Below are 68,037 nucleotides of genomic sequence, written 5' to 3' on the forward strand. Positions count from 1 at the left end.
TTGAAAAGATATATAAGTCATTTGTTCTCCACGTTAACAATAGAGTTTTTAACTATGCAGAGGACCTTTATGAAGATTTATGCTAGAGGATACAAAGACTTAACATGAATGAGTTTAACATGAATGAGTTTAGTGGACCAACTTGGACTGATTCTTTGATAGAAGTCTGAACTTGAGTGCATTTATATCATTCTTAATCTTCCCATTTTTCAAGGTGTGTATCGAAAGGATGAGGTCTGCTAGGGTTTTGCTCACAAAACCTAAAAAGTTGCGCCGCCTTTCAGTCCACCCACAATAGACCAACCACGGCCAGCCCACGTGCCACTTCAAGGGTGGCGACACCGGTTTTGCCCTAACTGTTTTGTCTTCTTTCTAGTTAAGCTTCGTGGCTTCTGCAATAAGGTTGCTATTTCTGCAACTGTGCTTGTTTTTTTTCCTAGATCTGCAAACGCTGCACACTAACACACAGCAACGATGGCCGACATGGCACTTGAGGAGATGATCCCAGACTTTGAACTTGAAGGTGCTGAGAATATTGCCCTAGATATTGGCGAGATAGAGGTTGACCCCAACCTGGGGGTGCATGTTTGGCTACTAGGACGTGTGATGTCGCCAACAAAGGTGGAACCCCGTGTGTTCCGCAGCGTTATGAGAAGGTACTGGGAATCTCGCAACTGCTTGGAGATCTGCAATGTGGGAGTGAACTTGTTTTCCATCAAGTTCGGATCATCAAAGGATCGTGATCTTGTTCTCAAAGGAGGGCCTTGGTTTTTCAGCCGCCAACTTATTGCCCTGAACATCTTTGACATCACGGTGAATCCGACCTCTATCCCCATCACGAGGGTTCCTTTTTGGATCCAAGTGCATGGGCTGCCGTATACCCTCCGTACAGAGAAGATGGCACGCTCCCTCGGGGAATCTCTTGGAGGTTTTTTGGATTGGGATAAATATGAGACCAATAGATATAGTACGTGTTTGCGCATTCGTGCTTGGATCAATATTGATGCTCCTCTACGCCGTGGTCAGTTGGTTACGATAAAAGGTAAACCTGACGCTAAGGTAGCCTTTAAGTATGAGAAGCTAATCAATTTTTGTTATCGCTGTGGAAAGCTGGATCACGTCCTCAAAGACTGTGAAGTTCAAGAGGATGGCAGACCGACCAGGTTTGGGACCTGGCTAAGAGCAGAGGGAGAGGGTGATAGGCGGCACGGTGGGAAGCGGGAGGAAGCGTTTTATGAGGTTGAAGATGAACAGCAAGAGAGGTCTGACACTGAGGCCCCCACAGATGCTGTAACTGGTGCTGGAACTGCAGAACTTGAGGTGCCGGGTTCAGACTTACGGGTCAAAGGCAAAAATACTACCAAGGAGGGAAAGACAATTGGTGGAGCATCAGAAACGTTTTACAACGAATCAAGGATCGTGGGGGCAGGTACAGAAACACAAAAGACGAGCAAGGAGTATCTCTTCCGTGATGGGAAACAAGTGGACTTCTCCTTCAACTCACCTGGTCTGGGACACAAAACAGGAACACGTGATAATAAATATAGAGCAAGAGGCGTGGTGATTCGTGAGAGAGGAGGAGCTGGAGGGGGCACTAAGCATGATATCCCTCCAATGAAGAGGTCTAGTGTGTCATCTTCCATATTTGGGCCTTTGAGCACGGGGGTCTCACCCCCTCTAAAGAAGAAAAATACTGATGATGGATTGGGATTGGCGGAGGCTGCGGATGAGCAGTCCCGCCCACCTCAATGAAGATCCTATCGTGGAACTGTCGTGGGCTTGGGAACCTACAGACAGTACGGGTTTTAAAAAAACTCATCCACTCCAAAGATCCTGACGTGGTGTTCCTTATTGTTGGAACATTTTGTCATGCATTTTGTCAAAAACAACTGATTGTCGAAGCAGATGCCGTGACATCTGATTTCGTGAAGCTAGGACATCAGTCCTTTGCTGAAGTTTAATTTTGTGGGCCCTCTGAAGATTTGCTGAAGATATGTTTTTGAGTTACTTGAGGAGCAAGTAGCTATTTCATAAGGGTTTTAATTGTTGGGTTGTTATTTGTTGAAACAATCTTTGATAAAAGATTTGTTTCTATCTTTACTTGGGAAAAACGCAACAAGATCTTTGGAGATTCTGTTTTGATTTGATTATTGTTGCAATCTGTTACTTCAGCCCAAGCAAACCCTAGTGCCTACCTGCTGCTGCTGAAGTCTATAAAAAGGATGAAGACCTAAAGCTTGAAGACGACTGAAGCTAATAGAGAGAGATCAAGTGTTTTAGGGTTGTTCATTGTTCTTTATCCTTGTTTCTTGTGAACAAACTTTGCTCCATGATTCTATAAAGCAAAGTTGTGTTCTGTGTTCTTTAATTCTTCAAACTCTGATTGTTGATTGTTTGTTACCAATCACTGTGGCAGTGATTGAGAGAAAGGGAGAGGGACTCTCATACTTAGGTTGAGATACTAAGTAGAAATACACTTGGGTAGATTAGGAAGTGAACTATGAACTGTGGTGTTCATGAGTGTCTGTAATTCCTGAATCTTGAGATAGTGGATTTCCTTTCTTTGGGTGCAAACCCTCCAGACGTAGGTGAAGTTTCACCGAACTGGGTTACCAATCTTCTGTGTTCTACTTTATTATTTTTCTGGTTTTGTTACTGTTAGTCAGTTGTCGAACCGGTTGTCCCAGCATCGCGTTCGACATCTGTCCTGTGCGAGAACTGTATTTACAATTGGCATCAGAGCAGGCACCCTACTCTGTTGGGTGAGCTCCAGGGAATATATTCTGTTCTCAAGGACAACATTATGGATGCAAGAAGATCAATTTATATGCCACCAATTTTGGATGGTACCAATTATGACTACTGGAAGGCTCGAATGATGGTGTTTCTCAAATCTATGGACAGTATAACATGGAAGGCAATAGTCAAGGGATGGAAACATCCTGTGATAGCATCCACAACTGAATTGAAGCCTGAAGATAAGTGGACAAAGAAAGAAGATGACGAAGCTCTTGGAAACTCCAAAGCCTTGAATGTTATTTTTAATGGAGTTGACAAAAATATGTTCAGGTTAATTAACACATGTACTGTGGCTAAAGAAGCATGGGAGATTCTCAAGACTGCTCATGAAGGAACATCAAAAGTACGTATGTCAAAGCTTCAACTTCTTACAACTCAGTTTGAAACTATGAAGATGAATGAGGATGAATCCATATATGAGTTTCACATGCGAATAAGGGATCTAGCCAACTCTTCTTTTGCCCTAGGGGAACCAATGTCTGAAGAAAAGTTAGCAAGAAAGATTCTCAGGTCTCTCCCCAAGAGGTTTTATATGAAGGTAACTGCCATTGAAGAAGCCCAAGACACCAGTAACATCAAGGTTGATGAACTCATTGGTTCCTTGCAAACCTTTGAGATGTCTCTTAATGGTAGATCTGAGAAGAAGGCGAAGAGTATAACCTTTGTGTCCAACACTGAAGAAGATGAAGATCAGAGGGAGAAGGATACTGATGCAAACATTGCAGAAGCTGTATCATTACTTAACAAAGCGTTGAAGAGTTTGGGCAGAATGTCAAATACAAATGTTCTGGACAATGTGTCGGACAATGTGAAGAATACTGAATTTCAACTCAAAGACAAACATGAGAATGATACAACCAAGGCTATTCATGTAAAGGCTCTCATTGGGAAGTGCTATTCTGATGCTGAGTCAAGTGATGGTGATGAGGAAGAACTAGTTGAAACCTACAAATTGTTGCTGGCTAAGTGGGAGGAATCATGTATGTATGGTGAGAAAATGAGAAAAGAAGTCAAGGATTTGATTGCTGAGAAGAAGCAACTTCAGAGTAATAACTCCAGTTTGCAAGAAGAAGTAAAGACCATCAGCAAGTTGCGTGAGGAGAATGAGAAACTTCAGATCACTAATGCAAAACTGCAGGAGGAGGTAACATTACTGAACTCAAAGCTTGAAGGTATGAAAAAGTCTATTCGTATGATGAATAAAAGCACTAATGTGTTAGAGGAGATTCTGGAAGTTGGGAAAACAGTTGGAGATATGGAGGGGATAGGCTTCAGCTACAAGAGTGCAAATAAGTCTGCTTCATCTGAAAAGCAAACTAAGCAACCAATGTCAGACCCAATGTTGCATCATTCTGTACGACATGTGTACCCTCAGTTCAGAAAATCCAAGAAATCTACTTGGAGATGTCATCACTGTGGAAAACTTGGTCATATAAGGCCCTACTGTTACAAGCTATATGGATATCCTCAGTCTCATGATCAACCAAGGACTAATCCACAAGTAGCTCCAACAAGGAAAGAATGGAAACCAAGTGGGCTTAAAGAGAAGGAGAAGAAAGAGATTGTGAAGGCTCCTAGGCATTTTCTCATGACCAACAAGGATGTTGCTCTTCTTAAATCTCAGAGTTCTGGTGTAGATGTTATGAAGGAATGGAGGAAGAAATTTGTTGCTGCAAGTTCTCTTGAAGGTTCAAATGCACCATCAACTGTTCATGCAAGCATAGGTGAATCTGTAAGTGCAGATCCTAATGCTATTGTGCCTAGTGTGATTCATGAGATATCAGTTGAATCTGTTTCTGTTCCAAATGTTGAACCCCATGTTGACACATTAGTTGAGACTACTTCAGATGTGAGTATGGGACCCTCTGTTGGAAATCCAAACCCCATTGTTGACACATCTGAACTTGATCTCCAAATCCATCAATCTACCTTGGGTTCTGAACCATCTACCGTTTGCAAGAAGTCAGTTGTTGAAAGTGTTCATGAATTGTTGTCATTCTGGTCTTAGAAGTGATGGGTTGTTTATGCTGTGCTACCTTTGCCAAATTTGTGCTAAAAAGGGGGAGTAGTTTTCAGACGTTTGTGATTTAGAAGTTTGTGATTCAGATGTTTGAGTTTTCAGAAGTTTATGTTTCAGATGGTTTCAGCTGTTTTGAAGTTTCAGAAGTGTGTGAACGGTGTTTTCAGATGTTTATGTTCAGAAGCTTGTGGTTCAGAAGTTGTTTATGATCAGAAGTTAGTAGTTCAGAAGTTGGTTCTGTTCAGATGTTCGCAGATCAGAAGTTGTTTTTGTTCAGATGTTCGCAGATCAGAAGTTTGTTCAGATGTTCATGTTCTCAGAAGTTAGGTGAAGTTGCTTCTGTTTCTACTGTGCTATGTGTGTTCTGATAGTGTTAGCTCTGGTCTGAAGACAAGTTCAAGACGATGGCTATGTTTGTTTTCTGAAATGTTGCTTCTGATGAGCAGTATTTCTGACGGTGCTTCTGATGAGCAGTATTTCTGTTAGCTGTACTTCTGGGTATGTGCTGCCAGCTTCTGATGGTAGTATTTTTGATATGATGATGTCCAAGCTGATCCATTTTGAAGACATCATGTGCTAAGGTTGATTGTACCTCTGGTTGTGTGTTTGTGCTGCTAAGTGGTTTGTTCCGACTATGTCTTCTGAAGTATGGTAGTTGGTTGTGTAGATGCATCAGTTTGAGGGGGAGCTCTGACTAAGGGGGAGAGTTGTTTCTCTAGTTTTTATCCTCTCTGATCTGTGAGTTGTTTTAGACAAAATTTGACAAAGGGGGAGATTGTTGGAACATTTTGTCATGCATTTTGTCAAAAACAACTGATTGTCGAAGCAGATGCCGTGGCATCTGATTTCGTGAAGCTAGGACATCAGTCCTTTGCTGAAGTTTAATTTTGTGGGCCCTCTGAAGATTTGCTGAAGATATGTTTTTGAGTTACTTGAGGAGCAAGTAGCTATTTCAGAAGGGTTTTAATTGTTGGGTTGTTATTTGTTGAAACAATCTTTGATAAAAGATTTGTTTCTATCTTTACTTGGGAAAAACGCAACAAGATCTTTGGAGATTCTGTTTTGATTTGATTATTGTTGCAATCTGTTACTTCAGCCCAAGCAAACCCTAGTGCCTACCTGCTGCTGCTGAAGTCTATAAAAAGGATGAAGACCTAAAGCTTGAAGACGACTGAAGCTAATAGAGAGAGATCAAGTGTTTTAGGGTTGTTCATTGTTCTTTATCCTTGTTTCTTGTGAACAAACTTTGCTCCATGATTCTATAAAGCAAAGTTGTGTTCTGTGTTCTTTAATTCTTCAACTCTGATTGTTGATTGTTTGTTACCAATCACTGTGGCAGTGATTGAGAGAAAGGGAGAGGGACTCTCATACTTAGGTTGAGATACTAAGTAGAAATACACTTGGGTAGATTAGGAAGTGAACTATGAACTGTGGTGTTCATGAGTGTCTGTAATTCCTGAATCTTGAGATAGTGGATTTCCTTTCTTTGGGTGCAAACCCTCCAGACGTAGGTGAAGTTTCACCGAACTGGGTTACCAATCTTCTGTGTTCTACTTTATTATTTTTCTGGTTTTGTTACTGTTAGTCAGTTGTCGAACCGGTTGTCCCAGCATCGCGTTCGACATCTGTCCTGTGCGAGAACTGTATTTACACTTATGGAGACTAAGTTGTATACATCAGAGGCTCTTCAACATAGAGGTATTTGTGGTTTACCTAACATTTTTCCTGTCCATTGTGCAGGGCGAGGGAATTCTAGAGCAGGTGGCTTATGCCTATGGTGGCGCAGTGATCTTCAATTGGAAATTATTAATGCATCATTGCATCATATTTTGTGCACTATTTTGCACCCTGAAGAGGCAATCCCTATGACAATGGTTGGCCTTTATGGTTATCCGGAGGAGGGAAGGAAAATGGAGACATGGAACCTTATAAACAATTTGATGCCCCAGGACCCGAGGGCCTGTGTGGTGATCGGAGACTTTAATGATATCCTCTCCCCCTTTGATAAATTGGGTGGGGACCCTCCCGACTTGGGACATATTCAGTGGGTTAATCAGATGTGTAGAGACTGTGGCTTGTTTGAGGTGGAGTTCTCAGGGAAGCGGTTCACTTGGTCTAATAATCGAACCGCTCCGGGAACTATCGAAGAGAGGCTTGATTTAGCTTTGGTTAATGATAAATGGACTGCACTTTGGCCAGTCACATCTATTGTACATTTCCAGCGGCACCAGTCCGACCATAGCCCCATCTTATTAACGTGTGGTACCAGTAGAGGGCGAAAAGAACTCAAACGAACGCGTATGTTCCGATTTGAGGAGGTATGGCTTCAGGAGGGAGTTGAGTGTGCAGAGGTTGTAACTGAATCATGGTGCACTGGGGGAACAGATTTTCTTGCCAGAATAGCAGCTGTAAGTAGTGCTCTTGATGGTTGGGGCAGATCCAAGTTTGGAAACCTACCCAGGAAAATAGCTGATCAGCAAGCCTTGTTGCAAAACCTTCAGGGAAAAATCCAAACAGAGCAAGTGAGGTTGGCACTTAGTGAGGCATCAAAAGAGTTAGACAACTTGTTGGAGCAGGAGGAGATCTGGTGGGGTCAGAGGTCGAGAGCCACATGGCTGAAACATGGGGACAAAAACTCAAAATTTTTCCATCAAAAAGCGTCCCAAAGGCGTAAGAGGAATATGATTGAACAACTCAGAGATGACCGAGGAAGGAAATTTGAAGAGGATAAGGATATTTCTAGGGTCCTTATGGACTATTTTACTAACCTTTTTGCCACTTCACATCCTTCGGGGGTGGAGGAGGTAACTTCTTTGGTTGCAGGCCGTCTTTCTACAGCTCACTTGACCATTCTCAGTGAGCCTTTCCGTAAGGAGGAGGTAGAGGAAGCGCTATTCCAGATGCACCCAACAAAAGCGCCAGGCATTGATGGTCTTCCTGCACTTTTTTATCAGAAATTCTGGACTGTTATAGGGGAGGAGGTGTCAGAGTTTTGTCTTCAAATTTTGAGTGGTGGTCTATCACCAGATATTGACCGCATGGTCTCAAAATTTTTCTGGGGCGGAGATCCGTCTAGACAAGGCCTACATTGGACTAAGTGGGAGACCCTATGCAAGAGTAAAACAGATGGTGGCTTGGGATTTAGAGACTTTAAATCTTTCAATTTGGCTTTGGTGGCAAAAAATTGGTGGCGTATTTATACGAAACCAGCGAGCCTGTTGGCGCGTATTTTCAAGGCGGTCTATTTTTATAACTGTGATTTGAGGTTGGCTAAAAAGGGTTTTCGCCCTAGCTATGCATGGTCTAGTATCATGAAAACCAGTTGGATTTTTGAGAGTGGGGGTATGTGGAGGATTGGGGATGGAACCCAAGTAAATTTATGGTCTGATAAATGGTTGCCTAGTGGGTCCTCCCCTATCTATAGGCAAGACCTTGCTGTAGAACTAGCTCTATCTAAGGTGGCCAATTTAATTAACCACGAGCAACACATCTGGAAGAGGGACTTGATCGAACATGTTTTCAGTCCAAGCACAGCTGAGGAAATTATTTCAATTCCTTTGAGCATAAATGGTGGCCCGGATGTGCTGTTTTGGCCCACAGATTCGAGAGGTCAATACACTTCCAAGGCAGGTTACAACTTCCTAATGAACCAAGCGTCCCGTGCAGCTCCTTCATCATCCTCATCTGTTTTGTTCTCAGCGGGGTTCTGGAAAGGCTTCTGGGCATCCACGGCCTTACCACGATGCAAGGAAGTGAGTTGGAGAGCGGTTTCTGGTTATCTTCCTTTGAGGGCGAAGCTGTTTCGGCGCCATGTCGATGTTGACCCAGGCTGCAATATGTGTGCTGAAGAGAATGAGACCGAGGAGCACCTTTTTATGCATTGTCCAGCGGCTCGTCAGGTCTGGTTTGCATCCCCTCTGTCTCTTCGCGTTGATAATTTTCTCACGTTTGCAGATTTTTGGAGACACATTCATGAGCTTCATGATAGTGAAGCGATGGCTCTAGTCCAGACAATTATATACATGATGTGGGAGGCCCGCAATCACCACCAGTTCCGGCAACGACCTTCTTCAACGGAGCTCATCCTCCGGCGAGTAGCTAGTGTGCAGGCGGAGGTGCGTGTTGGTGCATCAGCTCCAGCTACGATTGAGAGAAATGTGGCTTGGCGTGGACCTGCTCGTGGCACTTATAAGTACAATTTTGATGCTTCATTCGTTGATGGGGGAGTAGCCGGTTTGGGTATGGTGGTTCGTAATCACAGAGGTGAGGTGATGGCCTCCGCGTGCTCCTATCCAGTTCATGTTACCACTCCTCTTCTGGCTGAAGCAATGGCCATGAGGTGGTCCTTACAGCTTGCTATTGATTTGGGTTTCCGACGGATTTCTCTGGAGACAGATTGCCTGCAGTTGTTTAACCACTGGCATGCAAAGGAGGATGGTCGGTCGTATTTGAGTTCCATTATTAATGATTGTCGTTTATTGAGTCATGCTTTTGATTTACTTTCTGTTATGTTTGTTCGCCGTACGGGCAATACTGTTGCGGATTTTTTGGCTAAGAACTCGGAAGCTTATACCGATACGGTATGGGTGGAAGAGGTTCCTTTAGCCGCCGCACCGCTTATTGATGCTGATGTAATGAACCTTTTGCCGACTGGCTTTTAATATATTTGCAGTTGAATTTCAAAAAAAAAAAAAAAAAGGTGTGTGACGAAACTGCATTGTTACGGGAAAATGATTTGAAAGATTTCTATAAAAATCAGGTCTGGCGTTTCATGATGGCCATAGTTCTAGAGAAATCTTAAATTTTCAATGGACAAATGAAAATAATTGAGTAAACTGAAGTATTTTGATTTAAATCTCTATTTCCTACTCAACTCTAATCTCATTCATTCATCACTTAACTGATATAAGCAAATTAATGGCAGGGGTCTTGAATGATGCTTAAGATGGATGGAGTCATACAGAGTCCATGACTTTTAAGATGGCCTGTTATAGCTTTTGCTTTTGTATCTATAAAGAGTTCATATTTAGCTTTCTCAATTTCTTGTGATATCATGTCTTCAACGTAAATTGCTAGATATAATTTACGACTTTCATTTTTATCTTCTGATCATTTTTAAAACCTGTCTTGGAACTAATCTTTAATTCTTTATTGATATGATTGTAGTTTTCTCTTATTCCAGAGTACAAGTGATGTCACTTCCAGACTCATCTCAATATCAATAAGAGAAGGAATGAATAACAAAATGACAATCTTGCAAGCAATATGAGATGAAGATGATAAGAGCCAATTATATAGTCATCTTTTGAAGAGAATACATTCTATTCAGCTCTATGTAGTCCTTTTTGTAGAGTTATGGGACTTTGATAGGTGGTTTATGGTGTGGATTTTCATTGTTAAAGGAAATGTCAATTCTCTTTTTCGTCCACTCTCTTATCTAATAGTATGTTCTGGATATTTTATGTTGCGGGGTCTAATATTTTACTTGCTAGAGTAAGACATAAATTTTCCAGTGTATCCTAATAAGCGAAAATAGGGTTTCTTATGTCACTACGAGATGCTTCTCTCATGTTTAGTATTTCTTTTGGAAAAGCACTCCATTGTGCCTTGGTTGAGAACCAATGAACACCTAGACGGTGGAAATAAAATCACTGTTGTTTACTGTTGTAAGAGTTAATTTGTTTATAGACTGTGGAAATAAAAGCATGTCCTTGCTGCATATTTAATCTTATTAGTTTTTAATGTGATTGTGTTACAATTAAACTTTGTGATGCCATGGGCCATTCTTTTCCTTTAGCATGGGAACAGAGGTTTTAGAAGAGCTTATTTGATAGCATAAACTCTTATGCCAATGTTTGGAGGGCTTAAGCAAATTGCTTATGACCTATTATAAGTTGTTTTGAGCTCATTTTAGCTTATGAAAAAGAGTTTATGTTTATATATAACTTATTTTCAATTTATTTCAATCATTTTTTAAAAATAGCTTATGAATAAGCGCTTAATTTAACTCACAAGACGTTCAAAAAAAAAACTCACAAGTAAATCAACTCGCCGTGCAACGCACGGGTAAAAACACTAGTACAATATAAAAGAGAACCTATAAGAAGGAAACTTTTGACACTTGACATCCATTGGGAGTGGTTTCAGCCATTTTTTGAAGAATTAAGAAAATCAAAAAGAAAATCTTATTACCACTTTTGGAAACTTGGGAGTGGCATCTTTGCTAATTGTTTTTTTATCTGAGGGTAGCCATGTAATAGTACCTGCAATTTATTTAATTTTTGAAATATTTTAACCTTAAATTTGACTAACATTCATTATTAATTCACATTAATTATCCACTACCTACTTCTAAGCCAATCACTATTTACCTGTTTAACTATGATTATTTCCACCTCATCACTATTTACCTGTTTAACTATGATTATTTCCACCTCATAAATAGCCAATTAGAGACTACATGTGTTAGTGCTCTTTAATAGTATTCAGATTTTTTTGAACTTCATACGTGATTTTCATTATCGTCTTCGAGGTTCTATTTTCTAATTGTTTAATAAACACCTATTTTAGATTTTGCCTCCCATACTGTCCAATTAAAAAAAATATAAATTTAGAGGTTTACATTTATGAGAGGTTGTCGTCCACAATCACATTAAGTCTCCTTCCAGTTTCCAATGCCCAACATGGTTAATTGAATTCCTCTGCTAGCTATTCATTCTCCTATACACCATTTGATTTTGAAATTAAAATTAAGAAATGTTTGAGTTCAAATTAAACTCAACATTGGTTTATCCACCCGGTCTTCTCTCTCTCAACTCTATAGTATAATTTTTTCTCTTCCATCGTTGGTTCTCCTCCCTCCCTTGAATTCTCTCTTCCATATCTTTCTTCTTCTTAAACTCCATTCCTCTCAATCTTTATTTGTTCTGATAATAATTTATGATTTTGTTTGCAGCAGTGAACCTGAATGTTGCGGGAATGTCCGCACGTATTCTAATTTCACAAACATGCTGAAAGAAGTCCCTATTCAGTTCTTTACCAGCTATTCTATGGAGACTCACTCAAGTAAGTAATTTCAGTTTTGATTTTTGAAATTGGTTGTTCCTAAAAATTGTATCTTTTACTTTTAGGCAGAGGAGGTGATCTCATCCAAATGTGAGAAATTTTCATGTAACCCAGGTGCATGCGTACTTTCACCCTTTCTTTTTAATGATTAATGTTTGACAGTAACTAATTTCTAACTATAACTTTAAATATCCTATGCAGGGCTGCTTGCGGCAATTTTCTCTACAGATAAGTTTTATGACCCTCTAATGAAGTTTAAAACATTATATGGTCAAGTATTTTGTTCATCATTTGCAGACCATTGATAACAATTTTGAGTGTCTAGAGGAATTTCTTTTCCATTGGCTCTAACAATTATGAATGCATTTTTTTCATGGAATTTGATTAGCAATTTTTGGCAGACGAACTCAATTTTGTAAGCTTTTCCATATTAACTTGAGTTTATAACATCACAGTTCATGGCCTCTGTTTGTGTAGGCTCTGTACGAATCACTTTCGATCTCTTCCTCTTCTCCTCTGAGATCTTCCACTGAATGCATGTTCTTGCGCTTGCATTTTGGTGAGTTCCCTATCTACCCCTTTTATCATGGTTCTTCTCTTTCGGAACTCTAAATGATGTTAGGTTTTTATCTAAGTGATTGTTTTACTGAATCTGCTTTTCGAAAAAAAAATTCCCAGATCACTTCTGTAACAGATTCACGAGCTGACGAAAGAATTCGAGGGTGGTTCTTTGTGTTGCGGAAGCTTCAACTCTAATCTCAGTTCTCATATGGAAAGGTATTCTTAGTTATTATCATCGATAACTTCAAATTCCCCATTTTTCTGCGATTATAAATATGAATGTTGTTTCAATTTCGTGTAGATGAGGAACAAGTTTGTTTCATCAAAGCAAAGGAAGATTTAACACAAGTATATTTTGAGTTTTGCTTTCACAAGATATTGCAATTCCCGAGAGGTATAATGAATACTCTTTCCTAGCAATTTATTTTGCTTTTTGGTTGGTGGTTCTTTTGCATTTTTATGGTCTTTTTCATCTTTTAAACCTCAGAGGTTCAAAAGATAGATAATAGATATCATGTTTAATTATGAATCTGTTTTAGCTTTCCAAAGATGTGAGATGCTTGCAATGCTTGCTGTTGTGTAAGAATTTAGACAGAGAGACATTGTGGATGATGATGTTGACTAAGTTACAAAACTTTTGTATTCCTTCTTTGCAGGAACAGGAAATAGAGCATAACTATGTTGCTTGAATTCTGGCCATCTCGTGAAGCCTCCTCGCTGGTTGTGTTGTTTAAGTGGGTGTTTGCTTTCATTTTGGAGTTTAAGCCAATTCTGTTTTGGCTGCCCTTTATTTCCGTTTTGTTCTTCTTAGCAGGGTTGTCTTTTGCTTTTTTGTACCTGTTATCCTTATGCTATATATATTATATTTCTTCAATACAGTACAAGCTTAGTTCTTAAATGTATACCAAGATGATCTTAAATGTATATCATGTTGCTTTAAAATTCTATTTAAGATTAGTTCTATAATATGTTGGTATTGTGTTTCCAATTCATGTATATTGTTCTAAGGGGGTTGTTAACAAATAGAGATTGGATTGGCTGAAGGTTGTAGAGAGTGCAGAGTAATATCTGAAAGGAGACATATTGATGATACTGATAGTAAGACAAAGCACTGTTGTCTTCATGTGGTTCTTATTGGCAATAAGACTAATGTTTAATCAACTTTCAGTATTAACATGATATAATTTTCCAAATAAGCATTGCAATTTGATTGCTAAATTAGGGATCCCACGGGGAAGAACATTAATACTAAAATATTTCTGAGTTAAAATAAAAATAAAAAACATTATCAATATTATAGATTTTTTTTAATAAGTTTAGAAGTAAATATGTATAAAAATATGCAATTTTGATATTAAAAATTTGTCACACGGGGGAGTGGAATAAATTAAAAAATAATATGGTCTATATTTATTTGTGTAAGCTACTTAAAGCTCATATAGGGATGGAGATTTTACATGGAAATAGTTTCAAATTGAAATTAATAGAAAATATGTTTTAATTTAATTTTAGTACTTTTCCCAAACTTTTTAAATAATTTAATAGTAGATTTAGAAAAGAATTATAATTTGATTATGAATATAGGGCTCCCACGGGGAATTAGAGAAGAATAAACATATTTAGTATATATTTATTAATTATATAGTAAAAATCTCCTACATGAGGAACAATTTGCATGAAAATGCTTTCAAGTTTATACTAATAGAGAATGTTTTAATATAATTTTATTAATTTTTCATTTCTTTTAAAATAATTTAAGAGTAGGTATACAAAAGCATTATAATTTGATTGTGAATATAGGGCTCCCACGGGGAATTAGAGTAGAATAAACATAATTAGTCTATATTTATTAATTACATAGTAAAAAGCTCCTACATGAAGAACATTTTGCATGAAAATACTTTAAATTGAAACTAATAGAAAATGTTATAATAAAATTTTAGTACTTTTTCCATACTTTTAATTTGATAGTGAAAATGAGGATCTCACAGGGAAGGACATTTAAATTAAAATATTTTCAAGTTAAAATAAATAAAATTAAATTTTAAGAAGTAAATATATATAAATATATAGTCACACGGGGATTGAAAATATATATTCTATATTTATTGGTGTTTAGGTTACATAGTAAAAAGTTGATACGATGATGAACATTTTGCATGAAAATACTTTCAAGTTGAAACTGATAGAAAATGTTTTAATATAATTTTTATACTTTTTTCTAGACTTTTTAAATATTTTTAGGAGTAGATATACAGAAGTACTACAATTTGATTTTGAAAATAGGATACGACGGGGAAGAACGTTTACATTAAAATATTTCTAATTAAAAATAACAAAAGCAAATTTGATTATAATTTTATGGAGAGAGAGAGAGAGAGAGAGAGAGAGAGAGAGAGAGAGAGAGGGAGGGAGGGAGGGAGGGAGGGAGGGAGGGAGAGAGAGAGAGAGAATGGGAGGCGGAGAGGGGAGGAGAGGGAGAGAGAGCAATTCCCAAATTACATGAAAGTTTCTCCATCTTTTTCCGTATATCCTCATTCCAAAGCCTATGTTTCAAATGATTCGAATGAGCTATCTGTTGCATTCTTTATAATTTTTTTAAATGTCTGTATACTACTTATTTAGGGATTATGAAATCAAAATTATATAGTGTAAAAAAAATGTAATTTAATGTGATCCATTTTTTCTAAATCACATTTTCCATATGTTATAATTTGGGTATAATTATTTAGAGGTAAGAAAAATGAAATAAAAAAACAAAAATCATGTAATTTATTATATTCTTACATCATAAACGCATTCATCAAATATAAAATTTATTTTATATTTATTTTTCATTTATATAAAAAAAAAATTTAATCCATATATTAAAAACAGTTTTTAATATTCGGGAAATATGCCCCGTGCAACGACACGAGTAAATTTAATATGTAATTCATATTTTCTATCATCTTATTTGGAGATATGAAAAATGAAAATAAAAGGATAAAAACAAATATCATACAAATTATTGTATTATTATATCATAAAAAAATTAAAAATACAATGAATTATATTTAGATTTTTTTGTTCATTCATACAAAATAAATAATTCTATATATTAAAAGCAAATTATTATATACTTGGAAATATGTCCCCCGTGCATCGGCACTGGTATACATACTAGTAACTTATAATACTTGTAAAATGCAGTGATGTACTCCCTTTGTTTCAGAAAATTTGTAGTTTTGGGTATGATTTCAATATCTCAAATAGTTTGTTGTTTTAGAATGTCAATGCATTTTTCTCCATTTTTTTCCACCTATACTCTCATTTAATGCATTTTCTCTTACTTATCACCTTTCATATTAACCAACCACAACTCTTCTCTATTAATTGCATTCTTCTCTATCTAAGTATAATTTAATAGTTGCACATCATACTAGTAAAATTAAATAAGGGCAATCTAATCAAATTATACTATCAATAATTGATTTCTTACTCTTTGTGCCACAACTTTTTCAAACTAGTGAGGGAGTATGAATTACTCAATCTATACAAAAATTTGTTTTAAATATTACTTATCTTTTCATTTACTGACTACGGACAAATTAGTAGCCATATTTCTCTACATTTACTGAAAAAATTAATAAGTGATGTTGTATCACATACTGTGGTAGTGAGAGATTACGTATATATATATATAAAAACGCATGAATAATTCAAATTCTATGCAATCAATTATAACTTAACTTTGTTGAAGTGGAGCCTTCGCTATCTCCCAGTTTGATGGCTATGTCCAATGTTTCATATAGCTTCTACGATGTGGGACTCATATAAAACTAGTAAAACGCAAATGTCGCTTGGTACCCATTATATGCATTTTGCGATACAGAATGATGTGTTGGGTAGCACCTTCAACCGCTTCAACCTTGTATTTTAACAAGTCTTACGGTGCTTTCAAGTTTCAAACTTCAATTAATGCACATTAACACACAGCCTTATCTGAGATTAATTTGTTCTTCTAATTCATGATGCAGTTTTGCTAGATATTTCTGTCCAGTCTTACTATATATATATATATATATGCACTACTAATTGGAGTGAAATCAAAGGAATTTTAATAATTGTTTCTTATCACACATAATTTGGTTACTTTCCATGTCTCATTATCTCATTTCATTCTAATTCTTAGATCAATCTCAAAAGTTTAACTAGTCTCTGTTTAATTTTACCCCTTCACGAAAAGGAAAAACAAAGTGAGAAAAAATCAAAGAAACCATGAAAAACTGGCAAAGTATTAGGTGAATTAATCGATGTGGGACATGTTCACTCACAAATCGATGTACAACTAGTAAAGCAGAGTATTAATCGATGTGGGACATGTTAATAGTTGGACGAAGAACTCATCAAAGTGTCATGGTTGCTTAATTATGTTAATTCTCAGCCATGTCACGGCTGCTTAATTATGTGTCTTATATACATATTAAAATGATTAATCTACACTCATTAAAATGATAATAATAATAATAGCGAGTACAAACAATTAAAACGGGTACATTTGTAGATTGAATACCAATCTTCAGGGTAAAATCCAAAAATTAATTTTATTTTCTCTACTCACAAATCATAAAATTTGTAAAAAGGCTAACCAACACATTTTACCTAAAGAGGCGAGTTTAATTGTTAAACCTTCAGTCTAATTATGTAACTTCACGTTACACACACTTTTATTTAAAACCTTTCATGCTCAGTACTTATTCTAACTTATTCAATGTGGGATTCATGTGCAACCAACCCCATATAAAAATCTCAGGGTGTCTTGTTTGTACTCCCAGCGTTTTGCATATGCGAGTGGATTCTTAGTGTCAATATCATGTGATCTTATAAGCATTCAATCAATGGTATGCCAGGAATTTCACAACTCGGGGAGAAAAACCCTCGCCCCTTTCATCCCCACGGACTTGGAAGAAGAAGAAGAATTGTAAAAGCATAGAACAAAGACAATATAGAACCTTTTATGCGAACTGTTAAGAGTATGAAGATGAAAAGTAATTTGTGGTAAAAGTGATTAATTGAGTTCAGGAATTGAACTTATATACATTGCACTTAGCAGAAGCAAAAATAAATTTGCAACTACTTGACCCACTAACAAACTTGTTAACTAGTAACTAACTCTCTAATTCTCTATCAAAGCTAACAAACTTCTAACTAAGTCTATCATTCACTCATCCTAATACTCCCCCTCAAGTTGGGAGATACAGATCATGCACTCCCAACTTGGATAACAAATACTTGAACCGAGCTGCAGGCAAAGCTTTCTTCAAAATATCTGTTAATTGTAGTTGGGATTGCACATGCAAGTTTGGATAGCTGAGACATTGTCTGAGAAGTCCAGAACAGAATCAAAGTCAATAGCTTTATGAGACTTCAATAAAGGCACTAAGGAGGTTGATTAGCTAAGTAGCATATCGACATCAAGTATTGAAATGTTTGTGTGCAATGTCCACCCCACACCTTGTATATTGTTTGAACATGAAGAATTTCGCATGAATTTGCAGTGTATATAGAAATCTAGTTTCTTGTAAATTAAAAAATTGAGTTATGAATTGAGAAGAACATGCTAGTGAGAAAAGATTGACATTAAGCACCCAAATTTATAAAAAGAAAGATTTGTGATTAAAAAAAATTGCAATGGTGACAAATAGAAGTATCTTCCACAACTGTAAATAAGGATGATTAATACAAATTCTAATCATTGCCACACATGTCCAATGTTCCATATTAGCTTTTACGATGTGGGACTCAAGCACTTGAAGAGATATTACATGCAACTTTGGGCGTCTTAGAAGCTTAACTAATGCGTAATTTTTGCAACTACTTAAGAACCAGAAGTGATTTTTTGGTTTAAGTTCTTTGTATACAATCTGCCAAATTGAATGTTTAAGAAGAAAAAATTTGAACTATATTGGAGTGGGCCGCGCGAACGCAGGCCCACACTAGCACAAATTATGACGTAGGCTCCACCACTTGGGTAGACCTTAGGATAGCACCCCTCCAAAGTGCAATGGAGGTCACTACCCTAGACCATGGGCCTTCTTGATCACCCATAGATCCCGTCCAGGTAAGTATGTTGCATTATACCACACACTTCGTTTATATAGCCTATGCTGACCACTGCTTTCTCTAAGCTGCCCGATGTGGGACTCATATTGTACAGGAAAAATTATTTTGCTAACATATGCTCATGACTCCTGAGTGATCAGTGATATTAAGACTTTCTTTTGCTACAAACTAATCTCCTTGATGCATGGATGGATGATTAATTCCTGTTGTTTTACACTTTATGAAATAGTGTTACATTAGGTTTGTTTCTGTAATTTCAGGGTTGCTTATGTTTAAAACCTTGTACAAAATTATGAATATGATCTTTTATATATGCGGGAGAAGATAAGTAAGCTTCAATTCATCTACTCTTCTACCAAAATGCAAGAAGAATAATGGACTATATACATATCCACAAACTCTATAAATATTTAAGATTTTAAGATTTATGTTGAAGAGGGAGGCATGGTTGTTGATGAATAGATTAACACCTGCAGAGAATGCACACAGATATGAAAAACTTTATACATAATTTCATTATTTAAATGTTATAGGGTTGTAGTTTATAAATTCTGCAAGTTCTTGAACACAGGAATTGATTTATCTATTAAGAAGAAGTGAAGAACACTAAACAGTAAACACCCAATATTAAACAGGATTTTATGTACAAACAAAAAAGGTTTCTGGAAAATAAAAAAGAATTCCGATGCCGGGAATCGAACCCGGGTCTCCTGGGTGAAAGCCAGATATCCTAACCGCTGGACGACATCGGAAGTTATGATATGAGTTGAAAACCAAGCTCTATAACAATATAATTATCTTTTTACGTAACCCCTTGAATAGCCAACACCCCAAAACGATTTTGTCCATGCTCCTCCACCACCTCTTCCATATGGTAATTTTTAGAGCTTACAATATGGGTCAGATTAGCTCAACCGGGTGTGGCTTGTTCGCAGGTTGTAAAAAAACCGGGTTGAGTCCGTCTGATTATGGTGATTCAAATAAGCCTCACATTGTGTAGATTAGCAAGTGTATATAACATAAAGAACACATACACTTATTGTATTAAGTGGCTTAAGGTTTTGTGGTGCGTTGATGTAACTTCAATTCTTACATGGTATCAGAGCTCATGCCTAACGACTCATGACCCGAATAGAAAATTTGGGGAAAAAATTAGAAAACATTCCTACACCATCTCTCTTACCTTCCTTCATCAAGTAACGATTAAAAGTTAAAACACTCAATGGAGAAGTTCTTTAATCCTCAAGGAGTTATTAAGTAAGAAATGCTCCAGATATGGAGAACCAAGAGGTTTATCAAAGACTTAAAAAAAGGAAGTTGTACATGCTATTAGGTTAGATATAACATCTCACTTCTTTGCATCTCATAGAATAATGTTACTCACACACCTCTCTTTTGAGGTGTGTGAGGTGGAATGATGAGAGAGATAGGAAGAAAAGAAAAAGTAAGGGAGAGAAAATATGAGATGTGATAGATGGTAAGAGGAGAGAGATAGAAACAAAAAGAGGTGGAAATGAAGTGTTTTAAAAATGAGGTGTGTATATATCATTACTCCTCCCCAGAGTGCAATTAGAACTTGTGCTTATCAGGAGTTTACGAGCAAGAATGAGTGAAAAGGAAAAGTCTAGGGGTATCACCTAGTTTATATGGAGTTTGTCATTGTATCTCTTTATTTTTGAAACAAGCATATTATATTTAAATCTTACAGGGAAAGATGTAGAGTATTTCTCCGTCATACCCATGGCATGGTTCATCTTTATCATACCCGTGGCATGGTCATCATATATGATTTTCAAGCAAGGACTAAAAGTAGAATATTTCTCTAGACGTGTGAGTGTTTTTTGCAACTTGACTCCGAATAGGAACGAAAATCAAAACTCTTCATTATATAGGGACCAAAAACTCTCATAACTATCTAAAATTATAAGATCAGAATTAAGTAAGCTTCCCTTTCAGAATAAATGAATCCTCTCATTAAATATGTTCCCTACTAGGTATTATTGCTATTTGCAAGAGTAAGAAAAATCACTTCCATGTTAAGAAATCCTTCTACAATTAATTCTTAAGCCAAAATCAATTTTGGATAGAATCTTCTATGAGTAGCTTCTGCATGTCATAATTGACTCTCAAAAAATAGAAGCTAATCCAAGCTATAAGAGCCGCTTAACCCATAGGTGAAGAATTTATAACCCATGTATAAGAAAAATTTGCAAATGCATTCGCTTATGAGATTTACATGCAGCTCCTTTCAAGCAGAGCTTGCAACCTACTAAGAATTTACATTTCTCACCCTCAACCCCCACACAAGGTACATATAGGGAAAAAATGGAAAGTGAAATCAAATTGGAAAAAGAAGAGGACTTACAAGGTCACAATCAATCCCTATTCTCTCCTACTATACCAGTTCCCAGCTTCCCTCAATTCTTTATACTATAGATGGAAGCCAAATGTAATTGATCAGTACCATGATCTTGCTCTATTTCAAGCAAAAATGTCAAAAAACATCTCATTTACAGGTCGTCATGTCAATGAGCCAGGTCATCACTCCCAACACCAACACTGGACTTGTCAATCATTCGTACATTGTACTGTTCATATACTCTTGCCCGGTTCTCAGCCCACCATTGCTCTGCTTGTTTCTCACTGAACCGCTTTCGACTGCATTCACCAACATTATAGTCAAAACTCATTAAAAAATGGATAATCATAAAGGACAAAACTTAGATATTGTACTATCTATCTATCTATCTATCTATATATACTGCACTATATATATATATATATTGTTCATGTTGTTTCCTAATTAAAAGTTCAATCATCTACTTTCTTCATATTTTATTAATGTGATAACGTCCCTCAACTTCCCATTTTCTAACCCATGTGTCATGTTATAATTGGACATTAGTAAAAACATGTATGAAGCTGCGTCAAATTTTGTCCGATCATAGAATACTATGTAGTTTTCTAATTTGTCCCAGCAGATACCAAATTATAGAATGAAACATTATGGTGGGAGATTACTATATAGTTTCAAGATAAAGTAAATCTGCAGCTGATCAAGACATGAAACATGACAAATAGACCAGTCAGGAATGTTCTTGGCAATAATAGAACACAATCCATTTCTATTCTCAATGTTACTCCCGTTAGTAATTGCTGAGCCAGTGAAGGATCAAAATCATGTTAGCATGGCAAAAATAAACTTTTGCCAAGCTGGGAAGCAATCATAATTCTGGCTCCTCAAACACAACGGAAAGCAAAGTTGCTCGACAGCTAAAAGGTACACAAGCAAGTAGAACACTATAACTCACTCATCCATTGAAGTAAAGCACTCAACTGCATCAAAATATTTCAGGCCCTAAAAGAGACTAAATTGCCATTAGTTTGTCATTTGACCTAGGAATAGTTATTGTCATAGTCCTAACACCATGAATCCCAAGTTCTACTTTTTCCTTTTTCAATAAAAGCATATCATATTCTACATGACCAAATTTCACAGAAGTTCTGTGTGCTGACAGAAAATCAATGTCTAAAGAGCATTCCATACCTGAATCGAACTCTCTTAAGATCTTTTACACCTCCTGGTAGGGAGGTGAGGGTAATATATACACCAGGTTCATCTTGCTCAACCCATTCACTCTCATTACGAGATTCACTATCCTTTGTTCTGCTCCCATTTCTATTATTAGAATCTGACTGGCTCTGTTTAGTGTGACCTGCATTGCGATTACTGACCGTGCTTGATCCATTTGAAAGTGACTGGTTATTTGATCCAGCTAAGTCTGCTTCTGGGCTTGTTGCTTGAATATTTAATCGATCAATGGAAGCATAGCCAATTTCATTGGAAGAAGGATTGGAACCAAAAGAAGCTAGAGAAGGTGATTTGACATTTCTAATTGCTCCTACAGGTAGCCGCTCAGCCATGTCCTTCAACTATTAAGCGGAAGAAACAAAAAAAATGTTGGATTAGTTAGTTATGATACATGAAAAATCGACACACAAAAAATTGTTAGAAGATAAGAGCTTAAATAGGCTTAATACATCAGAAGACCCCTGTAATTGTAAAGGGAATCAAATCCAGGGCCTGAAATTTTTTTGCATCAAATTGGGTCCCTAGAAATATTTTTTTTAATTCAATTAAGGCCAAAGTGTGCCAGCCTTCAATTTTATCCCAGTCATCAATTCCACGTGGCTTTTATAATTTTTTTTAATTAAAAATAAAATAAAAATTATTTTTAATTCCAACTCATTAAAAAAAATTATTTTTTTTAAGGCCAAATAAAATTTTAATTGAATTAAAAGCCAAATTTTTAAATTTTCTTTTAGGGCAAATATTTTTAATTTTTTTTAAGGCCAAATTTAATTTTTTTTTAAAAATAATTTTTAGTTTTTTTTAATTTAAAAAAATTATAAAAGTCACGTGTAATTGATGACTAGGACAAAATTGAGATTTGGCCTTAATTGAATTAAAAAAAATTTCTTAAGGACCCAATTTGATGCGAAAATTTTTCAGGCCCTGAAACTGATTTCCTTTACAATTTCAGGGGCCTTCTGATGTATTAAGCCATTAAAAATTTCGTTACTTTGGTTTGGCTTAAAATTGATATTGGGTCTGACTTTAACATCTTATGACTTTACAATTTATATTTAGGGTAGATGAGTGTTAGCTCAGTGCATCTTCAATGCATATTGTTTTTTCTAAGATAAGTTATTATAGGACATGACAGCTGATTTGTGTCAAATATATAGTAGTCTAATTTGTTAAAGTGTTCCAAGGGATTAAAGTTTCTACCTGGGCAGTCAGAGACTTGATTACTTCCTTTGCTGCTTTACATTTGGCAGTTTCTTCCCCGGCAATTGCTATTGCATCTTTTAGCTGTTTAGTTGTTCTTTCCAACTCGACTTCTTGAAGTTGGGCTTTCCGAGTCAGGCTTTCCACCTAAAAGGGGGGAAACAATTTCAATGTTTAACGCTCACAACAAATAGACAACCATGTGAGTTAAACATCCTTGTTGCATGTCTACAAATTATTTCCCACCTATGAAAGTAAATTAATGATATCAGGCATCCACTATATCGAACAGTCAACTATTTATGAGAAAAAAAAATTGTTGATGGGTGATGAGAATAAGCTCTATAATTGATTATTTGAAACCCTTAAAAAAAGAAGTGCTCTGTAAGAATCAAAATCAACCCACTGTTAATTTTTTTTCTTTGTAATTATTAAATAAAAGGTTAAATCATAGAACTGTGACATTCAACAATGATGTTGCTAAACATTTTGCATTGTAGTATATATATTTAATTACATGGAGATACTACATTTCTAGCAAGTGCATTTAAGTGGTAGTTGGAATTTAAATTGTGATTCATCTATTAGGTATTTTCAGACAATGCAGAAAGTAAACAAGTCAGCTCAATGAGGAGGCATCTTGCTAACAACATCCAAGATCCTTGCTTTTGTTTCCACATGTTGTCTATGCCATTTCATCAGACAAATTCATAGAAACTAATGTCATAAGAAAAGAATTGGTTGAATAAAATCGGGTGCAAACTATAAGTCCTTTTTTGTTAAAATTCTATTTGAACTTTATAACAAGAAAGGGAATATTGTAAGTGAATGCATAAAAAAGATACCTGCTGTCTTAATTTAATAACCTCCTGACTGAGGCTATCATTAGTCCTCTTAGCATCATCCACAACTATTTTCGGGGATGTAAGACCTCCCAGTGTTGGGGTTGGAGTAGTTGAACGTGGCGGACTAGGCCGTCTAGATATTGGAGATGTTGCCCGGGAAACAATTCTAGATCCAGGAACAGAAGCCGAGAAAAATTTCTTTGATGATCCAAAAACAGGATTTAAAGATTTAGAAATATTCAGTGCTCCCCATTGTGAACCCCCATTTGGAACAGGCGAGACACGGCTACTGTTGAATTCCAATTTCTTGTTTTTCTTTGAAGATCTGCTTTCCACTTGTTTGAATGATTCCATTGAAGAAAACCTGGCAAGTTGATTACGAGATCTGGAATCAAATTTATCATCCTTATCAACCATTTCAGACCCTTGATTTATACTTCCTCTTCTGCTAATAGAAGAGTGAGATGAAGAATCAGTTTCTACAGTTTTCCTAAGTTTATTAAAACAACTATCACAGACACGATAAGGTTTATTGGGGTTTGGCGCCATTGAAGCCTTATGAGACTTCTTACTGCTACATGAATGACAAAAAACAAGGCCACAGTTATAACAATTGTGGCGTTTCCTTTTGAAATTAAACGGCATACGACAACCAGAACACATAGACTGGTCAACACCAGAAACCCACTTATGCAGACAGATAGCTGCAGTGATATTAGTTCCGCAGGCGATACTTTTGACATGTTTTTCTTTAAGAGCTTCCACTAATGTTGGGGCATTTCTATCATCTGTATCTCCATGGCCTAAACGGCCATTTGCACCTTTACCCCAAGTGTAGACTTCGTTCCTTAAAGTTAAAACCGCAACATGATAAGCACCACAAGCTATCTCCTCCACAAAACTCTTTGACAATTTCCCTTCAACGCGGGTTGGTAGCTTCCCATCAGCTTGTGGATTTCCTAACTGACCATAGACAGGACTTCCCATGGTATAGACATGGCCTGAGGTGGTAAGTACAACAGTCAGACTATGTCCACAAGCAACTCGACAAAAGTTGTGTTCAACGAGAGCAACACAGGTTGGAACAAGTTTTGCTTCCTTATCACCATGCCCAAGTCGACCTTTGTCTCCATCCCCCCAAGTAAACAGCTTCCCTGAAGAGCAGTTGCTGGAACTCGAACTTCCAACCATGACTTCCACAACTGCAGCAGTATGCCAAACACCACAAGCAGCCCGCATAGTACGAAGACCCTTGAGGGACTCTACTTCCCTTGGTATTGAAACACTTTTTCGGTCACCATGACCCAAAGCACCAAATGTACCATCACCAAAAGTAAATAATTGCCCAGAAGATGTTACAACAGCAGTGTGCCATGGTCCACATGAAATATATGAAACATGTATGCCTTCCAAGGGGCCATTTACTCTTTTTGGGACCCAGTGGCTGACTTGATTTCCATGTCCCAGAAGACCATAATTGTATGTGCCATTACCCCATGTATAAAGATCACCAGAAAGGGTCACAGCACAAGTATGGTACTCCCCACAAGCCACAAGTTCAATATTTGTATTACTTAGAGCTTCTATAAGCTTTGGTTGGAGAACATCAGAGTCAACACCATGCCCAAGCCTGCCTCCTGATTCCTCACCCCAGGAGAAAATTTCACCTTGTTTGGTCACTAAGGCCGCATGTCGTCCGCCACAAGCAATATTCTGTACATCAAGAACTACTGCAGATTCCAAGGCTTTAGGAAATAGAGAATCAATTTTTACACCCAAAGAACTCCCAACTCGATGATTCCCACCACCCAGAACACCATCACCTGTGCCTTCCCCCCAAATGAAAACATCCCCTAAAGCATCACCATCATCATGACCAGAACCTTGGCTAGATGAGCTAACAGCACTTGACAGACTAACCCTGAAAGCATCCATACCCACCGTCCTCATGTGACCATGCATACTATCTGATCCTCCGGATGATATAGAGTGGACTGAAGCACTGGCTGAATCAGGAGGGAAGAAACCCTTTTGAGGAACAGCATACAAGACCACATCTAATGCTTTGTCCAAACCATTTTTAGGGGGGCTCTCATATGGGCTATGGAGGCGAAGGTGATCCCCACTATCCTGAAAAGGACAAACGAAAATTCTCTAAATAAACATATTCAACCGCAATGGAGTAAATTGGAAGAAAATATGAAAGACATGGATAATATGTATTACCTTTTGCAAGCTCTCATTACTTCCAAATGGAGAATTTAAGGGAGAACTTCTTCTTGTGTATGTTCGAGGACTATTAGCCTCAGATGGAATACCGTCACTTCTTGAGTCTGTTCTCCATTTTCTATGATGGCTTCGTGAAATTAATGCTTTCAAACCACTGAACCAAACCTCAGCTTCATCTTTATCCTTGCATATCTAGTAGAAGAGAATCAGATCACTAGATTGTGTAAAGCTTTTACAGACAAAATACACTGTTCACAATACCAAGAACATAGTACAAGCAAACCAATAGGCCAACTACAGCCAAAAATCCCAAAATAGAGAGAAATGAAGAAATCCATACCAAGTCCAGTGACCTATCACTGTAGATAAGAGAAAACGACTGGTATTCCTTCTCAGGCCGCGGATATCTTTGAAAGATAGGCTGAAAAGAATAGGGACCATGTTTTATTAATCATACTCACCTTATCACTTGATATGTATTAACAGATGATGCCCAAAGTCAAGAAGGAACTACCAATATATTTAAAATTATTAAACACACTCATGCACATGCTCAATAGAAAATCTTGAGTTCATGTATGAGTAAGGTCTTTTTACATAAATATTAACTTATTAGAATAGGACACTGAAACAATACAAAATCATCAGCATGTTCCTTAAAGCAAAACAAAAACCCAATAGCTGCCATAAACAAGCAAGTAAATATTCATAATACAACATAAAGTAAAAAATAAAGCCAATTACTATTTACTAGTAGGTGGTAATAAAAGATATCATTCATATATCTTGACTTCGAGCAAATGGAGATCATAAGATTGCATACCAGAGAAGTAACACAATTTGTGTTAATCATACAAACATCAAATAGAACTTAACAACTACGTATCGAAACCAGGCTGACAAGGCTCACACTGTTGGCTAAATCTGAAAAGGTTAACAGTATAATGATTTCACAATCAATTTAAAAATCTACCGTGCGTTGTCCAGATATAATTCTAGAGACATGACTCAGTTTAAGGTGCTTCTCTTCTTTCCCAGAGAACCATATCAAAACAGATTCATCCTGAAAAAATAGCAATATCAAATACTTCAAATTCTTTGCAACAGGAAAATATCTAAAAACAATCCTTTATGTAATAGAAACAAATAATTTATGGAAAATTTATAAAATAAACGATAAGCAATGTTATGGCAGTAGCAAAATAATCATATGGCTTTCAAGCCATGAAATGTCATGCAGAAGATTCTATTAATGCAAGCATAACCACCAAATACAGCAGTGTTTGACACGATGTGGGGCTTAATAAGGTAACATGTAAGCTTAGATTCAAATTTACATTCTAGTTATGAGGATTTGAGTGCTTGCCATTATAAGATTTAGCTTCTTGTGTTGAAAGATAGCTTTCCGTTTATAAATATTGGCACGAAGGGTTCTTGCAGATCAAATCAGTCTCATCAGTTAGACTAGTCAAGGCTGCCCACTCTACCCGGTTTGGTAAAAACAAAATCAAGTCTTCAAATTGTTGCCGGAAACTCATTTAGCAGTTAGGCACAATACCATAATCACTGTGATCTTATCAAATTTTCATAATGAAGTTACTGCAAACGCTTTTGGAAACCTAATCTCAAGGTAACCTAATTGCTGTTAAGCCATTGATTGATAGATTTTTCTGTAGCATTGTATTTCTAATTTTAGAGCATACAGTTTTGGAATATCATGTTTTTCACTGTTTAACTTATCAGCTGAATATTTTTCATTTCAGCTCCTCTCTTCCACAAATAGTTCACCCTGTCTTTCAGCTTAAAGGACCCCTTCTATCTTCCCCCTACTGCATTTAGAAGAAATACTTCCACAATTATTTATAGAACATACAAAATAAAGAGTAGAAAGACTGAGTCTAAGCTTGGTTCTGAAAGTTTTTAATGCCGAATACAAATCTTCAGGAAAACAAAATTGAGACACACTTTAACGTGGATAAACTTAAATCTACCCAAGAGAAGTTAAAAACTCACATTGGATAGCCGAAAGGGGCAAAACTTTGGCTTCCCCCTTCTTCCATACTTGAGCAAGCAAGCCCCTTTCTTTAAAGCAGTAATTGCCTGTCATTTAAGATCAATAAAGGAGTTCAGTCATGGTAAGACTTATAAGATTGAGGAATTACAGGACAAGCATAGCACATATATAACACTTGGTTGATAAGTAACAAGAGATCCTGCTGAAGTTCAAAACATATTTACCAAGTACATAAAACTCTTCCATACGTAGGACGTCACTTGGTCAAATACATGGTATGTGAGTATGTGACTATGGGGTAGGTAAACTTAGTATGATCATAGATTAATTAGTTAGTACTCTCAAGTCTCAAAATAAACTTTAGAAAATTTTAATGGTTAAACAAATAAAATATATATACACTTTTTTAGTTTTAAAGATGTGTTAATAATCATGAGTATGTACTATTTATCTCTTTCTATTTATTTACGCTTTCTATTATTAGTAGCCATTTTTTTCTTCTCAATGAGAATGTGGGCTTCAAAGTCACTTCCCAGCACTACTCTTACTTAAATAGTAATAGTAAACTACACTCGCCTTAAATTTCCATAACAGAACATGGTATTAAAAACTCGAATGATCCGTAAAAGAAAATATAATTAAACATCACGATCCACGCATGATCAAATTAGCGAAACAACAAAAACAATTTAATATCCCCATAGCCAAAACTCTATAATATTTTTGTTCACAAAAGAGCCAGCCAAATCTTCAAAAAACACTCTGAAGCCCTAACACATCTAAACACACATCGACATACTTCATTAACTAAATTCGATAGACCGTGAAATTTTCCAGGTCAATTATAAAGCCACTAGTTCTATCTAAACTGACTTGAGCAAATGCTGCACTCAAACTTAATGGAACTAGATTCCCATTAACATAACCAGAATTTTGCACTCCAAGCAAAAACTAAATCAATTACCTATTTCCTCAAACTTCTATCCAGCAACAACAGTTATCACAACAACAGCAAATAACAACACCACTGACACAGTGAACTACATAGATACACAAAATCTAAAAGCAAACAGTACCCTAGCAACGAAAACACAACCAAAACAGAAAAAAATTTGAAGCACGATGCTAACATTGAACTCGAGAAATGGTTGATACCTGCTCAATGTCTCTTTCCACAGGACCAGTTCTGCTAAGATCCGAAGTCATTCTATCATCACCAGAAATAGAAACAAAGAAAAAACAAACAAACAGTAATCAGAAACCATTTCATCTCAAAATCGAAACACTCAATCAAGCATTCAACCATTTTCCATACCCGAACCCTTCCATTCATCAATTCACACCAAAATTGGCACGCTGCAACAGTTCAGAGCCTTCACCGGCGCTGAAATCCACCATAATTAGAGCTCCGGAGCTTCATGCAGCACGGCAACAGCTCCGGCGGGAACTCCGGCAGGTTGCGGAGGAAGGAAGCGATCGAGGAAGGGGAAAGGGAATAGTTGACGGATTCCGGTGATCGAGGTGTGAGTGAGGTGAGGTGAGTGCGGCGGAGAAGAAAATCGCGGCGAGAAAGTGCGGGAAAACGGAATGGGAGAATCTAGAGGAGTATGATCTGGAGGAAAATCAGTTGCAGAAGAGAGAGAAAGAGAGAGTGAGGTTTTAGAGAGAGAAAGCAGAGTAGAATTATAAAAAAACAAAAAAGCATAAAAAAAAATAAAGAAGAAAAGGAAATAGTGAAATACAGTGTCGTCGTCTATGGCTGAGAAGTGTGATAGCTAAACCAAAATTCAATGGAAAAAAAAAGTAAAAGTGAAAGGAGTGGAGAAATTGCCCATAATATTGAACAAATTTTCGATTCTACCACTATGGATTTTATATTAATTTATTTTCAAAATATTAGAAAAATAATAAGGACTAGAAATTATTAGAAAAAGAAACTAAAAGTTGATGAACTGCCTTTCTCTCTTGTAACCAAGAAAAAGGAAGTCGATGAACTACCTTTAGAGTAATATATATTGATGCAAATATCTAATCACATTCCATTAGAGTTTTTTAATTGAATACTCATGTCAAATTTATTTGAACTACTATAAGTAAATAGTTATTAAACTTGAAATTTGATTAATGAGCAAATATTTGAAAAATATATATAATTGTTCTTACTAGTTCCATCGAAAAACAAAAGATCTATTATAGCTGACTCAAAATGTCTTATAATTAAACAAGATCATAGAGGTAGATGAGAGATTACTTAATTAAATAACATTTTGTCTCAGCAAAGTCGAGCAAATATCTTCAAAAGGTAACAATGATCTCAGAAGACCTTCTTTGGGCTTCTTAAGTCACTAACTCGTAATTTATTGAGCATATAATTAATACATTTGTAGTCGTTTCTTTACATAAACATTACTCGTTATGCAAACTTTGAGTTCTTCTTAAAAACATTCTCTTTTTCTCTCACTAACTTATGTTTTAGATTGTTTTTTCAAGTACACCTCTATCACATCGGAGGAGCTCTATCTTCTCATATAAACATTCACAAAACCGTGCACATCCCCAGAGATGAAGATTATGTCAAACTCAATTCAAAAAGAACAATTATTATCAACACACCACAATTCTTGTAAGAAAAAATAAAAGGGTGATTTAAGAGAAGGTTGTTCCCGTGAAGATAATTGCACTACCGAAAATGCCGGAATCGCTTTGTCCTTGTTGGCTGGTGCCTAAAGAATAAGGGCTTTTCCTGCTCGTACTCATAATTTTTTAAGTTCAAATATAAGACAAAACTATATTAATAATTTATTGTTATTATCTTTTAGGCTTAATAATATGTTTATCTCTCACTTATCACGATTTGACAGTTCTGGCCCTAATGGAATTTATTAGCCTACAACGTCTCTCACGTTTACTAACTATTGCAGTTTTGATTTTTTATCAACTTTCATCCAATATTTAACGGTTTTTAATTAAAAAAAGGCTTGAAGAACAATTTTATGTTTTCTAATTTACAAATTTATGGTTTCTAGTTTTTTTTAATTGATTTTTTGATTAAAAATTGGATGGAAGTTGACAAAAAACCAAAACTGCAATAACTAGTAAATGTGAGAGACGTTGTAGGTTGTCATCCTTCTCGTTCTGTGGTGATATCCGCTGCAGGAGATGACCTTTTGGCTTTACCAGAGGAGGAGTTTCATTTGTCTGACATTTCCCCTATGCCATCCCCCTCGCCCTCAGATGCCCCTTCGCTCTCTGATACAGGTCCTTCTAATAGGTACTTTACTAGAGCTAAGAAAGCATGGATTCTTGGAAAAACCTTAGGTCTTGTTTATGCCAGGAGCGATTTAAAAGCTATTCTTGGTTTGGAAAAAAAACTTAGAAAGATGTTCCCTTAATTATTAGCGTCTTGGTGGTGGTTCTAGTTGCTTATTTCCTTGTTTTGAGGCTTTCTTTATCGTTTGTTGCTTTGTTAGGTTTTTTTTGCGTCTTAATATTTTAGTTTTGGTTGTTGGACCTTTGTATTTATGCTCTGGGAGGTGTTGTTTTCCACTTTTTAATTGAGTTTGTCTCCTATCTTTTAGTTTTGGTTCTAGATGGCTTTGTTGATTGATTGGGATGGCGCAATAATTAGGAATCTTTCATTTCTAAGCATGAAGGCATCATGATTTTGAGGAAATTGTTCAATGGCATAGGGGAGGAGAGAACGAAGGCAAGGACAGATGGGTGGCCATAAACAGGTTAACGCCGAGAGAAAGGAACCAGAGGAAGAAGATGCGCGTGGGATTAAAAACTGGGGTTTGGAGTATCACGTGGGAATATACTAAATGAGATTAAATCCTGACCATTTAAAATTATCTAATGGCTATTATTAATTGTTCTCATCTCTCACCATAAACCACTCCTCTCACCTGATATGCTCCCTATATATATATATATATATATATATATATATAAAAGCTTTTAATTATAAAAAGAAATTCATGAGGGACTAAAACTGTTAAATTGTGATAAGTGAGGGACGAAAAGTGCTATTAAGCCTATCTTTTATAATTGTTCATAAGTAAAAACAAGCCTTCAAGTTGATAATCTATTACTCCTTTCTTTTATCTTTTATGATTTGGACTGGATAAGAATATCTAGATGTTTTTATTCATCAAATTTGGAGTGATTGAATACTGGGCAGCGCTTAAATAAAACACTATTATTATAGATTCAAATTTATTGTATAAATTATTTTTAAACATGGTAGTTCCCCTTAAGAAAAACATGGTAATTCCATTAAAATGTAAAATTTCATTTTTTTTTGTTACAATGTAAAATTTCATTTTAGAAAACTATTATGATGTTAACTGTTCAGTATAATAACTAGAAAATGTTGCTTATAGCTAAATTTCATGAACCAACTTAATAAATTGACGTATATTTCTAATATAGTAATTCCATGTTTGTTTTACGTATTTAATTTGGTATTTATAAACTTTTGGGGTTAGGGCTCGTATAAGAGTCTAATAGGCTAAGAATAACACAAATAGAAAATAACATATAATATGATAAGAGGAAGATAAACATGTATTCTAACTAGAAAAAGAACTTAGAAAGATGTTCCTTAATTATTAGCGTCTCAATGGTGGTTCTAGTTGCTTATTATCTTGTATTTGAGGCTGATTGGGTCACTAATGGTTCAGACCTTCTGACGACTAATAAATCGTCGTTAAAATATCCGTCGATAATATTTACCGATGATTTTTTGGAAACTGTAGGTACTTAACTAATGGTTCAGACCGTCGGTAAATTGTTTACTAGAACGGAAAAAAAAAACTTCTTTATCATAGAAGAAAGTGCATTAGAAGTTGATTTTTTTTAACCATTTATTATTTGCGTTCATCACAATATAATAGGCCTCATTTATTCAAATCTCATATGAATACGTGTGCTTTCAAATATCATAAAATAATTGTAATTATCAATTAGGTAATTACCAACCTATGAAAAGTAGTAGAATATTACAAACTACAATTTGTAACAATCTATTAATTCCCATCGTTTGATGTACCATTCATTACTATTTTAAAACACAAACAATTATATGGAACTTAGACAATAGGATCAAAAATATTAACACAAAAAGCGCAACGAATTAAAAATTATGTACAACTGATAACACATATCATCCCTAGTAAAGAAACTTTTTTTCATCCAACCATCCTACTAAATTAATACAAAAATTAGAATATTTAAATAAGTAACAAATAAAATAACACAATCATTACATATTTTTTTTTGAAAACTCAATCATTACATATTAATTTCACATAAGTACTACATACAAAACATAAATAATAAAAGGAAAGCTCTACTAACCTCAATGAAGCTTTGTGAACTATGTCACAAATATTGTAAATACTATGAAATAAAAAGATAAAAAGAAAAATACTAACAATAATTCAAAAACAATGAAACTAAGATGAAGCTTTTTTTGGTAAAAGTCACTAATTATGTATAACTTTTTTTATGACATCAATACATCGGCCGATCGAATAGAACTATATATATCCAAGCACACCGCTCCGAGCAACAGGGTCAGCCAATTGGTTAAAGCCAACCATGTAAGGTCTTTAGGCCCCAATTTTATTTTTTATTAAGTAAAAAAGACCCCTTTTTTAGCTAAGTAAAAAGGGTCCAAAAAATGATACTCCAGTTGATATACTTAATTATATTATTAGAATATTTTTTTCCCAAATGCTTTTATTGTTTATAGAATAATGTTAACAATTAATGTAACCGTTACTGCGACATAAAAAAGTTTTTCAAAATTAAAATTGATAAAATCTTATCTCAAATTAATCATGTCTCAACAAAGACTAAATGAATTAGCTTTATTATCAATTGAAAAAGACATGTTAAATAAAATTAATTATGATAATTTAATAAATGATTTTGCATCTCAAAAAGCTTGAAAAATAAATTTCAAATAAAAAATTATATTTACGTAAAAAAAATTAATAAAGAAATATTTTTTTAGGTAAATAAACCTCACTTTAAAATTTGCTTTGGCCTCATTTAGTGTTGAGCCGACTCTGCCAAGCAATAAGTACTGAAAGCAGAGACTCTTATCGATCGTAAGCCCCATGCACCCCCATATGATTCTATTTGCATTAATTTTTCAATTAACTTTGGGTTCCTTTCATCCTTGCGTGATGAAGTTGATGACTCTCATGTTATAAAACTCCCCAAGCAAAGCAACAAGATTAAAAGATCTGGCAAATGGGGACATGCAAAACCTACCATTGGCTGAGTAGTAGAAATTAACTGAAAGTCCATGCAGCATGTGCAACTATGGTTGGAGTTCACAAACACCCATGATGCCCTTGCCAATGGAACTTTAATTTGTCTTTCCAACCCTTGTTATTGTGATTGAGACCAACAGCACTCGCTGGCGATCAGTTTCACTTTATAGAAAAATAATAAAGTTGGCCTTATAGCCCCCCAAATTCATAGAATTTGCATGGTCCCCTTTCTCAAGTGGTCCTAGTTTCACTATACTTTTTAAGTTCTCCAGTCCCACACTCACAGAATTTATCCTGTGGGATGATAATGTACCTGTCTCAAATCTTAAACACCCTTACCACATGATGAAAAGGGCCTTGGTCTCGAAACCCTTCACAATTCATTCCAGTGATGTTACTTTCATAGATCACGTGGGAAAACGATAGAATGCAAGTTTTTGGAAAGTTTTGAAAAGTGGAAATAGCATTTAAAATAAGTAATAAATCAATGATTATAAAATTTGGTATATTAAGCAGCTTATACAATTAGTTATCATTGTTTCCGATGATCATGATTATTATGTGGTTGATTCAAGTGACGCATGTTTGAGTTTATTTGAGTTTATACACCAATATCTTAAAAGAAACATTAACAACACTCTTTTTAACACTGTCTTTCTAACACTTTCTTGATTAAAATTTATGTAAGGTCAATATATATATTATATGAGTCTCATTTTCAATTTGGTAGTACCTATATAAATTGTAACCAATATTAGTATTAAAGAGATAGTGTTATAAAGAGTGTCAACTATTATAATATAGTGTCATTAGCACTACTCATTTTTTAACCATAAGGGTGTGCTTCTCGAGTTATTTACTTTATAATGAGTAATTTTTGCATGGGGCTCAACTAACTGAAAGATTTAGACAATATGATAAAATCAACACCGACTTTGATGCCTTTTAACTTATTATATTAAATTGAGTTCAAAAAAAAAACTTATTATATTAAATTATCTTGGATTTTTTATTGGTTGTGGTGGTGACCGATAAATGTTAGACTCATAAAATAGTTTATTTTTTAATGTTATTTCAAAAATCGCACACTAGGTTCATGACTGATCACTACTTGTATTGTTGTGCTTTTTAACAACTATATATAATTTTGTGAGTGTATGTACTATGAATATTGAAAGATGAGGTAATGTGGATATGTTCTTTGAATTGAAGTAACCTTTCAATTCACAATTGTTTTGAGAAATCGACCAAACCTTTTTAAAGCTCATTTGTCAATTTTGACCTATATGGGAGAGAGAAGCTATCATGCACCCAATTAGTGCTCATCTTTTGAGCCTGACTATTCTGGGGATCATTTTGTTTTTCATCCCATTGCTAACTGTGGTCCTTACAACTATAATTTGGTGTAACTTCATTCACAAGTCGGTTTCATATATAGTTTGGTGTTAGAAAATTCCCAATTCCTCATGTCCTCCACTTAATACCAAAATTGATTGCTTAATAGCTCTTTTTTATGAGTAAAATGAAACTAGATTTTTGTAACTGTGAATGTGGAAAATGGATTTGAACCTTGGCCATCATCGTGGGGAAATTTTGTTTCTGTACTCTCATGGTACATACTTCTTCACTTTAAAGCATGGCATTTACCTTTTTAGTTTTTATGGTAAGTTATTCCTAATTGTATATTTATTCTAAAATTCAGAAGAAGAAAAAAAACATAACTGGCACATTGTTAAAGAGAGAGATATATACCGAATTTTGAGTGTTACAAGAGTAGTGAAGACATTCTTCACGTAGGAGCTTAATTACCTTTTGAGTTTTCAAAGCAATGGAGTTAGATTCCTGGCCAATTAAGTGTCCATTATGCTTGGGTTGGTTGTTCATGAAAAGAAAATCTAAAAGGTAAGAACCAACTCACACAAAGATACCCTAACACATTAATTTATAATGTTACATAATAATTAACATTCAGCCTCTATTCTAGCTAAGATTGCTAATTAGGGATTAAAATCTTATGTTCCTAAATGATATCTCATTTTTTATTCACACCAATAAAATTATGTCATTTTGGGACAGAGGATGTGAATCCACTAAATGGAAGTATAAATAGTTGACCTCTAATCCACATCCACATTATATTAACACAATAAGCAAATTGAGGGGGATATTTTTGAGGGGGAACAAGTGTGGAACCACCACAAACATTCTCGTGTTGGGCTGCTACCCAACAGTGGTTTTATCATGAGCTACATGACTTTTTGTGATAGATAAAAAAACACAACCATATTCAAGGACCCACTTGAAATTGAATAGTGAGAATTGCGTTTGGCATGTTTGTTTTTGCTATTTACACACCCTACCTTATTTTTACATTAAAAATTCACACACGCCTATCTTATTTTTACTTTTAAATGTTTAAAATATTGAGATGTGTAAAATAGTAAAAGAATTGAAAATATCCAATTTTATTTTATTTTAGCCAAAAGCTCATCTCTAATATTCATAGATTTGTATACAATGTACTAACATAAAAAGTGGGCCAGTTTGTCTAACTTCCTCCATCTGTAGCACCCACGAATCGGATACTTGGGTAGATTTAGAACCGAAGGCAGATCAAGTTCATTCAAATATTGCAAATGCAAATTGAAAAGAATTAACTTTATTTGGACATAATAAAGTGTAAACATTCATATAAAGTTACTAAAAAGCCATACTAGAGAGCAAAGAAAGAAAGAATAATGTGGAATATAACATAGCAAGGTTAATATTTAACACCAAATCAACTTTAACCCAACCATAGATTTTTATCCAAACAAAACATATCACTACACAATCTCATTCTTGTGCACACCAGTGGACATATCCATGCCTAAACCCTAAAACAAACAGCCATGGAATATAGTGTTTTGGTAACATAATTTCTATCATTGTCAAGTGAAAATGATTTTGCCCGTCAACCTACTCATTAAAGCGTGGTCAGTTTACAACTATGTTTAGACATTTGATGGCACCAGTGAAAGCAAACAGTAGCATACATTTTGAGGTAAAAAGTGAACGGGACTGTTCTCATGGATTGAGATTAAAGATCGTTCAAGTTGCACTCCGCTAGTATCCAAACACACTAAATCATAATTCCTAATTATAGAGCTAATCAATACTAAAATCCCACTTACTAGTCAATATAGTCCTCAATACTTAAATATGGGGGTGATCAAGATATAACTAACGAAACTAATCATTCCTAGTTGTTAAAGCATAAGTAGCAAGTCTTCCAAACAAGGATCAAATTGGACCAAATTAGGGTGCCAAAAGCACTAATGGCATAAATAAACAAATGACATTTATATAAGCACCTACCACAATCAGCTGGAAGAAATGAAATTTTACATCAACAAAAAGGAAGAATAAAAGATAAGATAAATCCCGGGGGGGGGGGGGGGGGTAACAACATTTTTACAAACTGCAAATAGGGGAGCACAACAAACAGCAAATGGAGTCACCAATTCATGTGACTACTCCTAGAAACAGTGCTTCTTCCCATGGATGTAATTTAAAGCTGTACATCATGGCTTAGAGAAACCCCACACTTCTCACCATCTATCAACAATAATTAGGGCCTGTTTGTCCTTCACCCGAAACTGAAAAAAATTCAGTTTTGTAAAAATAATGTAGTTGATACTTTTCAGTTTTGATAGACAAGACAAGGCGAGAGTGTTAAACAAACACATTATTAATCCAGTGAGGAACTGGTTTCAGCAGTTTCGTCCTCGCTAAAGCTAGACGGCAATGGCATATCAGCACCAGATCTACATCATCATACATAATGCTGTTAGAAAGTAGAGCTATCCAATAACAACTTAGATGAAAATTTTGTCAGGAAAAACAGTAAACCATAGTTTTTATCTTTTAAACTCATACACAATATTACTAGAGATAACACTATACGGTTAATCTTTACCATTAGTTAGAAAAAATTGAAATGATGCATCCAAAAACATAATCTAAATCATGGAAAAAAAATGCAAAATTAGGAAAGTTATTGGTCAAATTAACACCGTAGAAAGAAAGGGCATGCAAATGAGCTCAAAAAGTTCTCAGGAAAGGACAAAAGGAGACAGATAAAATGCCCACCTCTGCTTTTTCCTTCGTTCGATATCAGGAACAGGTGATTGTTTCACATTGTATTCTTGTGGCGTACCAGCTTTAACTCGTTTTGCAACCTATGCACATAGAAAAGTGTTAGGACCCGATTGCAAGGTATGGGACTTGAGTCCGACATTGGAAGTATGGGATTCTAATGTGGAGTTTATAAGGCCTTGGGCTCTCCAACTACAACAGCTAGCTTTTGTGGTGTGGTTCGCCCAAGGTTCTTATCAAAAGCGAAATATCATACATACTAGGCATGAAAAAAAGTAGTGAGCTCAATAGAAAACTAAATAACCACATTAGAGAGGGACAGGTAAGTTTACACATCCAATACCGCAATTTCATTTGAAAGCATCCCTACTCCATCTGCATTACGGTATTTCTTTTTTGCTTTCCGGTCTCCCTTAAACACCTCTTCCTGCACATATGCAACCAAATATAAGAACTTCAAAAGCATCATAAATTGATCATTGCATATAGAACATAACGATGAAACTGCAAATATATTAATGAACCTTCGCCATCCTAGTAGATAGCCCTCTCTCTTCAGGGTCCATGGGAACTCGAGATTTACGGATTGAATTTGAAGGCTTGGATTTTACATGCTCACTCCTTTGCACATTTTTTGGATCGATATTATCATACTCAAGAAGCAGAATGTCTGTCGGCTTAACTGCAATGTCATCTTCATAGTGATCTCTATGGTTAGAAGTAGAATAAGATCTCATCCCCTCAACACCACGCTTATTGCCTTTGCCCATTTTATGATTCTTAGAGCTATTATAAGCAGATACTTCTCTGGTAGAGTCTTCATACAAATCCTGGGAAGAGTTTCTTCCAGGGAAATTATTGGCATCATTGTAGAAAGTTTGACTGTAATTTATATCCTGGCGGGCTTTCTTATCTTGAGTATCCTGGACATCATAGTCTTGCAAGAAGCCAAAGTCAACTCCTTCCATATGTGAATCTTGGGAACTAAATTTAGTATAATAGGAATCATGTCTCTGCAAATAGACAAGTAAAGGAGAGTGAGGGAGCAGGGATACTGGTATCACAGTATCACTATAGTTATGTTTATAAATAGCGATCAACTTAAGAGGTAAGAGAAAGTGAAACTGAGAGAGAGGAAGAGTCTGGGCCTGAAATGAATCTGTGATAATAAGGCTTAAATACTCTTAAGGTCCCGGAAATTGTAAAGGGAATCAAACCTGATCCCTGAAATTTTTTTGCATCAAATTGGGTCCTTAGAAATATTTTTTTAATCAAATTGGATCTGAAGTGTGTGCGAGTGTGATGTGTCAAGATTTTGACACGGTCAGCTTTTCCACGTGGCTTATTTAATATTTTTGTAAATTTAAGTAATGCCACTTGTTATGATTAATTGTACATTAATATTAAACCCTAATTAATCATCTCAGCCCCAATTAATCCCTAAATAATCCTAATTAATCATTTTCTACCATCTTATGTTCAAACTCACAAATCACAAACTCACCATAAATCTAGAAAAACTGCAATCTCAATCACTATCTTCCTCCCTCCACAACTCCTTCCTCTCCAAAACCCCCAAATCTCATAAAAGAATCCCCTTTCTTCACCCCAGAACCCATAAAACCCACCAATTTTGCATCTCAATCAGCTTCTGTTGTTCCTCGTCTTTTTCTTGTGCATTTGCTTGTTTTGCAGCTTTTGATTTGCTTGTGGATTGATGATACATATCCCCACCTAGCATACAAATCAAAAGCCCCAATGTACCCACCCATGTTGAATGCTTGTCCCATATTACCAAATTAATCACCACTGTCAACAACTTGTTCACGATACCAAGAACAGTAAACCCAGTAGCAGATTTTGTCCACCCCCATCTCCACCCTCACCTGCAACCCACCCCTACCCAGAACCCACCCGCAACCCACTACAGAAACCCACCCCCGCTCAGAAACTGAAACCCACAAACCCCATCTAGAGCCAAGGAGAAGATGAAGAAGCAGAAAACAGGGGTGCGAGAAGGAGAGCAATTGAGCGAGAGAAGAAGATTCTGGGAAAAGGGAAGAGGACCATGGCTTTGGGGATTTGTTGGTTGTGGAGGCTGGTTTGAAGCTTGGTGAACCACTGAACCCATATCTCACCTCTTCTTTTTCCTCCCCTTCAAGATCCAGAAAACCCTCCAATTTTGGAACACCAACACAGTTACTTTTTCTCGTATGGGGGGTGCGGTTAGGGATCGAGAGAGGAAACGACAGCTTGCAGGTGGTGGTGAATCGTTGTGGGGTGGGGAGTATGGCAGCGGTGCGTGCAGAACGGTGGTGAAGTAAAGATTAGGATTAGGTTTAGGAAATGAGTTGGAATAAATAAAAAAATCTATTAATTATATGACATGGAAAAATAAAAAAGCCATGTGGAAAAGCTGACCGGACAAAAAATATCACACATCAGACTCAAACACACTTCGGATCCAATTTGATTAAAAAAACAAATTCTAGGGACACAATTTGATGCGAAAGTTTTTTAAGGACCAGACTTGATTCCCTTTACAATTTCAGGGACCTAAGGGTATTTAAGCCGTGATAATAATTCTGAGTATGAGATATTGCAACACTTGTATATATAGGTGAGACGAGAATGAACCGAACATGTAAGTCTGTTACAAGTAGTTGTAACAACCTAAAAGTTAGGCTAACAACCAGAGGGACATATGCAAAGTTTCTAGATAGACTAATGCTACTCTATTTCTACTCAAAACTGTCCCTGACTGCACAAGCTTTTAACATAATTAATCAGGATGCTATCCAATCTCTCAAGCATGTAAAATGTAATTTAAAGAGGCCATGTTCAATCACTAGGCTCATCAAAGTACAAAAAAGGAAAATAAAAATAAAAAGGTCCACTTACAGAGCTAAGATTGGGTTGCCTTTTTACAGCGGGAACTTCTGGAGAATTCAGATGAACTGGATTTGCAACATGGTATGCTTCTGTAGCATTCAATAGATTAAACGATAAGAATCTCAATCTATTAAAACTATTCAATACAGTTAGAAATAAGGTCTAGAGTAAGTGAAAAAGAAAAAAAAAACACTTAGCCGTCACACGTTAGCTATGATGTAATAGTTATTGTAAAAATGCAAGGAACATAAATAAACTACCTTGACCTAAACAAGTAAAACGGCACAACTAAACAGAGATTGTCATGCCAAAAGATCCTATGCTATATGAACCCTAAAAAAACAGCATCTATCTTCAGGAATAAGCTCCAAATGTAAGGATAATTAAAGCCACAACTCCTTCAATATGAGTTAGATCTGATACACTGCATGTCATAGCATGGTCAACATATAGAGAGCTATAGGGGAGAGCATACTCCTATTGTAAAGTCAAGATTAAGTTTTCTCCCTTCTCACTATATACACCACCCCCTATATCTATTTCTATCATCTATATAACACACACACACACACACACATATATATATAGGCATTTGCAAATCAAGGATATATGATTGTATCAGCCAAAAAAAGGTGAATTGAGTACATGAACTAAACCTTACAGTTTGTAAAGTTAACTTCTTTAGATAACTCGGGTTTCAGTTACATTTGGGTAAATGGTTTAATTAAGTGCTTACGTCAATAAGCACTTCATATAAGTGCTTATTTGAAAAGCTCAGTGAAAAAAAGCTATAAGAAAATTTACAGGTTCGTATAAGAGCTTATTCAAAAGTTTATTCAAGAACTTCAACATCGTAAACTTACGAGAGCTTATAGGTAGGTCATAAGGTACGTTCATAAGTTTAACTAAACACCTCTTTAAGTGCTTATAATATAAGCTCAAATAAGCTCTTCTAAATGCACCATTGGTGATGACACTAAAAATTCATATGCAACATCATAATTCATAAAAAAACTGACTTAGAAGTAGTAACATAAGGCTAACACACTAGACCATATGCAAACAACAATCTTCTGACAAGTATTACTTAAATCTTGATAATTGTGAGACCAGAAAATATCCTCGTCAGATGAACTTCAAAATTCAATGACCCTGTTTGTGTCTATATTAAGAAGGCATCTTAGTACTAATACTAAGAAGGCATCTGTTTAAATTCCTAAAAGCATCTCAATCATCCCAATGTGTAGCACAGAAACATGATGTGGGTTGGTTGGATAACATATATTTGGCGAACTACAAATAACTCACCTACATCTTATCCCTAATTCTATCTGTAAGCATTCACTGCCTATGACAGAAAAATAATGCCAAATCCAACCTTGTCACAAATTTAACGTGTACAACATATTCCTTTAACCCAAAAAGGTAACCGAACAGTTCCAAGTTTCAACAGTAAACAATATTTTAGTCTTACAAAACTAAATGAATGAGACTTGGAAAAAATGGGAAAGTAGAGTGTAGTGCAGCCTACCATGAACTGGATATTCAGTTTGGAATTCAAATGCCCCTGGAGGAAGTGGATCAAATTCTACACCAAGCAGAGGACCATCTTCCAGATAATGCCTTCCTAGTTGCTTCTTAACAGCAGTTATAGCAGCATGTTCTATCTCGCCCTTCACTTTCAAATATCCTGATGGTTTATATCCCATTTTAGTTGCACTCTTGGGATTTAGGGGTGGAAGAGATCCGCTAGGTGTTCGATGTCTAGAAGGCTCCATATCATAGGGATCCTGGCCCTGGGAATACAAACGTTCTTGCAGAAATGAGCTGCTCTCAGATGATGTGTCATCCATTCCTCTACCATTTTCTGGATAATAATCCCTACGTCCATAGGTCATATCTGCAACTGAAATATCTTGATTGTAGATGCCATGGCTCTCAGCCTCTTTAGGATCCAGATGCTTATTATCACCATGTTTACTGCTTCCACATGAATCTTGCCCAAGTCCACTACCACGATCCTGGATGACACCACTTGAACGATCTTGTCGTCCATTAGCAACTGCTTCATCTTTCAACAATCTTTTATCTTTTAACCTTCTGTGGCAAAACCATCCAGATACTTGCTTCTCCGTCAACCCTATCTCCTCAGCAAGTTTTAATTTCTTCTCCTCTGATGGATATTTGTGCGCTGGAAACAAAGGTCGAAAAAAAAAATCCTTAAAAAATTATCACTTCGAAAGATGCATTAACACCAATAAGAAAAAAAAAAAAAGATAGACCTACCATCATAAAATTTCTCCAAGGCCATAAGCTGGGCCGGTGTTTTGAGCTTCCTTTTCTTATTTTTCTCCATAGAGACTTTGTTTTCTTCCGATTTCACTTCACTTGATTCTAAACACCAACCCAAAAGAAGAAGTTCAGAATGGAAATAATAATTACAATATACAAGAAGATCCAACAATTAAGAAACATCTTATGTCGCCTGAACTACTCAAATCAATTAACAAATGTTATGAAATCAAACATATGACTACATGAGTAGATGCTGAATACAGATGACAATACAAAAGGATGAATGCATGAGATATAGAAGTCAAGTTACTCTTAGCAAATGCTCATAAGAACCAGAAAGTTTCTTACTTCAAATATATTGAATCATAAAGCTACTTTTTTATAGGAAGCAGTCTCAATAACATAGATCTCTCAGAACCAAGCCTTATCCCAGACAGAAAGTAGATCTAAGTCGAAATCGGTTCATGGTAATCAACAAAGCACACAAAAACTGTTCAAGAGAAAAATGATGGAAAGAAAAATGTATGAAGAAATCAAAATTCAAACACCAATTTCACTCATGATCAGATTTGATCAAACCCCTTTTACACCCTCCAGTTTGACTCACTTTTCCACAACCCAAAAACCCCAAATTGAAGCCCTTGGAACCACACCCATCATCAAAAAAACCACCCCATCAATGCAAGAATCCATCTTTCAGGTTCCAACAAAGTCATTCATTCAATCTCAACACACACAAAAATTAAACAAATCTGAGAAAAATCAAGCACCAAATCGAATACCCAAATAAAAAAATATACTAAATTTAGCGAGAACAACACAATACCTTCCATGGGTAAGATGAATTCCAATGAACACCGCTTCTCTGTTGGGGTCAAATTTTTCAGTGGATTCAATGAAAATCGAAACCCCTTTACACGAAAACTGAAAGAGAATGCAACATTGACGTTAGAATCGTGAAGCTGTGTAATTTGACCCCTGAATTCCGCTTAGGAATAGAGGAAGGAGCTTCTGGTGAAGGTGGAGAGACAAACGCAGAAGAAAACAAACAACTGGGTCTCGTGTTTCTTATGTTTTATTTTGCTTCACAATCAACCCTTACGTTTGTCAAAACAAAAACCAAATTTTTTTACATCAAAAATCAAAACATAATTTAGGTTCAAATTAATATCACAATTAGGTTAAGAACATGTTTTATATCTAAGAAATCAACTTTAAACTTAATCTTTCTTAAAAAATATAGTTGTATAGTTAATTAATTAATTAAAGTATACATGTGCGTATTTAACCGACAATGTGTTTGTGGTAAGCAACTTAATCTTCGCTAGTTCAATAAAAACTTCTGCAAGAATCAAAACATAAGTTTGAATCTCGGAATATTTATTTGGAAAAAACATCTATAATTTCTCAAATCGGTCCGTTAAAGATAAAAAAAAAATTAATGGGTCTATTTATTACGAAAAATTGTGATATATGATTTTTTTAAAAAGATATATATGATTTTTTTATACATCGGAAAAGATATATAATTTTTTTAAACTAGAGATATATGATAATTAATCTTTGATTTAATTGAAATTCGATTGATATTTAACTATTTACGGGAAAAAAAGTTACACATCTTATCCCATTTATATTCGTAATTAGTTAAACTATAAGTATTTTTTCCAATATATTAACTGAAAGATTAATACTCGTCTTGAAGAATCATAAATTATATCTACAAAGCTATTGAAACATCAAAATATTTGTATTTACCATAAGTGAGTATAATTCTTCAAAATAAATCACAAAATGTTTCATAAAGACAAAAACCTTAATGACGGTTAAAAACTGCTACGAAGATGTATGTCGGATGAGCATTACCATAAACATGTGATGTATCATGTACTTCCATCTTTAATTATGAAATCAACCTACTTTTTTTCTTGGTGGATGAAATCAACTTACCTAGTACTAATAAATAATAAACTTTTTGATTTCTTCCAAATTTCTTCTTCTTTCTTCATCAGTTTTTTTTAGGCCCAATAACCAAGTAAAGGACCGGGTCGGGTCAGGTCTTGAACCCAATCCACGAAAACACCTTTCGTTGTTCTCTTCGTTCTCGTTGTCGTCACAGAACCTCCCTCACTTTCACTTCATCTTCGTTCTTCAATGGCGACACTGAAACACCACCTTCCTCTCAGAACAACCCTCTCACACTCTCCTCCCTCCTTCTCCTCCGTCGCTGCTGCAAACCCTCACCCCACCCATCACCACCAACAACAACCCTCTTCATCTTCTTCACCTTCCTCTTCCCTCCCACACGCATTCTCACTCGAAAAACTCCTCTTCCGCCTGAAGCAAAACGACTCCATTTCCCTCCGCAACCACCTCCTCCACTCCCCAGACCCATCACCTCTCCTCCCTCAAATCCTCCACCGATGCCACCACCACCCCACTCAGCTCCACACCTTCACCAACGCCGTCACCTCATCATGCCCCCACCTCACCCCCTCCATGATCCACCTCCTCGTCACCTTCAAGAAGCTTCCAGAAGCTCAGGCCCTCATCCTCAGAACAATACGAAAAAGCGGCGTCTCACGCGCTGAGGTAATCGATTCCCTGCTTTCTTCTCCTCACTCTCGCTCCGACATGAATCTCTCTGTTTTTGATTTGTTGATAAGGACTTACGTTCAAGCTAGGAAACTGAGAGAAGGGTCTGAGGCGTTTCGCTTGTTGAGGACCAGAGGGGTCTATGTTTCCATCAATGCCTGCAATGCGCTTCTTGGGGCGCTTGTGAAGGTTGGATGGGTTGATTTGGCGTGGACCGTGTATGAGGATGTTGTGAGAAGTGGGACTGTGGTGAATGTGTTTACTTTGAATATCATGGTGAATGCTCTGTGTAAAGATGGTAAATTGGACAGGGTTAAAGGGTTTTTGTCTAGCATGGAGGAAAAGGGTATTTTTGCTGATAATGTGACTTATAATACTCTGATTAGCGCGCATTGTCGACAAGGGCTTGTTTCGGAAGCTTTTGAGTTGGTGAGTTTGATGAAGGGTAAAGGGTTGAAGCCTGGACTTTTTACTTATAATTCTATTATCAATGGCTTGTGCAAGAAGGGTAGCTATGAGAGGGCGAGAGAGGTTTTGGATGAGATGTTGGAGGTTGGATTGAGTCCTGATGCTGCTACTTTTAACCCGCTGCTGGTGGAAAGTTGTAGGAAGGATGATGTTCGTGACGCTGAGAAGGTTTTTGATGAGATGTTGCGGCGTGGGGTTGTTCCTGATTTGATAAGCTTTAGCTCGATCATCGGGGTGTTCTCCAGGAATGGGAACCTTGATCGCGCCTTGGCGTATTTTGAAAATATGAAAGGTGCTGGGTTGGTTCCTGATAATGTGGTTTATACAATTATTATAGATGGGTTTTGTAGGAATGGCAATGTGTCTGAGGCTTTGAAAATAAGGAATGAAATGGTAGGGAAGGGTTGTGTCGTGGATGTGGTTACTTACAATACTCTATTGAATGGATTGTGCAGGGCAAAAATGCTTGTTGATGCGGATGAGCTATTTAAGGAGATGGTGGAAAGAGGGGTTTTTCCTGATTTTTACACCCTTACCACTCTCATCCATGGTTATTGCAAGGATGGAAACATGACCAAAGCACTTAGTTTATTCGAGACTATGACTCAAAGGAGCCTTAAACCTGATATTGTGACGTATAATACATTGATGGATGGTTTCTGCAAAATAGGTGAAATGGAGAAGGCTAAGGAGTTGTGGTGTGACATGATTAGCAGGGAAATTTTGCCCAACTACATATCATTTAGCATTCTAATGAATGGATTTTGCAGTTTAGGCCTTGTTTCCGAAGCCTTCAGGCTGTGGGATGAAATGAAAGAAAAAGGTATTCAGCCCACCCTAGTCACTTGCAACACCATAGTAAAGGGTTATTTGCGGGCTGGGAAACTGTCGAAGGCTAATGACTTCTTGAGCAAAATGATTGCCGAAGGTGTTTCTCCTGACTGCATTACGTATAATACTCTTATAAATGGTTTTGTAAAGGAAGAGAACTTTGACAGAGCTTTTACCTTGGTCAATAACATGGAAGAACAAGGGCTGCTTCCTGATCTTATAACATACAATGCAATTCTTAGTGGATATTGTAGGCAAGGCAGAATGAAAGAGGCTGAGATGGTATTGCGTAAGATGATTGACAAAGGCATCAATCCTGACCGATCAACGTACACATCATTGATAAATGGGCATGTCTCTGGAGACAACCTGAAAGAGGCATTCCGTTTCCACGATGAAATGCTGCAAAGGGGATTTGTGCCAGATGACAAATTCTAGGAATTTCAGTGTCGCAGCTGTTAGAACATTACATCCATTTGTTCAAATTCTTCATATGAAGGTGTAAGTGTCATCCAATTTGCCCCATTTTGTTATAAGCATTGATTTTATCCTTGTAATGATTACTTATTCAGATGCATATTTGTTATGTGTTAGGTGTAGTTCTGGACTATGCCTCTGCCTTCCCCCTGGTCCTGGTTTGTGTATCCGATGAAGCACAACCGTGGTGCATGCCTTTTGCATCCTAACATGTAAGTTGAACTTTCATTCCCTTGTTGGTAATGAATACAAGTTGGGTGTTTTTTGTAACTATTGAATTCGGAATGCATTGATGCTGTTTTTTTTCATGCTTGTAAATAAAATACTTAATTATAGTTCGTACTTCATAGGTTATCAGACATGATTCCTTTTGTATGTATGTTTTGCCAGGAATTGGGATTACTAGACACGGAGGCAATGCAATTGGGTAAAACACAACTGTGAGTTGGGTATGCTGGTTTAAGAACTCAACTGCTTTAGTGTGTACATGGAATTAGTTGACTGCTATATGAATGGACTTTCCTCTCAAATCTCAATCCATAAGTGGAGTTCTGTTCACATTTTATCTCGAAGTGAATGCTACCGTTGTTTACACAATTACACTATTGTCATCAGGTAATCAAACATAGCCTAGGCAAGTTCATTATTATATTCATTCTCCAATCCAATTAACCTTACTTGTTAATTATTATTAAACGCGAGTTCATTTGGCATTTCAATTTACTTTTTCATGAAATTTATATTTTCTATTGATGAATTCAGGTATGTCTGGATTTCTGTTGGCATGTCAGTTGCCACCCTTGAAATGATGAATTACACGTTCCAAACCTCCAATGATGAAAACATGAAAGGAGACATTTGGGTCACTGGAATGAAACTTGGTTTTTTACCTTAGGAAAGCGGTTTTCCAAAGCCATCGAGGGCGTCCTAAGAAATCTGATGTTACGCGTGCCATTCCCCTCCCATGCTTATTTTACGCGTGCTTCCTGCCATTTGGGCAATTTGGACACCATGCTTCCTGCCATTCCCCTCCCTCTCCTGGCACTTATTTTACGCGTGCTAAGAAGGCTTGGTTTTTAGCAAAAAAGGCGGGCTTGGTTTTCAATGGCAGCAATGAGGACACCATTCGTGGCCTTGAGGAGGATTTAAGGGAGAATTGGCCTGTTTTCTGCTAGGGGTTTTGTTTCTCCTTCTTGTTTTGCTGTGTGGTTTTTTTGGGGTTTCCTTTGGCGTTTTGGTCTTTTGTTCCTTGGTTTGGTTCCTATATCTCTCTTTTCGTTCTCTTTTCGCGGGGCAGGTGTTTTTGGCAGGCTTTCAGGTTCTTTATCTTCCCCCCTTTAGTGGGATTGTCTGCATATTTTGATTCATAATATAACCTCTTTGTTCTCTACAAAAAGGTTGAGCACATGCCTTTCTATCATAGTCTACTGTTTGATTGAAACTTATTCCTGATTGTTAATGATTCATCACAGACTGTATAGAATTTCTCTTTATTTCCCAGTAGTTGTAAAATGGGTGTTTTTTTAATATCTTAAGGTTGGATTTGTGTAGCAATATAACTATTTTATTAAGATATAATGCTCCGTGAAATGAGCTGCAGTTGCACAAGATTTCAATTGATGAACATGAAAAAAGTGTTAAAGTTGTTGCTTTACTCAGATCCACTTCTATAATTCAGTTTATCGTAAAATCAATGCATGACAATTGTTTTGGGGCTCGGCTCCTCTAAAGTGAATTTATTACTTTAGAGGAGCCAAATTCGTTGTTTTGAATTTGATGAAGTAATTTTTTTTTGGATTATGATCTTGATCTCCAATTTTTGGGTATGATCTTGATCTCCTTTTTTGTAATTCTTTGCTCTTTTTCTATTCTCATCAAGAGTTTCCTATATGAAGCCATTGTGCTCCAATTGCTATTAGGATACTACAAATGCTTATTTCATCTGTTATTGTGCTTACAAAGTCACTATTGTGCTCTATAGCTCAAAGTTATGGATGCAATTTATTCCATTTCTTCAATTTAAGACATGTTGTTAGGGGATATCCACATGGCTTATATATAACGATAGTGAAAATATGTCGTGAGTGAGACTAAAAAACATCAACATTAATATATATAGTCTACTTTTATTTATATACAAAGTATAGAGTAAAAGTTCATAGAGAGAGGAACATTGTACTTAAAAATATTTTCATGTTTATTATCATCTTGTTCCAATACCTTAACGCCCCCGCACGGGTAGCAAGCAAGCGCAATGTAAGACCCTCAATTTTAAATAATGTTATTCGTATTATTATTATTTAGTAAATAGTAATATTAATATTAATCTTGTTGTTGTAACTGGGTCTTGGATCCCCAGCGGTGGTCCTTTGAGGTGGCTTGGAGGAAACTAACTCAATAAACTCATGTTCATGATGATTGGGCTCGGGGTGCGTCGGAAGTAGACCTATTACTGTGCCATGCTTGGTCTCCGCCGTCGCCAGGGGTTGTCAAGTGCAATTCCGATGGGAGCTTCCGTGAGATGGATCGCATAATAGGGGGTGGAGGTACCATTCGAGATCACCGTGGCCGGTGGGTGGTGGGTTGTTACTCTCGGGAGGAAGGCGACACTGCGTTTAAGGTTGAAGCCTTAGCGCTTCGAGATGTTCTTGTGTTGGTGTGGGATAGAGGCTCTAGACAGATTATTTGTGATGTTGATTGCGATGAGTTGGTGCGAGTAGTGGTTGATGCTGAAGCAGTCCAACTCCATTCTGAGTTCTTGGTGCTAAACGTTACCCACCAGTTATTGGCTAGGGAGTGGAACGTCAAGCTTAATGGAGTTCACAGAGATAGTAATGCTGTAGCAGATTATTTGGCTAGGAGGGGTGCTGCTGCTAGTGCTCCGGGTTTTTGGGTTATGGAGAATCCTGACCCGGATGTTGAATACCTTCTGTTGAAGGATTCATTATCGGTTCCTTAGTTTTTCTGTCTTGTTAATTTTCCGATGTATCAAAAAAAAATTAATCTTGTTGTTGTTGACCTTGTTGTTTTGTTGACTTTTATGTTGTTGTGCTTATTTGACAGTTTACTATTATGTTTGAATTTTTTGAAATATTTATGGTTTACATAAAATAATATTATTTTCCTATGGAAAAATAGTTGATTGATTTAAATAATTGTTGTTATGATGAATTTTCAATTTGAGAAAGGTAATTGTGAGGGAAAAACCGAAAATAGGAGGGAAAATGAGGGAACTAGTATAAATTAAATTAAAATAATTATCTTTAGTTAAGAGAAGGAAAAATAAATTTAAAACTACCCTTTTAAAACCTGAAATTTTCGTGATTTATTGGTTTGGGGGAAAAAAGAGTGTGTTGTTGGTTAATCTCCTTATCTCCTAGATTTTTTAACTTTAAAAGATCACCCAAATCTTTAACTTGTTCATCAAGAAAACAGTTTTCTCCAATTACTATGTTTTTCGAATCAATCATCAATATTAATATATATTAGAAAAGAAGAACTCCCATCAGGCTGATTTAGTGACGTGTCATTTTCACGTTAATTCTTAGTGACGTGTCATTCTCACGTTAATTCTCATAAAAAAAAATTCACGTGTCATTCTCAGGTTAATTCTCATAAAAAAATACATTTTTAAATTTTAGATTTGATTAGGATTTAGGTTTTTTATTTCTTGATTTTATCTTAATTTATTTTTGATTTATTTTTAGAGTATTAATTAATTTTTTATGGTATTTTTATTGAATTTTCGGGTTTTTAATTAATTCAGGATTTTATGAGGAATATTAATTTTAAAAATTTAATTATTTTTGAATTAAAATTTGAATTACTTAAAATATATACAAAATAAAATAAAAAATTGAAAAATTAAAAATACTGATGTTGTAAATTAAAAAAAAATCAATATATATTTGATTTAGAAAATAAAAAAAATTATTTTGAAAAAATCAAAATAAAACTAATAATGATGGTTTAAATAAAAAATCAATATTTATTTAATTTGTAATTATTTATTTGCTTATCATACCCATTTGAAAACCAATCTAATACAATATTTATTAATTTTTAATGGATTATAATCTCAACACTACATATTTTATTTTTATATTGTAGATAATGAGAATATATATTATTATTTGAAATTCAGGATGATTTGAATATATTGTAGATACTATAAAAAAAATTATAGTATCTATTTAAATAGAGATAATATCTATTTAAATAGAGATTGGTTTAGATAGATTTAGTTTCTTTTTATCTCTTTGTTAGATTATTAATAAACTAAATCTTAACAGATATTCAACAGGTCTTTGGCTTCTCTGCATTTTTAGGACTTTTGGGTTAAATAATATTTGTGATTTATTCTCATTGATTTGTAGGTTGAAGAAAGTATTCGTAATGACGTGGTTAATCCCATGGTAGAGCGGTGTGATTACCTTTGAGACTCACGATATTGCTCAGGTTGGTGCTATGATCTATGATGAAAAAACTTATGTATGGATTCTCATATTTCTGAATTAATTAATATGATATATATTGAGTTTCTTTTTTATATCAGATGTTGTGCCATGTCCTTTTAATTGCTTAAGGGGTGGTTTTTCTCTTTTCAACATATTACTCTCTATCCTTTTTTTTCACCATTGGTTTTGGTTTCCAATTTCACTCATGCCATTGATGCTTGCAAATAGCTTCCCACACATAGTTTGTTTCTTCTAAAATTGAAATAGAACAATGAATGTTGTGAGAAAGGAGATTCCATGACATTAAAGTGGTTCCATTCTTTGAAAGATGCAACTTTTGATTTGTGTCGTGCATTAATAATTTTGAGGTAATTAAAGTAATCTTCAAAGATTTTGCTATAATCTGATCTTTAGGGGGGTCAGAATTGGAGGTGGAAAGCGTGCTATAATTGGTACAAATCAGATCTTGGAATTGGATAACAACTAGAGTGCAGGGATTTCATTCATCATTTTTGAGTGGATTTTGAAATCCTATTCAATGTCTGAAATCTCCTTAATTGGTGGGTTGGGATTGGGGCAATGGATCTTTTTAACTGTGAGGGTCTTCGTGTGGCCTGAATGGGTCAGTTTAATTCGTTTTGGGTCTTCTAAAGGTTGGGTACTGCAATGCAATCCTTTCTTTGGTGCTTGATAACCGACTCAAATTTCCCTTTCTTTGTTTCTATCTATGACATGATATATAATTCCTGCTGCATTATTACCTTTATATTCAGTTCTGAACCGTGCAAAATTTGGGTTAGCACCCCTTACATGCTACTTTAAATGCAATGAATGGCTTATAAAAAAAACACTTAACTATTTTTTTGTGAATTTAATTCCTGTTCAATGCACAATGATGATAGCATTATACTGTGTTGCTCCTTTTCACAGAATTTTCATATTTTGGGCCTTTGCATATTTGTTTTTTGGTTCAAAAGATTAGTTGTTTTTTAGTCAAAGTCATGAGTGTAGTTATTAGGCATGTCTCTCAAAATCTGTTGTATGACCTCTTTTTAGGTCTATATCGTTGTCATGCTTTAGGGGATAGTTAAGTTACAAGGTTTGATTGTTTTTCCATTTTAAGTCCACGAGGCTTTAAAGATTCTATTTTAATTTCTCCTTGAATTTTGTTCTTTTTGCAGGCTGATTCATGAATCATACATTTTCAAAGGTTGCCTTTTATATGTCACTTCTTATTATTTTTTATTTTAATAATAGCTTTGTATGATAGTTTTTTTGTAAGAGCATCATATAAGATATCTTTATATATGCTTTTGGCTTTAATTTTGAGATCACGCCTATGTTTTTGTCAATTTCTAGCTTTGAAGATGAGCAATAGTTTCAAGACTCCTTTAAGTAGAGAAAATCGGCATAAAACTATAAGTTTCTCTTTATTTTTGTAATTTTTTTTTGGCATCTTCATCAAATCATCCTGAATTTCTTATAATTGCTTTTCTTTTATTTGTTAGGATGTAAATGATTGAGAACATAAAATCGGACATTCCTTTTTCATCTGTTGCATGTTCGACTGTTGGTGTATATTTTTCCCCTACTCTGTTGCATGTTTGACTACCGTTGTATATTTGGTGATAAAACGGTGGGATAAATTTCCATTGTTGATAAATTTTGGATGTTTTGTGATAATTTGTCTTTGGTTCTTCAGGGGTTGAAGATGATGCCCTGATTGCAAGACTCAAAAGGTGGTTGTTAAGAAATATTGGATTGGACAAAGGTTTTGGAGAGAGTGCTAAAGTAATATATATTGTCTGGCTGAGCGTCTCTCTATGATCTCAAGCTACAGGGGGAGGAGAAAAGGTCTAAAGAGAAAGGAAAGCCCCACGCATAGGGATAATAGAGAAGAGGTTCATTTTAAGTTTCCATATTCCTTTTTTTTTAATTGCGGTAAATCATTTTTGTGTGTTTTGTGAGTGAAATTGATTTGTAATTTGTCTGAAGTTATTTTCTTAATCTTCTAGAGTAATTTTAATCAGGTTCCCTCAGCTATTAACTGGTATTTTACAGTCTCAGCTGTTTTTTTGCAAAAAATATATTACCAATTAAAAATAAACACACAATTTCATATTTTCGATTTTAATATTCACCATACATTCACACATTACAGTCTTAGCTGTTAATTGATATTCTACAACTTCTAATTCTATATATCGATAATTGATTTTATTGAAATTGCGAGAATTTATGGATAAATTTACCCTCACTGATGTGCTATATACAAAGGTAACACTATTTTACTCGGTGTAATCTTTTGCTAATATAAAATGAGGGGCCCATTTGAGTGGTTGATAAATGGAGAGAGTGACTACTTGTGTTTAGTTTGTGCTTTTCACTTTAGAATTCATATATTTAATTTTTGAACAAAGAGTTGTTAATTTGTTTATATTGATAGCATATGTTCCGGGAATTCATAATCATGAAGTGGAGACACACGCATTTGATGTAGTTTGAGGAATTCATCGTCCAAATAAATAATACTCGATCTGACTTGGGACTCATTGCTGCAGAATGTATTGATTTATGGCATTTAAAATTTATTTTTTTGGGACACATTGGAGTAAACTAATAAACAAACATATCTACTAATCCAATTTAATTCTCTGTTTTGATGTTTTGTTTCTTAAGCTCTCGGTCTTTAAACATTGAATACTATCTGATTCTCATCTTTGGTTTGTACGATACACAAGGATGGCTATCTGATTTTTGGCCGCTCCTAAAAAAAATTAGAACAAAATTTGCTGTGGTGATGTTGAAAACTTAAATTGTTTGCCAATACTATCCAACATAATTGCATTTGCTTCTCCAATTTATCTCAGATTTCATTTTTTTTACCATGAAAAGATAACTACTGCAGTAGCGAAATTAATGTTCACAACTTGGGGTCTGGGCAAGAATATTTCTATTCTCTGTTGCTTAGAATATCTCTTCTTTTGAACCAAAAAAGAAGAATGTCTCTTCTTTTTGTAAATTTAAATAATAATTAATATATTTTGGTCCACTTTTATTAGCAATTCAGACTCTTTTATTTCATATGTTGTTTAATATATTTTTAATAATCAAGATATTAATAGACGTGTCAAATACGACATACATATTCCCCGTGTAAAGCGCGGGTTTTTCGAATTATATATATAAATTAGGGTAATTATAAAACAACTTCTGAAATAAATCTTTTTATTTTACAAAATAAATATATTACTCACTTCAGATATATTTTTGAATTTACAAGGAATTATCTTTTCCTTTTCTTTATAAAAAGATTCATCAAGATTTGACTCAAGATTATATTATTTCAACTTAATTAGGATAGAAATCTAGCCTTTAGTTTAAATTTTAAATGAATCAATTGAAGATTATATCCAAAAATTCGAAATCCAAGCACTTTTGAACAAAATTTGAAATCTTATGAGATATGAGGCTTTTGAAAACAAAATTCTATCTCCTAGGGGTGTTATGGCCAAAATTTTGAAGCCTCTCGAATTGGATTATTTTTATAAATAGGATCACCGGTTGTGTAGAAATTCATGAACCTTGAAGTTGCTTACCCTTCACTCTAAAGTACACTTGAAAAACTATCAATTCTCAAGCACCACTCCTATAGGACTACTCAAACCCCTCATCTCCTCTCTTCAATGGTCACAAATTTTTTTCTCCTCCCAAAGATTCAAGGTTTGATCATAGTCTTCTATACCATTCTTTACCCCTTTTCTATAAGAAATCTTTCTTCTCAAATTTCGTTTTGAAAACTCTTTTGGAAATCATGAAACCCTTATCATTTTGGTTCTGGAATTTATAAGGTAAATATGATGAGTTTTAAAAGAGAAAAAAAATAAAAACTCCTTCTTTTCTTTGTTTTGAGCCGGCGGGGTCATTAGGGGGTTTGGGGGTCGAAAACGATTTCGAAAACTTGTTCTTTTTCCTCTTTTGGCCTCGGGTAGTGTAAGACCCTCAATTTATTAAATAAATTATTATAAAATATTTATAATATTATTATTACTATAATAATATATAATGTCGATTGACTAACGGTTGTTGAAATTATGAGAATGTTCGAATGAAAAAGTGAGTTGGAAGATTTAATTTGGATTTATATAGGGGTTTTTGCATAAATCAAAACCAAATATTTTAAAAATTAAATAAGAGATGATATTTTGAAATAAAATTAATTTTATATCTGAATATAATTTTAAAAAATAAATAAATTCTAGAATGTTCAGGAATTATTTTGATTAAAGGATAAAAAGGTAGTTTGGAAACTATATCTTGGAGATATTTTTTGAAATTTAAAGATAGGTTATAAAAATAATGAAAAATCATCTGAGGATGATTATAGACATTTCTAAAGTTATATAATATTTTAATTCGGAATTTTGATAATTTTATTTTAATTTTAACCAATTAAAGTTGAAATTACTTGAAAAACAAGTAAACTAAGCTATTTTGAGTTTTTTTTTGAGGAGTTTTTTTATATTAGGAAAAGATCATAAAAGGTGAAGGATGATCATTTTATTTGATAAATTTTTTAATTAATTAATTTAGGAATTTTCTAGAAGAGATTTGTTGAGTTTTATCTAGAAATTTAAAAAAAGTGGAAGATAATGAACGTAGACTTGAGGTAAGACAATAGCTCATGAGAACTTCCCATGTTCCCATGTACCATGCAATCCGAACATTCTCATAATTTCAACAACAGTTAGTCAACCAACAACAACCAATTTACGAAGTACAGACAAACAGACAACGGTCAAGCAAACTCTATATTACTATAATAATAATAATATTGTAATTATTTCCTAATAATTTATTTAATAAATTGAGGGTCTTACAATTCTACCCCTTTTACAAGAGTTTCGACCTCGAAACTTAAGAGTCAGGAAACAGTTCAGGATACGACTCCTTCATCTTATCCTCTAATTCCCAAGTCGCGTCACCCGTGACTTGATTCCGAATTACTTTTACTAAAGGAACTTGCTTGTTCCTTAACTGTTTGATCCTACATTCCTCGATCCTTATCGGCGTCACCTCAAACGACAGGTTGTCCCTAAGTTGAATGTCATCTTCCTTGATAACGTGCGAGGGATCAGGTACGTACTTATTTAGTTGTGACACATGTAGTATGTCATGGATCTTGGATAAGAAAGGAGGTAGAGCTATTCGATACGCTACAGCTCCAACTCGCTCCGTGATTTGATATGGTCCGATGAACTTAGGTGTCAACTTCTTCGAATTTATTGCTCAACCGACTCTGGTGGTTGGCGTTACGCGGAGGAACACATGGTCTCACACCTCCAACTCCAACTCCCTTCGTCGATTATCCGCATAACTCTTTTGTCTGTTTTGCGACCTTCTCATCTTCGTTTGAATTTGCTTCACCTTTTCGGTCGTTTGTTGCACCATTTCTGGTCCAACAAGGAGCTGTTCCCCATCTTGAAACCAACACAATGGAGTCTTACATCGACGTCCATACAAAGCCTCATAAGGTTCCATTCCGATGCTTGCATGAAAACTGTTATTGTAAGTGAATTGAATCAACGAGAATAACTCATCCCAACTTTCTTGGTTGTCCAATACGCAAGCTCGCAACAGGTCTTCTAGTGACTGAATCGTACTCTCCATCTGAGGGTGGCAGGTAGAACTCAATCTCAACTTCGTGCCAATGGCTTCATGTAGTGCCTTCCAGAAACGCGAAGTGAACTTCAGGTCTCTATCAAACACAATGCTCGAAGGTACTCCATGAAGTCGTACAATCTCAGCAACGTATACCTTTGCAATCCACATTGTAGGTCGTCTTTATTGGTAAGAAATGTGCTGACTTAGTCAAGCGATCCACAATTACCCCAATATAGTCTAATCTCTTACTCGGAGGCGGTAGGGCTACCACAAAATCCATAGAGATGCTATCTCATTTCCATTCTGGTACATCTAATGATTACATCATTCCTGCAGGCTTTTGGTGTTCCACCTCTTTTGACAAGTCAAACATGCCGCCACAAACTCCGCCACATGCTTCTTCATTCCTGGCCACCAGAAATTCAGCTTAAGATCTTGGTACATCTTTGTTGCTCTGGGATGAATGCTTAAACGAATCTTGTGACCCTCATCGAGGATCAACTTCCTCAACTCCTCGTCACGAGGCACGCAGACTCATCCTTTGCAGCGCAAAATATCATCAGCTCCTACTTCGAAATCCGGTGTTTTCCCTAAAACAATCATACTTTGTTTCTCAACTAACTCCTCATCCAACAATTGCTTCGGCTTGATCTCTCCGAGCAAATCACTTGTTACTGTCACCATGTCAAAACTTAGCTTTTCAGGCGCCACCTTCACGCCTGAGCTGAAATCGCGAAAGGTCTCAATCATCTCCAACTCCTTGATCATTAGGGACGACACATGAATTGTAACGCCCTGGTTTCTCAACTGAGGAGTCACATTAGTTACCTAACAAAATCTAAGGACTATTTCGTGATCCTAAGAAAACACGATATATATATTTTTTTCTTTTCGAAACAACTGAACATAGTTGAATACATAACATAGACTTTATTAAACAACCCGTTCCCGACATATAATAATAGTGTACATAATATAGAGTAGTTCTCAACACCATAAACGGGGTTTCCAAAATAAGTACGCTCACTTAGACAAGTGGGATAAGGTTTAAACAACAGAGTTTTCAGATGGAGAAAGAAACTCAGACATAGTCCACCAAAAAGGGAGAAGCAACTGCTTCATCCACCTTTACTCGACCGTCCACGGTCACGGTCTCTGACTCGAACAGCTAAGCTTCAGCGGAAGGCTCTCCATCGCCTAATAGCGTTAAGCGCCCAAACAACAAGTAGCAAATAGAAAGGGTTAACTCCATGCAATTACCACGTAGAAAAGGGAAAAGCATGTTATTCAAATTTAAGTGCATAACATAGCACATAAGCTAGCAACTTAATCTCAATATAGACGACAATATATATCTAACAACATGAAATCAATTCATATATCAACAACGCCAACAACATGGATTTAAATCAACTATCAACAACATAGATTTAATAAATTTAAATCAGATAACAATAACCTCAACGATATAACATCAAATCAGATATCGACAATCCTCAACAATATAATATCAATTCAGATATCAATAAACCAATAACTAAAATCCAACAACCTAGGGTCAGGTGTTAGTTCCCTATAATGCAACTATATGCTTCTACCAAAATGGATCGATCAGCAACGTCTCTCAAGACGGGACAATCACGCGGGACCACACCCACCTCATTGCCACTTAACGCCACTCCGGACGGGACAATCGCGTGGGACCACACCCACCTCATCGCCACTTTAGAACATCTCGAAAGATGAGACAATCCCGCGGGACCACACCCACCTCATTGCCACTTTATAACGCCTCGAAAGACGGGACAATCACGTGGGACCACACCCACCTCATCGCCACTTAAGGACCAAAGCCTATATGCCAAGTCAGTCAACAACAATGCCCAAACCAATGATTAATTCGGAGTAACCACATGTTATTCCTATTATCAACGAACATAACTCACTTCAATTGCATACCAACTCAGTTCAATGACAGAAACCAGTAAACGACCAAAGCCTCTCAGAAAACGGAGACACACGTCTCAATAAGTTTACTCGGCCGAAGCCTTCAGAAAACATTTGGCACAAGCCTCAGAAACAGTCAACATAAGCAAGCATAATAATCATAATCATCTGCCAATCAATATAAACATCTTCATCTCAAACACAGGCAGTGCGATAAAAGCATGCAAGACTCAAAGACGTGCTAAAACTGAGTTACCCTTACCTTCGTGAGTAGAAGTTGGACATGGAAGTTGTGAACCTAAAACAAGGAAACACAATCATCAACACAAGCTTCACTAGGAGCAACACGATCTACTAATACTAATCGAAATCGTAAAGAAAGCCTCTAAAGCTTCAGAGTTCCTATTTAGGCACAAATTGACAACGGAGACTTCATTCGCTAAAACGAGCATAACTCGAGCTACAGAACTCGGAATGACACGAAACCGGAGCCAAAATTTCGACAACGGAAAGAACTACGCTATAGCTCAGGTCATAGAGACCCAAAAATTATTTTTGGACACGGTACCCTAACAAATAGGTTTCGGCCACTCTCAAAAATAGGGTTTCCGAACTTTTTCTTCGATCTAAATCGATTCCTAGGTATTCTTAGGCGATATATAGGCCAGGGAAACTCTCAGAAAAATTATCGGGTCGAAAACTGTCGCAGGGGTATTTTGGTCAATATTTTTAGCTCGGAAACTCAAAATCAGAATTTCGAAAAACAAATTAGATGGGGTCGATACCAACGACAATTATGTCGACTAATCCTACTGACGCTAAGCTCAGTCGAGAGTTTTTGACTCAAAAAGCTGAACCTTTGTCAGAAATGGGTATTTTGAGCAGAATTGAAGTTCGGCGGCGATTCGACGAGATTCGGCGAAATGTAATCCGCTAAACATGCTCAGGGGCACGCAGGGAGTAAGTTTAGACTGAGAAATCAAGTTATTTGGACAGTTTTACAAAAAGCTCAAAACTTTGAGCACAGAAAAACATAGAGAAAAGCGACATAATTTACGAGCAGAGGTAAGAAAAAGCATCAGTACCTCAAGGCCTACGCGTAGCAACGAACTGTGGGAAGATCAGGCAAGAATCGGCAAAATCACTTCTCCTCCTTCCTCCTTGGAAACCCACGGCCGTGTGTGTGTGTTTTGTGATGTTTTTCATTTTTTTTTTCATTTTTCAAGCTATTTATAGGTTTTGGAAAATGCGGAAAAATGAAAATTTCGCGATTCTGATTTTTCCTGCGCATTCCTCTATGAATTCTAAGATAGTTTCTGGCGACAGAATTCCATAACTCAAAACAGGTTTCTCAGAATTAAAGCAAACGATCCAAAGTCGGTGTAATTCTATTTTACCCGAAAAACTACTTTTTGCAGTTGATGTCGGATGAGAAAACTTCGTTCTGAAGAAAGATTGGAAACATCAAGAGAAATAGGTGTGTGCGTGTGGAATCTTCATTTGAAGCTCCGAATAGAAAAAGTCTTCATCGTCGGTTGATTTTAGGTTTCTTGAACTATCAGTGATTTAGTTTCGACAAACCTCCGAGAATTAGAATCGGATGTTCGTACATTCCAGGGTTTCGTATCGAAATGCTTATCATGGAAGGATTAAGTGAAGTTCTAACATTTCTCTGAAGATTTTTGGAATTAGTTTCCATCGTGTCTTTAAGTGTAAATTAGTCGTTTACTAACGTTTTCGCCCTAAGGCGGAAGTGAATACTACTCGTGCTATAACTATATCGACTATAGTACTATTCTTAGTCATTTCCTAAACTTTCTTCTTCATAATATAAATCCAAACATTAAACGAAAGTCAAGTTCCTCTCACGCTTACACAGAATCCTATGCGTGAGCTGGAAATTATTTATTTATTTAATTCTAAAATCTTGGGTCTTACATGAATCCTCTGGCGACTCAAGGCATCCGCCACCACATTTGATTTTCCAGGGTGATACAACAGAGTCAAATCATAATCCTTGATGAAATCCATCCAAAGTCGTTGTCTCATATTCATATCTTTCCGATCGAACATGTACTTAAAACTCTTATGTTCACTGAACACGGTGACTGTACTTCCATACAGATAATGTCTCCAAATCTTAAGTGCAAAAACTATGGCAGCCAACTCCAAATTATGTGTAGGGTAGTTTCGCTCATGTATCTTCAATTGTCTTGATGCATAGGCCACAACTTTCTGATTTGCATCAACACACATCCCAAAACTTGGTATGACGTATCACAATACACTTCGTAAGGTTCTTCTTCATGCGGTAAGTTTAAGACTGGCGTAGTCGTCTAACGTTTCTTCATTTCTTGGAAACTTTCCTCACACTCCTTTGTCCATGCGAAAGGTTGGTTCTTGCGAGTGAGCTTCGTCAATGACCTCGCAATATTAGCAAAACCTTTGATGAATCGTCGATAGTAACAAACCAATCCTACGAAACTCCTTATATCGATCGTAGTTTTCGAACGGTCCCAAGTAGTGACAACTTCCACCTTACTGGGATCCACAACAATGCCTTCTTTTAAGATGACTTTCCCAAGGAACTTCACCTCCTCCAACAAAAACTCACATTTCACCGCATTTGCATACAATGCCTTCTCATGAGGAACTTGAAGAACTTGTCTAAGGTGCCCTCCATGCTCCTTGCGATCCTTTGATTAGATTAGGATGCCGTCAATGAACACCACTACGAAGCGATCCAAAAACGGATGAAAGATCCGATTCATATAATCCATGAACACAGCAAGTACATTCGTAACTCTAAAAGGCATCACCAAGTATTCTTAGTGTCCATAGCGTGTCCTAAATGCAGTCTTTTGAATATCCTCATCTTTGACTCTTACCTGACGGTATCCCGATCTCAAGTCAATCTTCGAGAAAACAACAACACCTCGCAATTGATCCATTAAGTCTTTGATCCTTGGCAAGGGATATCGATTCTTAATGGTGACCTTGTTCAACTGTCGGTAGTCAACACAGGGTCGTGATCGTCCATCCTTCTTTTTCACAAGCAGCAATTGCGCACACCTTGGGGTGCCTAAAGGGGTTTTAAAGCTCATTTCTTCAAAGAGAGCTTCAAAAGGTACGAGTTTAAGGACTCTACGAGTCCATAATCGAGGAAACTAAATACTTTATTGGTGTAATCAAGTATAACTTGATGGTGGGACAACCAATCCATGCCTATGATCACATCAATCCCTAGAGGAGTAAGCAGGTCAGATTAGCTACAATGTTCTCTACCTAATGCATGTTATTCTGACCTTGCATCTTATCGAGTCATGAGCAATTCAAAACCACAATAGATAACTTGGTCAGGACAACAAGATGGTTTAATGATTGTCATATATATATATATATATATATATATATATATGTACTTATCAACTACATACTTACTATAAATATCAGGTTCTTCACTAACGATCAACCTTCAAACACAAGTACATTACAACAAGGAATCAACTCACTGTTCCTTCGATTGAAACCACGTCAATCGATCTCGTAGTTTAAAAAAATCTATCCAAAGAGCTCTGGTTATCTCAACCAATGCTCTGATACCACAAATATAATGCCCCAATTTCTGAATCAGGGATCACATTAGTAACCCAACAAATACGGGGACTAACTCGGGTTTTTTTTTCCTTTTCAAAAGGTGACATTTTTCAAAAACAAAGGCCCATCATCACCCAAGCAATGGCCCGATATGTTCCCAGGTAAGCGGTCCCGGCACAATGCCTGGTAAAAAGCCTTCTAACCTTAGACATAACAACCCAAGTTCTTACTTGAACTCAAATGGGGTTTTTGATATTATTTTCAAAACAATTCAATTATCCTTTAGAATTTCAACTTAGTGTAATTAATCAACTTTTCAAAATAATTCAATTAATCATTTGATTTTCAATTTTATTCAATTAACAACTTTTCAAAAATTAAATCGATATCGATCACAATAATCATAATAATAATATCTCGATAGAGTCCTAAACATTTCTGCATCTAATGTGAGTTTCTTGAGTGCAAGATTCTGTGTATGGAAGGAGTAATGCAATGCCTTTAAAGTAGAAACAAGAAGGGCAAGAGTGAAGAAGAAAAGGGATGAGCACCTGAGAAACAGAAATAGCGAGTGACAAACCAAATGCGCGCGTGCGCTGAGCAGGTGCGAAGCAAAAGACCAGGTTCGAGGGAGGCGTGACGGCAGGTACGTCGATGCGCACGACGTGACTTTAGTAAGAAAATATTATTTTTTCCCCCTTTTATACTTTCCTTCTGCTAAAAATCCACTTAATGGATATCTATGTGGATATGGAGCGGATATGATCGTACGAATGTGGGCTTTTACTTGTTGAGCGAGTGGTGGATATTTATTATACATGTTCACTCGTACCCATTGACATCCCTAGTTGTGGTGACAGGAGAAGGTGACCAAGAAGGGAACTTGTCAATGGAGGCAATGAGGAGGCCATCGATGTGGGCTTGCGGTGGCGCACACAAGCACAAAGCTTTAGGGCTTTTTCTTAGAGAAGAAAGAGTGTTTTTAAGTGATTCTAAGTGCGGAGTGTCGTAAGGCGTGTGCTCTGCTTTGTCTCAGCGTCTTGCGCACTTGCATTTATGAGTTGCGTTCAAGTTAAGTTAAGGTCTTAAGGCCCAAAAGAAAAGACAACCTTCAAATTCAATCTTGAGTTGAGTTGAGTGCCATTGGGTTTAATTTTCTCACTTGAACCCCGACTATATGTACCAATTTGTAACCGCAAATTCTATCCGCCTCTATAATGACCCGGCTGGGCCTGACCGAATATATTGTTTGTTTGTTTGGTTATATCGGATTTGGGTTGGGCCTGATTTTTCTCATTTGTGAGTTGCGTTCAAGTTAAGTTAAGGTCTTAAGGCCCAAAAGAAAAGACAACCTTCAAATTCAATCTTGAGTTGAGTTGAGTGCCATTGGGTTTAATTTTCTCACTTGAACCCCGACTATATGTACCAATTTGTAACCGCAAATGCTATCCGCCTCTATAATGACCCGGCTTGGCCTGACCGAATATATTGTTTGTTTGTTTGGTTATATCGGATTTGGGCTGGGCCTGATTTTTCCATTTATTTAGTCTTGGAATTTGATAAAATGGAAATATATGTGTTATCTCTTCTTTTTTCCAAATAAATATGTGTGATATTGAATGATCTAAAAATTGCACATGGTCCAAACTCGATAAAACAACAAAGCACTAGAGTTTTATTATAGCTATTACTCATGCAAGTGAAACACAACTCTTGAATCAATTATCATCTGTTCTATTAATCATGCGATGCTACGTATTTGTTTTGATGACCTCCTTTTTGCCTGCCGATGGCCATCTCATACCAGGCCTTATTATAATTTCAGGTCATAGATCCTTTTAAAATTTAAAGAATGGATCAATTCACCTTTGCCATCAAGCATCAGCCCTCAATTTCGAAGGTACAAAAGTAATACATAGGTGGAGAGGTGAGAGATTTATGCGGGTTTAAGTTATGTTGAATTTAACGTGTGGATTTACATTAAAACTAATTAATATGTTAAAATCGTGCTTCTTCAATTCATGTTAAACTCAATGCCAAAACAAACATGCCATTAGATAATACGCGAAAGAGTATTGTTTCTAGTAAGTGGTATAGTATAATGGATGTCAATATAGAAATGTTTTACAACAATGCATCACACTTAAACTAAAAGAAAAACCAACAAACACATATAGACAAGGGAATGTGGGCTTCTCATCTTTTTTCACCTCTTGAATGATGAGATTCATGCACAGAATCATGATCCTAAAGCATACATGCATGGACCTAGTTCGTCTAATGGGATGGAGGTTGAAATCTTCAAAAGCCTTTCAAATTAAAGCAGCAACCACAACAAACCTCACAGCAACTACAAATAAAATGGGTTACGACCAGAAAAAGGGTGGGATCAATTCAAAATTATTATCTTATAGATTTTCCCTTTAGAGTTTCTAATGGAGTTACCAATATTGGAACAATTTTACCTAACCGTCATCCAAGACATAAATTAATCCCAAAGCAATACTACTTTTAGGATAGATTCTTGCTCAATGACAACAATTTTTTACCTACAAGGTCCAACACATCTAGTAGATAATAATTGAGCTTCTTAAATAATTTAGAGTCTGATCATTGAACGATGTGTATAAAAAATGATTTGTTGGTGAGATGCATTAAATTTTATTTTATAATGAAATTATCAATAAATATATATTACCATGATATTAAAAAATATTAATTCAAAGGACAACCTCTACTAACCCACCAAAAAGTGTTATGGTCAAATGTCTAAAAGTTAATCCCAACCCAATGACACTGGTAATTAGAATCCAAACAATTTGGCCCCATGGATCTTGGCCCATTAATTCACGACATCATAATTATATTGTCTAAAGATGTCACTAATTTGTTTCTAATTGACTTGTTTGTGGAAAACCATAAGCCCAAGAAAACACTGAATGAAGACACAATCTTAAGAAATTTTCCTGCAATTTGCGTGTTTAAGACAAATTCAAATTTGCCTGAGCAAGTTAATTAATTGTTCAACCTACAAGACAGAGTACTTTTTTTTTCTTTTGATAATTGTAATGAACGAAACAAAAACCGCGGCTGCAAAACTCATATAACGGCTGAGAGGTCGACTAATGATGAAATTGATCGTGATAGTGATGATGTCTCATTGGGTAAGATTGAGAAAATTCCAACTTTTTAATTAATGAACAAAGAAGGAAATATCAACATTTTCATTGTCATTGCTGATGATATGGGATCATTCATGATCTTGGTGGAGAATCAATATATACAAACAGATATAAACTATGGAAATGGATAACCTAGTGGTACTAATTAACTATGCTCATAAATTATCTTATCTTTAACTCTTCAATTTCCCTTTCTTTGACTGAATAATATTTAGTTCCTTTCAAACGAATCAAATATAAACCCAATGGAAAGTGGCATAATTATTAAAAATAGTTGTTTCACTACAACAATTTGAACTCAGGTGGAAAATCGATTCGTATTAGCCGCACTCTTCAGAATAACTTTGATTTTCACCATATTTAAGTTGGAATTGCGATGACAATTTAGTGCAAACAAAATTGATTTTACATAAGATCACACCTAATAACATTAACTTTCATATTGACTAGAAATATGACTATAATTAAAAAGTATAATTAGCAATAGGAAGATAATCATCACTTCTGAACTAGCTTTTGAGGTATAGTCATGCTTAATTCAAATTCTATTCTGATATCAAAGTTGTCATGTATATATATCCCATGATGGCAATAAAAACATTCACTCGATACGCCTAGTAGGTATCCCATGGGAATAAGGGTATTATAATGAATATAAAGTTTGTGATCTCCACGCTATCCAAGCCTAGTCTTAGGTGTGAGAGGTCATTTAAATCTCACATTGAGTAAATGATTAATGAAGTAACGAGAAGGTTAACAACGTTTTTCGGTATTCCAGTGA

The 68,037-nt window shown here is 35.8% G+C and overlaps 4 protein-coding genes, 1 long non-coding RNA gene and 2 other non-coding genes across 13 annotated transcripts; 3 read left to right on the plus strand and 4 right to left on the minus strand.

Moving 5' to 3' along the window:
• The first annotated feature begins 11,469 nt into the window (after positions 1-11,469).
• Positions 11,470-13,374, plus strand: LOC130731553 (uncharacterized). Of its 2 annotated transcripts, none has more exons than XR_009016732.1 (7): positions 11,470-11,663; positions 11,775-11,884; positions 11,950-11,998; positions 12,086-12,443; positions 12,563-12,661; positions 12,747-12,839; positions 13,102-13,374. It is a non-coding gene; the product is annotated as an uncharacterized LOC130731553 (long non-coding RNA). The 2 variants fall into 2 exon arrangements; XR_009016731.1 differs by having other exon boundaries at positions 11,470-11,641.
• A 5,022-nt stretch (positions 13,375-18,396) lies between these two features.
• Positions 18,397-18,556, minus strand: LOC130734975 (U1 spliceosomal RNA). The gene has a single exon (XR_009018302.1). It is a non-coding gene; the product is annotated as a U1 spliceosomal RNA (small nuclear RNA).
• A 674-nt stretch (positions 18,557-19,230) lies between these two features.
• On the minus strand, positions 19,231-19,302 carry TRNAE-UUC (transfer RNA glutamic acid (anticodon UUC)). The gene has a single exon. It is a non-coding gene; the product is annotated as a tRNA-Glu (tRNA).
• A 1,419-nt stretch (positions 19,303-20,721) lies between these two features.
• On the minus strand, positions 20,722-30,162 carry LOC130733300 (PH, RCC1 and FYVE domains-containing protein 1-like). Of its 2 annotated transcripts, XM_057585431.1 has the most exons (10): positions 29,746-30,150; positions 29,586-29,637; positions 28,430-28,516; positions 27,390-27,479; positions 26,757-26,837; positions 26,414-26,608; positions 24,188-26,317; positions 23,343-23,489; positions 22,098-22,483; positions 20,722-21,208 (listed from the first exon to the last, which is right to left on the minus strand). In XM_057585431.1, exons 1-10 carry the CDS (start codon positions 29,757-29,759, stop codon positions 21,076-21,078), a joined length of 3,315 nt encoding a protein of 1,104 aa, XP_057441414.1. In that variant the 5' UTR covers positions 29,760-30,150; the 3' UTR covers positions 20,722-21,075. The 2 variants fall into 2 exon arrangements, with proteins under 2 accessions (XP_057441414.1, XP_057441415.1); XM_057585432.1 differs by lacking the exons at positions 20,722-21,208; positions 22,098-22,483 and having other exon boundaries at positions 23,452-23,588; positions 29,746-30,162.
• Positions 30,163-38,001: 7,839 nt separating this feature from the next.
• On the minus strand, positions 38,002-45,117 carry LOC130733301 (homeobox-DDT domain protein RLT2). 4 transcript variants are annotated; one of them, XR_009017445.1, is made up of 9 exons: positions 44,865-45,117; positions 44,030-44,137; positions 43,275-43,934; positions 41,753-41,832; positions 39,376-39,864; positions 39,184-39,278; positions 38,846-38,934; positions 38,441-38,520; positions 38,002-38,352 (listed from the first exon to the last, which is right to left on the minus strand). XR_009017445.1 is itself a non-coding variant. In XM_057585434.1 (9 exons), exons 1-8 carry the CDS (start codon positions 44,869-44,871, stop codon positions 38,445-38,447), a joined length of 1,593 nt encoding a protein of 530 aa, XP_057441417.1. In that variant the 5' UTR covers positions 44,872-45,117; the 3' UTR covers positions 38,002-38,352; positions 38,441-38,444. The 4 variants fall into 4 exon arrangements, 3 of the variants coding, with proteins under 3 accessions (XP_057441417.1, XP_057441416.1, XP_057441418.1); XM_057585434.1 differs by having other exon boundaries at positions 39,195-39,278; XM_057585433.1 differs by having other exon boundaries at positions 38,002-38,520; positions 39,195-39,278.
• A 1,004-nt stretch (positions 45,118-46,121) lies between these two features.
• Positions 46,122-50,017, plus strand: LOC130733303 (pentatricopeptide repeat-containing protein At5g01110). Of its 2 annotated transcripts, XM_057585437.1 has the most exons (4): positions 46,122-48,433; positions 48,527-48,621; positions 48,800-49,024; positions 49,172-50,017. In XM_057585437.1, exon 1 carries the CDS (start codon positions 46,193-46,195, stop codon positions 48,368-48,370), a length of 2,178 nt encoding a protein of 725 aa, XP_057441420.1. In that variant the 5' UTR covers positions 46,122-46,192; the 3' UTR covers positions 48,371-48,433; positions 48,527-48,621; positions 48,800-49,024; positions 49,172-50,017. The 2 variants fall into 2 exon arrangements, with proteins under 2 accessions (XP_057441420.1, XP_057441419.1); XM_057585436.1 differs by having other exon boundaries at positions 46,122-48,621.
• A 913-nt stretch (positions 50,018-50,930) lies between these two features.
• LOC130711876 (uncharacterized) lies at positions 50,931-51,368 on the plus strand. The gene has a single exon (XM_057561680.1). The coding sequence runs from the start codon at positions 50,931-50,933 to the stop codon at positions 51,366-51,368; it is 438 nt and encodes a 145-aa protein (XP_057417663.1).
• Positions 51,369-68,037: the final 16,669 nt, after the last annotated feature.

Source organism: Lotus japonicus, chromosome 1, assembly GCF_012489685.1.
Source record: "Lotus japonicus ecotype B-129 chromosome 1, LjGifu_v1.2".
NCBI classification, from domain to species: Eukaryota; Viridiplantae; Streptophyta; class Magnoliopsida; order Fabales; family Fabaceae; genus Lotus; species Lotus japonicus.

Excerpts from the sequence above, each read along its gene's own strand:
- LOC130711876 (XM_057561680.1), top strand. The coding sequence starts at position 50,931 with ATGGATCGCATAATAGGGGGTGGAGGTACCATTCGAGATCACCGTGGC.
- LOC130733303 (XM_057585436.1), top strand. The coding sequence starts at position 46,193 with ATGGCGACACTGAAACACCACCTTCCTCTCAGAACAACCCTCTCACAC.
- LOC130733301 (XM_057585434.1), bottom strand. Across the intron at positions 39,279-39,375 it reads TATCTACTAGGATGGCGAAG|GAAGAGGTGTTTAAGGGAGA; the intron begins GTTCATTAATAT and ends GCATATGTGCAG. Across the intron at positions 38,521-38,845 it reads GAACGAAGGAAAAAGCAGAG|ATCTGGTGCTGATATGCCAT; the intron begins GTGGGCATTTTA and ends ATGATGATGTAG.
- LOC130733300 (XM_057585431.1), bottom strand. Across the intron at positions 26,838-27,389 it reads TTATATCTGGACAACGCACG|CCTATCTTTCAAAGATATCC; the intron begins GTAGATTTTTAA and ends TATTCTTTTCAG. Across the intron at positions 22,484-23,342 it reads TCAAGTCTCTGACTGCCCAG|TTGAAGGACATGGCTGAGCG; the intron begins GTAGAAACTTTA and ends TCCGCTTAATAG.